This window comes from Pleurodeles waltl, chromosome 2_1 (assembly GCF_031143425.1).
Source record: "Pleurodeles waltl isolate 20211129_DDA chromosome 2_1, aPleWal1.hap1.20221129, whole genome shotgun sequence".
Lineage (NCBI taxonomy): Eukaryota > Metazoa > Chordata > Amphibia > Caudata > Salamandridae > Pleurodeles > Pleurodeles waltl.
In genome coordinates this window covers 229,044,966-229,117,054 of record NC_090438.1, presented here as the reverse complement: position 1 = coordinate 229,117,054, position 72,089 = coordinate 229,044,966, and positions in this window count along the sequence as shown.

Sequence of the window (72,089 nt, the reverse complement as noted above, 5' to 3'; positions counted from 1 at the left end):
AAGGGGTGACTTATCACCACATGCCTCTTACATATGGGATTACATGTAGTTTAGTAACTTCTAGATTTTATGGTCAAACTAACATACAGTATTTTTATTCAAATTATGATGTTACCTTTGCATATGTTCCTATAATAACGCAACTAAGCCAGATTGCTAAAGATTGGGATGCTAAAATAATGAGGGAATTTTTCGAGCCAATGCAACCTTTTGAAACAGCTCACGCTCATAGGGAAAACCTTACCTGCTCGCTCTCTGCAGTAGAAATAAGCTTTTTAGATCGCACAGATGATAGAAGGGCACAAATGAATGCGAAATTAGAAAAGGAGCTAAGTAAGAGGACTTCAGTAGATAATTATGCTTTTGCCGCAATAAAAACACAAGGGAAAATAGCTTTAGACGCTTGGCATGTAGGGAAATTTTGTATATATCGTGGTGAATCTTATTATGATAACATTTTCGTGGGAGCGAGTGAATGTAAACATACGTTTATCTTTAAGGCCAAATGGACATTCATGCTGAACGGACTTGACCCTGTCATACCTGGTGTATATTACATTTGTGGGCATAATGCCTATTATCGTCTTCCAAAGGGATGGTGGGGGAGATGTTATTTGGGTATAGTGTTCCCAAAGGTTTATCAACTGGATGACCTATCGGTGATTCCAAAGACGCCTGGATCTCATCGTATCCAGAAAAGAGAGACCGCAGCTGCTGTGGTAGGAGATATATTTGGAGCCATGATTCCTTCATTGGGAGTTGTGTTGAATTCCATCAAAATAAGAAAGTTGTCTACTATAGTGGATAACATGTTGACAAAGTTTTCAGGTGCTATAATCCTGATGGATGCTGAACTTGCAGCAGAAAGAGCTATGACTCTTCAAAACAGGCTTGCCCTAGACATCCTTTTAGCAAAGGATGGCGGCGTTTGCAAAATGCTTGGTGCGCGTCACTGTTGCACGTATATACCAGACAACAGTGTGAAGATTAAAACAATGCTTGCAAATCTAACAAAAGAGAGTGCAGACTTGAAGGAATTGAAAGAACCAGGAGTTTGGGAGAAGGTTGGAAAGGGAGTTGCTTCAGTGGGAAATTGGCTTGGTGGCATTTGGAATGGAATATTACTAAAAATAATACAGGGAATACTAATAGTACTAATTTGCATCTTTGGGATTTGGGGAATAAAGAGGGGAATACTAATGATCATGGCAAGAATTAAGAGGAGGAAGGAAGAGAAAATGATGAAAAGAATGGCAGAAGAATACAAGGCAAGAACAAGGGGAACTAAAAGGCAAAGAGAACTGACAGAATTTTAATGGAATAAAATTTGTGGGAATAGTTTTGTGTGATGACAAATAGTCATCAGAGGAGGGATTGATGACGCAGAAATGAAGGTTTTACATTTATTAGCGCATAAACGTAGTGCTGCAATAATCAAGTGTGACTTTAACCGAACTAATAAAGATTGTACGGGGACAAATGTGCCCTCAGAGTAGTTCGCCAACATTTATAAGCGCGCTTTACAGTATATAACGTGATGTATTAGAATTGTACTAATCTGACATAACCGTAAACGTGTGCCATGATTTGCTTGTTAGAAATGTTTTAACTTAGCATAACTTTAGTGGAGGCTTCGGCCTAGTTGCCTTGTCTCACGGTTTAGATGCTCGTGTTTTTCTAATGTGCTAATAAAACGTGTATTCTTGCTTGAAGCTGTACTTTTCCAGTGAGATCGGTTCACATGCTTATCTTTAAGGTTTCGTGCCAGCCTGGCATCTTCTTCTTTGCTCCAAGGTCAATCTGCAGGTGCAGACAATGGAAGCTCTGAAAGTGAGTTAATTGGTAAAATATGTTGCAACTTACGTTCCCGACTCCAAGGATAATGTATGCCTAGGTAGAAGCTTGTGAATTGTTGTTTTGATTGGACAATTTGAAGCCAACCTATGAACCCTCCAATGGAAGACCCTACTGGATTTGAACTGTTGATTATTTAAACCTGGTGCACAAGAAGAAAGCAGCCATTAGCCATTACCCGCCATTTGCAGGACATTGCAGCCATTATGGCCCATCTTGCCGACCTCGTCATTTTGCCATCTTCTACGATGCCAATTGATGTTCGACGCCATTTTGAATGAGACTTTGATGCTTTCTCTAATCGAGAGAAAGAGACTTTAAGAAATTCTCACCCTAGAGACTTTAACTTTGATTCGTCCCTTTGCATAAAGTAGTAGTTTTGTCCTTTTATCTTGCCGCTGTGAGGCAATTGCCCCGTCCACCCTGCCCCCTTTGCCCCCGTCCCATGCTGATCGAAACCGGTACCTGTGAGACGAAGACTTCCTTGAATGCTGATTGAATTTGGTAAATATGAAAGGAAAATGTACAATTGCATTGTGTTTCTTTTTAGGTAACCAACTGCTGATTTTTGATAAGAGCCCTAGTTAGGAGTTTTCCAAATCAATGTTGCTAAATTGTTTTTTGCATGAAATCCCACATGCAGATGCTAATTTGAGGTTAGATGAGGATTCATTTGATGCACAATGCAATTTGAGACCTTGTTATGCTGACTAATGTATGCAATTAGCCCATTACAGATTATAGTTTTAGTGGTTTGCGTTGCTATTATCGAATGCATTGTTATTCAAATGCTGCATAGATTGCATCTTTTTCGCCGTTATGGACAGCTATTAATGTTCATTTACATATATCATTTGGTGTTGAGACACATTTATATCGTGCTAGCTTTGTTAATATAGGGAAATAAATTCATTAACTTTGAATGAACTGGTGTGGTTATTCATGGCCGAAAGGTCATGGTTCGCCGAAATGTTTTCTGGATTAATTGTGAAGTGTTATGTTGATCAGGGCATTGCTTATGTTCGTTATTGATTATTGATTTGATTAAATTGACTAATCTCGGGTGAAGAGAGCCCCACTTGGTCAAAAGATTCATCGACCCAAGAGCGTCCAAATACAGGTAATTTATTAGGACGGAACGCTCTATCAATAGCAACCTTAATAATGCTGATCATGTGAAATCAACAAAGGAGAACAAGTGAGATCATCCCATGACAAGAACATTCATAGACAAGGGAAGACGAGTGAAACCAATTAAAGGTACTGGGCCAGACAAGTAACACTCATGGAAACTCTCAAATGAAAGGACCAAGTGCAACAATATCAGGTGGGCTATTTGCCTTTCTGTAGGTCTCTGAAGTCTCTGGGAAATTATCCTCTACTATACTCTTAATTAAGGACAATGTTAGAGGTTCAAGCCTCAGCACTGACGATATTTTGCATAACAGAAAAAGACTCCAAATACCATAAAAGCAAGTGAAATATAGTAGAAGATAAGTAACCCATTTGGATGCCGGAGGATCACCTCTCTTACAAAACAATACTGCTAATCTTTAACATACATTAATTAAACCAAATTTGAAGCAACAGGAGAACGACAAAAAATCCAAGTTTAACTGATGATGAGCGGAAAGCCAAAGCAGTTCTGAATGAAAGCAGAACAATCTTTATGGGTATGGCAAATATATGCTCATCATAACGCTCCATACCCAATCCTCTCCCCTAATTAAAAATTGACAGAAAGTACAGGAATGTGATTAAAAGCACAATATACGGGCTTACATTAAGGCTACTCCCATATTTCAAGAAGAGGGGCTTCATGCCCAGACTGTCTCCCTAGCAAATGCATCCAGAAAAAATAACTAAAAAACTAAACACGGACTTATCAATTTCCAGATTACATTGAGAACCATTTCATACGCCTAAAGCCGTATGCCATACTATACTATCCTTGCATACTTCAAAAAATACAAGATTAAAGAGCTAATCATATACAACACATGTATAACCGCATTCTGAAAAGCAGTGTCTAGTTTTGTAATCCTTACATTTCCCGATATGGCCATCAACTGCTTAAAGCAATAAAACATTAAGAATTTAATATCAGAGTTCAAACAGGCAGGGGCTCAGACTCAGTTCAGAAACATCTACACTATGGGAGTTGTGGATAGTAGAATTCAAGATTATCACTGAAGCGAAATAAACTCCGAATACGCCTAAATCTCAAAATGGAACAATACGTTTTTCTGTGGAAGACAAGATCATTATCCAGTTGTACGTTTAGTAATCCTGCCTTAGAAAGAAGTTGATTAGAATAGACACCTGAACTGAGGCCACCGTGAGTTTCTTTTGTGCATACAAACAAGGGCAAAATGTGATAGTGGCAATGACCACATATTTCAGACTTAAAATCGCACAGGACAGAGGAACGGGGTGACTAAAAATCAAGACAAAGATACATGTTCTTTATAGAGAAAATTCCCAAGAGAAGATTTAAGAAAGGAGGGTCCAAAAGAGAGTCATGTAGCGATCTGCAGGGTAGAGAGGTGATAGAGGTGAGGGGGGGAGATAAAGTGGTGTAGTTGGGGGTAGAAAGAAGATATATGGTGTTAAGAATGGGGTCGCTAGTTGCAGAGGTATACACCCTTTTCTAAGCTTTCCTGCTCACTCTTGTTCTGACACATTTGTCTGCCTTCTTTCCCAATTCTTGGGGAGAGGTCAGATCCGAGCCTACCAAGTATTGGTATAACAAATCAGACACACAGTTATTCAAAATATGCTCTCTCAAAGATAGATTATATAAGCCCTCATAGTCACTTTGCTGCCATGTAACCAACCTTCACAGAACAGTCCACAAAGTCTATCCAATCTTGTGAAGACTCTATTTTGTTTTTTCTTAACTTAATTCTGTATTGTTCAGTGGTTAAGCCAAATCCATCCAAGAGTGCAGTTTTAAGAGTACTGTAGTTGTCTGAGTCTTCTTCTCTGAAAGTGAGAAGTCTATCCCTCCCTTTGTCAGCAAAGGACAACCACAGAATAGCAGCCAACTGCCTTTGAGGGACCCTCTGAACTTTGCAGGCCCTCTCAAGTGCCGTAAACCACTTGTAGATATCATCCCCCACCTTGCATGGGGAACAATTTTATACATGTTTCCAGAGCCAATGGTGTCCTCCCTAGCTCCATAACTCCTGAAACTGCTGCTGCCACCATGGGGAACTAGCCCCAACCCCTGTCTTTCCCTTTCCACAGCCACGACTTCCCTATCTAGGGCTAGCTGTTGCTGCTGCAACCTCAGCCTAGCCTCCTCCAGTCTCTTTCCTGAGCTCCCTATCTGTGGAGTCATCACCTGGAGTTGAACCATGGGACCCCACAGAAACTGAGGTGATATGGGAAATCTTCCTCGTCCTCCTCCTGATTACCAGTATGTTCATGGTCATCCTGAAGAAGGAGACTCAGAAGAACATTTTTGTTAGGGTTATTCCCTATGTCTAGGCTTCTCTCTGAGCAAAGCCCCTTCAGTTGTTTGAAGGTCATGTCCTCATAGGGGGTACCTATGACCTTAAAGCTAGGCCCAGCAGTAGACATGATGTAGTGTGAGTGTTAGTGTAATGTAAGGAAAAAAGTAACCTATCTAACTTCTAGTCTCTTCGATAGGAAAGGTAAGAGGGTAGATTCTTGTAACTAGGTTTATGTATATAGTTCCAGGTACAGAGTATTCTTTCCTGTGAAAAGCACCAGTGACAGAGTGATAAGGCAATTGCAAGTAGTTATCCCACCACTGCCACCAATGTAGGAGGCTGGCCTGGATTGTAGTGGGTACCAAAGGCACTGACACCTTTTACCAGGTCCAGTTATCACTTACTAGTAAAATGTAGACAATGTCTAGAAGCCAGGATCTCTAGGGGTAGTGTGGATGAGCAGCCAAGGCCTAATTAGGAGACATGCAAAGCGCATGCAATATCACTGTATTCACACAGTTCTCACACATGAAAGAAAATACTCAGTGTTACAAAAATAAAGATACTTTATTTTGGTGACACAAATGCCAAAAATACCATAGAAACTATGCTACCTTAGGAGGTAAGTAATACACAAATTCTATACACAATATTATGCAGAAATAGATGTAAAAACAGTTAGAAAACAGTGCAAATAGTGAAAATCCCAATAGTTAGAAATGGGCCTGGGTGAACACAAACCATTTACTAAAAAAGTGGAATGCGAAAGTCAGTTTCCCAAGTCTAGTGTGTAGAGGGGTGCTGGGAGTATTAGAAAACACCAAAGGTAGGTAAGAGAACCCACCCCAGAGCCCAGGAAAGCAGGACATCACAGTGACTTTCCTAGAACACAAGAACATGAAAAAGAAGATTATGCAAGAACCAGAAGAGACTGCAAGACACCAATTATGGATTCCTGGACCTGAAGACCTCTGGAGGAAGGGGACCAAGTCCAAGAAGCACTGAGGAGTCCGGGGAGAACAGGAGCCCCTGCTAACCCGGGTGAAGGTACAAAAGAAGAACCACCGGTGAAGAACAACAGTCAGGACTGCATCCAAGAAGACGGATGCAGGTTCCTGGTTGGTGCAGATGATGTCCCACGCCGGATGGATGATTGCAGTCTGGTTTGCATTGCTGTATTCTGCCAACAAGCCTTTGCACACACAAAGCTCGTGGTTAGTGGAAAATGTCACTGCCCGCCAGCAGGAGGGTTCTGGCAGACTCTACCCAGGAGGGGAAGTCAGAGGGGGCTCTCAGCAACTAAGAGAGCCCTCAGAAGACCAGGAAGAGTGCACATGAGTCCCACAGCATTGGTACAAAGAAGGTGCAAAAGGAGGCCATTGCACCACTAGACAAAGGGATCCCACGCCACCGGAGATGGCCAGAGCAGGGACTGGGGTTCCCTGAACCAGTGTAGAATGAATTATGCAAGGAGGACACTATCTGTGCCCTTCAAAGCATTTCCAGAGGCTCTAGCAGGCTACCCCCCCATGCCTGTAACACCTATTTACAAAGGGGGAGGGTGTAAGAGCCCTCTACCAAAGGAAATCCTTTCTTCTGACTTCCTTGGCTCGAGCTGCTTGAGCAACAGGAGGGCATAAACTTGTCTGTGAGGTGGCAGAAGCTGTGGCTGCGAGGAAAACCTCAGAAGGCTGTAACAGCAGTACGTTGGGGTCCTCTAAGGAGCAACCAGAGTGCATGGAATCATACAACCAATGCTTGCAAAAGCCTTGGGGTATGATTCCAACATGTTTAATACCAAACATGGCCATATTTAGAGTTATCACTGTGAAGTTGGACATAGGTATTGACCTACGTCCAGGGCACGTGTCAAATGGTGTCCCCGCACTCACGAAGTCTGGGCAAATGATACTGGATGTCGTGGGGCCACTTCTGCTAGTGTAGTGGTGCCCTCACACACTGGTACTCTGCACCCTGCCTTCAGGGCTGAAAGGCCTTCAATGGGGTGACTGATACGTTACCTGGTGCAGTGTAAATGGCAGTGAAAGGGTGCATGCACCATTTCACACAGGCTGCAATGGCAGTCCTGCAGAAACCTTTTCATGGGCTCCATATGGTTGGCAAACGAAATGCTGCAGCCCATAGGGATCCCCTGGAACCACAATGCCCTGAGTACATAGGTACCATATACTAGGGACTTTTAAGGGGGGAACAGTATGCCAATTTTTGGTGAAATACTGGGTTACCAGTATGCAGTGACAACATTTAGAGGAGAGAAAGCATAATCACTGGGGCCCTGGTTAGCAGGATCTCTAGTGAACACAGTCCAACACATTGACATCAGGCAGAAATTGGGGGTAACATGCCAAAGAGAGGGTACTTTTCTACACCTACCTGAACCCAGCTCACCACATTCCTGGCGACCTAACAAGAAGAAGAAGGACCACTTAGCCGAAACCCCCAGCAGAGAAGAAGGAAGACGACAACTGATTTGGCCCCATTCTCAACGGCCCTCCTCCTGCTTCAAAGAACCTGCAAAAGAATAGCGATTCATGCAGCAGGACCAGTGGCCTCTGCCAAGCTCTAGAGGACTGCTCTGCACCCAAAAAGGACCAAGAACTCACATGGACATTGGCCCTGTCAAAGAAGAAACCAACGACTTAGGACTCCCACCTCACTCTGAATGCGTGAGTCCTAACCATTCAGCACTCAACACCCACGGCCCATGTTCACGTGGCCCAGTCAGCTAGATAGCATCCCCAGGCAATTCTGAGCAAGTGCCCATCCTGGGTGGACCTTTCCGCCCCTCCATGATGACGCTTGCAGAGGGAATCCTGAGGACCCTCTGACTGCGAAAGCTCAGGATGATGACATCTGATGCCTAAGGACCCACTGCACCCGCAGCCCCAGGCCTTGGAGAAACTGACACCCAGCACAGCAATGTTATGTTAACCCTCCCAATTACCTTGGAAAAAGGCCAATAAGTAGTTGAAAGAGCAACAAGAGGTAAAGCAGCAAGTTCTGCAGGAACCAAGCCAAATGTTATCAATTATTTGGGGTATCAATTAGTGATTTTTTTGTTAACCTTTTGCAGGCACACATATACCATAAAACTTGGAATATCATAAATGTAGTAACATTTTATATGTCAATGTATAGCCCTACTAGTTTCACCAGGACAACACATCTCACAAGGGTGGAACACAATAGAATATATCAGTAAACACAAGAAAAGGAAATGATGGTTAATGAAGTGAAACAAAGTGAAAAGGATTAGCAAACTGTAATACTGGCAGATGGAGAAAAGCGACATCCGAGTCATGAAGAAACTGTTGAATGCATAAGAAATGTGTTTGGAGAAAAATCCAAAAAAGTTATTTACAGTTTGATTCATGAGCATTACTTAGATTATTTAAATGTTTAAATATGCTGTTCTGTAAAAAAAAAAAAAAAAGGCTGGCAATGCATTAAAATCTGCATAAAAACCTGTCTCAACAACAGCTCAAATTATACAGTAGATTTATTACAGGATTGACACAAGCATTTTCCAGTGAGTTTAAAACTCAGACCAAAATGTCAATAGTAGGACTGGGAAAAAAGCTTTAATGCCTGGTTATGATTTTGGTGGATGGAATAATCTGCCACAAATGTGAGGGATATTCCATCCTCTCTATTGCAATTTCCATAGGATATAATGGGATTGTAATACTGTGAAAGGCATATTTGTCACGTTTGTGACAAACAACCCCACTACAACGATTGTAATCAGGTCCTCAGGGTGCTCTGGGAGGTATCCCACATGGTGAAAGTACATACGGCCTAACCAAATTGCATGGCAGGCGAGGCCTTGCCACAATATCGGACTGGAAACCAACAACATGGGAAAGGGCGATGTACACAAGCAGTGGATGAGTACGGCAGTATAATATAAGCATTAAGGACATCAGTGAGTAGAAGATGGTAGAAAGTATGCATATTAATGAGAGTAATAAAAATCTCTGTAACCCCTTGGGTGCTTTGGACGAGCTGGTATTGCCTTCGGCCACGACGCTCGTGTGCCGAGGACGAGACCAGCTCGTCCTGCATCCGGCCCACGCCCCCATCAGGGTTGAAAGGGGAATTGCTTCCCCTTCCACCCGACCCCCCCAATGCCCCTAGTGATGTCTGATGACATCAGCTCGCGATCGTGTGCTGACCTCATCAGAGGTCACCTTCCATTGCGCTGGATGCTTCCAGCTGTTGTTTTCTGTAGGAAAAACTTTTAGGATCTACACAAATGTTTTGCTTTCTGGGATCCAGCATTGGTTTCTCACCCATTTCTGTCACTAACTGGAAGGAGTCTAAAAGCAGAAAATATAGTAAAAATTGGGTATGTCCTAGTAAAATGCCAAAACTGTGTTGAAAAATGTGGTTTTCTGATTCAAGTCTGTCTGTTTGTGAAAGCTAGGAAGATGGTGATTTTAGCACCATGAACGCTTTTTTGATGCCATTTTCAGGGGGAAAACAAAGGCTCCTTCTGCAGCCCGATTTTTCCTATTTTTTAAGAAAAACAACACATTTTTTGCTGTATTTTTGCTAATTTCTTGGTCTCGTCCAGGGCAACTCACAAAGCTTATGTGGACAAAAAGTTATGAGGGCCTAAGCACGAACTGCTCCAAATAGCCAAAAAAAGCCCTGGCACCTGAGGGGAAAGAGGCCTGGCAGCGAAGGGGATAAGAGTGAATGAAAAGTCTGAAATATCCTTAGGCATCCTCCCTAGAGAGCCATCGAGTTTGAATGCTGGCTATTACATTATTCTCTTGGACGTATCCAGACATGGCCATACGAGGCTTAGAAGTACAGAGTATGAGCATAATGAGAGTGTCCACTTTCTATAGTGGGAGTAGTGACGAGAAGCAAGGGTTTTAGCTACGACCTTGGGAGAATTGGGACACGTGGTGGCAAAGGGGCATAGTGATAATGTGTTCACACAGTGCAGCAAATAAGTTGCAGCGTTGCATAGTGTTTTGGGTAACAAACCAATGCAAATCACGATTTGCATTGGTTTGTAAATCCCAGCAGAAGACTTTGCATCGGTTTGTAACACAAACCCGGCAGATACTTTCTAAATTTGGGCCCAAAGTTTACAGGAGTGAGGAAGAGACCAACTGAGAAATGGTAGCAGTGAAGCAGCCAAACTGTGCGACATTTTGGAACAGAGAAGCACCGAGGGAATTCTGAGGCAAGTCAGACTTGGACAGGAAAAAGTCCAAAGCAGCAAACAAAAAACAGCCTCTATTAGAGAATCAGATAGGTAAAAAAAAACATTTCCAAATCAAGGCAGTTTTGTGCTTGAAAAGGCATGCTGTAAGAGTGTTTTGCAAGGTATGAAAGACTGAATGCCTTTCTGCTAGCTGCAGGCAATGTTTACAGTAAGAGTAGGGACAGCAATATTACAAACAGCCTCCCAAACCATAAAACAATCCCACAAGCATCCAAAAAGATATCTCACACACACACACCTGTCAGACCAATCCTTCAGGCTGTACAATGATTTTACTAGAAAACGAGGTGAGAAGAAGGAAGAATAGGGAAAAGAAGGGAAGATACACGCAGTGCTTAATTTGAACAGGTGGCTTTCGGTACTCAGCACCAGCACCTGATGGTCAACGCCGGCATATATGTAATGCTGCAAATATTGGCAGTGTTTGTGTAATTTAGAGATGAGCAGAACAACAGTTGTTTAGCGATACAATATACATTAAAAGAACTAATACCTGCATCCAAGCCATTCTTATAGCTTTAAGCCCTGAAATAGTCTGAATCGTAATACATGTATGAGTGTGATGGTTAGTAGTTGTGTAGGTACTGTTGTTGGCAGCGCTGGCAGGGGCAATGGGTGGTGCAAGCTGCAGTGGCCTCCTGAAGAGAGCCCTGGCACTTATTTGTTTTACAAATTATAACTGGATACATGTCTAATGAGAGTTGAGAGAGAAGCATTCTGGACCTGAAGGGATGATAGGGAAGAATGACAACGAGTAACTAGGACAAGGGGTGGCTGTTAATTTCGAAGGATTCAGGTTGGCAGTGCAATAGCTGTTTTAATTTTATTCTGAAAAGGTATCTCGAAATATTGACTTGGTTTCTTTGTCATATAACCTATTTTATCAAAATTTTGCTGGCCTTTTATTACTGGTATAAGTCACTGAACTTATTTTTTCTTGAAATAATATATACTTCGACTCAGTTTCAATAGTGTAATTTTAATACATATGAAATACCTAGTATTATCAACTCGCAATATATATGGATCATTTCTTGCAGGTATTGTAACTTAGTTTTGTTTAAAAGGCGTCCGACTTCTGAGAGGCTCAACAGTTTCCAGGTTGTATTCTTATGACATTTTGAAACACCTCCAGATTGCACTAAGTGTTCTTTTTCATAAAGGTGCCTCATGCCGTGTTTATGAGATAGAAAGCGCATAATGATGCTAAACATTCTTGCTGCTGGTTACAAATTCATTGGATTACGATTTCATTTTTCAAGGACCATAACACAGCAAAACGAGTGAGGGACGTGCAAGGATGCAATAGAAAAAGAACAATGGCCACAGGGAAGTTAGAAAATAATTTGTTCTCTGTGCTTGATAAAACTATGGGAACCAACTTCTCAAAGAGGAATCAAATTTAAGAGATAAGACGTTATTTCGTGATTTAATTGAAAGTAAATTTTAGCTTATCTTCCTACATGTAATGATTAAATTGTTATCAGCTCATTGCACTGCTGACCTAAAACAAAAGGTTCATCCAGTTCTTATGTACTCTATAGAAGTATTTACTTGTATGCAGTGGAAATAATATTTTAATCTATTTTCACTTGCGCTGCTCTGGGTCTGACTGAAGCTGGTGGTTTCTTACTTTCTTTAGCCTGGTGAGCTATAATCCATTGCTTTCCAGGTAATTGCATTACTATGAGTCCTACCCCTCACTTTCCTTATTTACCGCCCTCCATCCATTTTTCGAGGGCAGCTATTACAGGAGCATACTGAGGCCCAAATTTAAGAAGGACTAGCGCCACTTTAGCATAATTTTTATTGGCTGATGTGGCGTTAGGCTTGCAAAATCGCTGCTCATTATCTACAAAGTTGCGCAATGAATGCATTGCACCGCTTTGCGACCCTTGGTGCCACAAAATGCATGCGGCATGCATAATGAATGCAAAGGGGGCGTTCCGGTGCAAGGAAGCCCGCAAAAATGGTGCAATGAAATCTACAAGAAAGCAGGTGTTAAAAAGATGCACCCATTTTAATCAATGGACAGTCTTGCACTTTGCTCCACTAGCGTCAACATTTTTGATGCTAGTGGAGCAAAGCACCACAATAGCCTCAACAGTGTTGATGCTATTGTTCCTAATACTTCCATGGTGCGCTGTATCATAAATATGGCACACACACATGGTGGCATTAGGAGGTGCAGGGGTGCACAAGAAAAATGGCACTGTGTTGGATGCAGCGCCACTTTTCTTAAATTCCCCCCTGAGTGTTTGAACGAACAGGAGGATTGAAGAGGGTAACTTTTAATTCTTCTGCATGTACATTTTTGGCTGTATAAGGAGGCAGGACTGCCTCATGTAAGCAAGTAAGGAAAGCAAGAGGTAGAAGTCAGAGAAATGAGATTACGAATAAGTAACAGAAGCATTTAAAATTATTATTTAGGGCCTCATCACCACTGCCCTGCTTCATATGTGCAAGGCAGCATTAAACCATTTTACATGGCTTAACATGGCCTTGTAAATATTGCCAGCCCGATGTAGTTTTCTGCTGCAAAGGGGTGTGCAATGGGTGTTGCTGTGGGCGTACCCACACAACACCCATTGCTTTTTGACGCTGCCCCATAATTACAAGAAACCATAAACCTGAGGCAGTATCAAAACTAACGCCATCCCAGGTGGCACTAGTGTGGTGATACGAGGATAAATACTTTTATTTCTCCTCATTTTTTGTTCTTTCTATATGTACTGCATTCTGCAGCACACATGGAAGGAGCAAATCACCATTAATGATTGTTCATGTGGTTGAAGGTGTCCATTCCTGCACATACACAATCAACCCCGTAACTCAGGCATCCTTGTGCCATGGCACAAGGGTGGTTCCATTGGCACTAGGCAGCTGATTTATTGCTGGTGAAGGGGAAAACACAAGGATGCATCGTTTTCATGTAAATGCGGTGCAAACCTGTGTTTTGGAAATGACACAGTTCAGAGCAGCAATATTGCTTGCCACACCGCTCTGTGTCATTTACCTACTAAATGAGGCCCTTACCATTTTGCCTGGTTGACAGCATGGCACTGATTTACTACCCACTATAATAGCCAGTGGTAACAGCATGACATTGCAAAAGTAAATAAATTGGGTAGCCCAATTGCCCTCCTCCTTTCCTTCCTTACTTAATTGAGATGTACAAAGCAAAACAACCATCTGGACAACTTCAGTGTGTATGCTTCAGAGAACAAAGTTTTAGTCAGAAATACACACATACTCACAATGGGATAACGACCCTCATTACATCGTAGAGGCCAAGAAACTTGAACCATATACATTGCTCAAATCTATTTTGTTTGCAATCCTACAATGGTTCACAAAAGTGGACGACGAATCTCAGTTCATAGCCCTGCAAATCTCGGAAACAGAGGCATCCCTGAACAAAGCGGACCTGCCGTAAGACGACCTGCATTGAATGCCCCCTGGGTGACAGACACCTTTTGTTTTGGAAGCCATAGCGAAGAACGATATAAAACAACAGCTTAAGAAAACTATAGGCAGTTTATAATATTTCCTTGCTGGACCGAAATGTGAAAATAAGAGTTATTATTTTTTGAAAAATGCCACCCTTTCCATATAAATTATTAGAATTCAACTAACATCTACTTTGTGGAATTGTTCTTTTTCCTCAGGAACTGGAGATGAGCAAAACTGAGAAAGCATTACTTCTTGATCATGGTGAAAGCGTACATTAATCTTTAGGTAGAAAAAGAAAGGATGTGTCACAAAATGATTCTGTCCTCAAATACTCTGCAAATACAAGTTTGTATGACAGTTCTGCTAAGTCATCCAAGTCTCCCTGCGAGGTAATTGCGACCATGACGAAGGTCTTGAGTGATAACCTCCTAGGTCTACCTGCTCTAATGGTTCGAAAGGAGGGAACGTTAGTGTCACCCACACCAGCAGAGGATCCCAGGCAGGATACTGATTATTAGGAGAATCAGGATGGAGATTCAATGACCGGAAAAAAAATTGGAATTATAGCGTCTGGATGGAGGAGATTACCCCAGGAAACCTTGAATACTTTTATAGCGGCCCATTGGATTTAAAAGTGGAGTTCCTTAAACCTAATGATGTCCCTTTTTGCAAAACAGACATGACCTAAAATAAATCCGCAGTAAAAGGGTATAATCACTTCAATTTATCGGGTTACTGAATTACACCCAGGGTACGGAGGAGCCATCAAGGTGTAAGACCTCCTGGATGCCTGTAAGGTAAATACCAAGATGTCAGAAAGACCTTTCATCCTTATCCCCAAACTCTCAGTTTCCATGCCACTAGTTTGAGCTGCACTAAGACATCCTGTTGCAGGATTCAAAAGGCCAGGAGAGATGGATGGGTTGGGAGTCTCCATTCTTCAAGGTTGTCAGGAGAGGAAACCAACATGAGGATGCCCATGTTGGCACAATCAGAAGGTTACTAACTCCCTCCATCCTGACCCTTAAAAGAAATTTCAATAGGAGAGGAAAGGACGGAAAGGCAAATAGGAGACCAGAAGGCTGCTGTCAAGAGAGGGTGTCCATTGCACAAGCATGATCCTCCCTTGCCCTGGAGCAGTATCTGTTCAGCAATGCATTGAGAACATTTTGTAAAGAGTTCGATTACTGGTAATCCCCATTTTAGGACAATCTGGGAGAAGACTGAGTGTTGGAAAATGGGTTATTGGTAAGGGCAGGTAGGTACCTACACTTAGCAATAGGCCACTAACCTCCACTAAGGTCCAGTTAGGTCTCAGTAAATTAAACCCAGCTCAACCCTTGGTAGCTTGGCAACGAGCGTCAAGGCTTAACTTAGGAGACAGAGTGTAAAGCATTCAAATATCACAAAACAGTAATGAAATAAAACACAGGAAACAGTTTAAAAATCCAAAACCAATTTATAAAAATAGATTATATTTTTATCTTTAAAATGACACCAAAACGAATAAAATCAGATAAGGGGAACCGGAGATATGAATTTTTAAAGAATTATTATTTTTTTAGCGCCTAGAAACAAAAAGCGCCAATCGGGTCATCTGGTTGCACCTCGACCGGGGCAAGGTCAAAGTTTAAGGCTGACTGCGATGGAGCCCTGCTTGGCTACAGGCCGCGGGAGGCCTCGGTTAAAAGTTTACCTTCACACTTAGGGGGTCATTCCTACATTGGCCGGCGGCGGGCGCCGCCCGCCAAGCGGGAACCACCAATTGGCCGCTCCGCGGTCAAAAGACCGCGGAGGCCATTCAGACTTTCCCGCTGGGCCGGCGGGCGCCTGCCAAGGGAGCGCCCGCCGGCCCAGCGGGAAAGGCCCTGCAACATTGAAGCCGGCTCCGAATGGAGCTGGCGGTGTTGCAGGGGTGCGACGGGTGCAGTTGCACCAATCGCGGTTTTCACTGTCTGCTATGCAGACAGTGAAAATCATGCTGGGGCCCTGTTAGGGGGCCCCACGACAACCGTTCCCGCCATCCTGTTTCTGGCGGTGAAAACCGCCAGAAACAGGCTGGCGGGAAGGGGGTCGGAATCCCCATGGCGGCGCTGCTTGCAGCACCGCCATGGAGGATTCTCCCAGCCGGGGGTAATCCGGTGGGAAACCGCCGGACCTGGCTGGGCGACCGCTGCTTTACAGCCGCGGTCGCAATGCCAGATGAAGCACCGCCAGCCTGTTGGCGGTGCTTCCGGCGACCTCCACCCTGGCGGTCATAGACCGCCATGGTTGGAATGAGGGCCTTAGTCTTTTTTTCGAAGATTTTCTTTAGCGGGACGAACCTGCCAGTCCAATCCGACCTCCTGGAGCCCTTCTCCGGATACGCGATGCAGGAATCTTCAGTGGAGATTTTTACCTTCGGACTTAGTAGTTTTTTCGAGGTGAAAATCCTTCGACCGGGGTAAACCTGGATCTTGATCCGACGTCCATGGAGCCTTCCTCAGATACGCTGGCTGGGAGGTCCCGGTCAACTTTTTACCTTCGGATGTAGTCTCTTTTTCGGAGATTTTCTTTACCGGGACGAACCAGCAAATCAGGTCGGTCGCGGTTGAGGCAAGCCGGCTAGAGTTGCCGCGGCGGGTCGGTCCCTCTATGGAGCTCTTTTTCAAAAGTTGTCCAAACTTCTCCAAACTTCTGGGGCTTCTCCCAGATGTCTTTTTAAGGTTCTTTTGAGGTCCACAGCTCATCATAAGGGTCCAGAAGTTCTGAGATGGTCCTTGGGGGATGCGGACCACAACTCCCAGAATGCACCTGGCGCAAACTCCTTTTTGGCCACTGGACATTGGTCAGCTGGTCGCTTTCTTCAGGAGTTGGTGCAGGGGACTCTGGTTAGCAATTTTTCACCTGTAGCAAACAGGGAGTCCCTCCTTGAACCAGTTGAAGCCAGGCAAAGTCCTTCTTGTGGTGAAGCCCAAGTGTGCAGCTGGTGCAGTCCTTCTGAGTGCAGGTTCCAGGTGCAGGCCAGGGGTCCAGCAGGGCAGTCCTTCTTCTCCTGTTGTTCTTCCTTGTTGGATGTGGTAGGGAACTGAGGTGTGGGTGCAGGTCTGCCAGTTTTATCCTTGCTCCTGGGTGAAAAGCAGGGGGGTCCTGGTTCTCCAATCAGGTGCAGGATCCTTCCCCCTGTGATGACCACTTCCTGAGAAGTGTGGCAAAAATTAATCCCAGAAGGCAACATTCTCTAAAAATCCATCATGGCTGAATCTGATTTTTGGAGGTTACATCTGGCTGAGCCCACCAACTGGTGTGGCTAAAAATCATAAACACACCCCTCTCCTGCCCTCTCCTAATCTAATCAAGGGGGCACCTAGTTGTCTGGGGTTGCAGGATGTGGGGTTGTTGCTGGTTGCTCCAAATGTCCTTCTCTGCCTTTGAAGACCAGTTTGGCAGCCCTCCCCTTCCTGCCTCACCATCTGCTGAGGGGCGATTCCTTCCCACAGGCACATTCCTTTTTGTGAAGCCAGACCACTTCACACCTCATCAAGGCAGCTTGGCCAAGCTGCTAGAGGCTGGCCAATCAGAGCACAGCAGCAAAAACAATGCAGGGCTGAAATTGGCAACTTTTCAGGTAAAGTTTAAAACTCTTTACCTAAACAAGTTATATTAAATCCAACAACTGGATGTTGTGGTATTTATTACAACAATTAATTTGATACCAAATTCTTGGTATGCATCATTTAAGGAGACTTTAAAAATTAAAATAAAGTCTCCCCATTCTAGCCTATGAAGGCCATTTACTACAATGGGGGGGAAACAAATTTGGCTGTTTTTACCTCACCAGGGCTTACAAAACTATTTTTATAAAGTCCCTGCTTATAGTTACATGGCACCCAGCCCTAGGGGCACATAGGGCACACCTTAGGGGTGACATATGTAAAAATAAGGTAGTTTAAGACTTTGGAACTACTTTTAATTCCAAAGTCGAATTTGCATATAACTTTAATTTAAAAGCAGCCAGCAAGGCAGGCCTGCCTTTTAAATGACACTGGGCACCTCAGCAGTGCACCTATGGGTGCACTACCCATGCTGTGGTCCCTAAACCTACATGCCCTACCATATACTAGGGACTTATAGGTAGGTTCACTTAGCCAATTATAATTAGCCTAATTTGCATATCCATTTTACACAGAGCACAGGCCCTGGGACTGGTTAGCAGTACCCAGGGCACCATCAGAGTCAGGAAAACACCAGCAAAAAGTGGAAAATGGGAGGCAAAAAGTTAGGGGGCCACTGCAGTCAGCCCTGTTTTCTCACACTGAGGTATGAAAGCAAATGTTTGCTGATGAAGAAACGTTCCTGCTTAAGGAGTCTGCTACGACTTCCAAAGAAGCTGAAATGTGAATTGCCAAAATGGACAAGGTCCTTCTATCTGTCCATTGGAAAATGTTGCCCAAGATTTTAACCAGGGAGGCTGATCGTCTTCCCCCTTGTTTATTCATTTACGCTCTAGTAGTTATGTTGTCTGCCCGCACTAGAACCACTTCACCTGTCTGAGGAGAGAAGACTTTCAGAGCTTTAGGAACATCTGACTTCCTCCATTGGGTTAGAAGATGACTGAGCCTATCTCCCCAACCTGAAAGACTGGCACTGTTGTGATGATAAAGCATGGTGGAGGAGAAAGAGGTGCTCCTTTCAATAGATTCAACTGAACCATTCACCATTGTACCTGGTGTTGGATTTAGAATGATTCAATGAGAGAGGATCCCACTTGGAGAATGAATCTCACTACTTGCTGAAGGTTGATCCTTGTCTATGGAACCAGCGTGCTGGTAGCAGCCAGATCACCCTGAATCTAGAGGCATGAGAATAAACTGAGATCATCGTTAGAACCTCCTCTGCAGTCTTTAGGGCTGATTCATGAGCCGGAGGTTGTGCCAACACTGGATATCTGATTGTTCGATCTGGAATCAAGAACATGCCATCCATGGAGGAAGAAGTGATGAATCTGCTCATTCACTACCTCTTGCCGTCCGTAGTCACAAACACTAAAGTCACTTCATGGGCAGACTTGTTAATAACGGGAAGGCAATTCGCAGACTTAAACCAATCAGAAAAGTACTCGTTTTCAGCATGCACCAATAGTAAGAAACATCTACAGAACCAATTAAACTAGAGGATTCCAAAGCATCTGTAGCAATACAAACGTGGTCAAAGCTTGTGGCCCCTCTGGGGGACTTACCTTTTCCCTAATTTTCTCAGGTTTTCTGTCCGTGTTAGGAAATGCATCTCTAATAAAATTATAAAAGAAGACAAACTTCAATGCCCCATCGCCCCGAACACGGACGGTAGCTGTCTATATCTGAGGCAGAATAGAACCGGAGGATTGGAGGGAGCATGGAATTTTTATTCTTCTTGCATGGACATTATTGGCTGTGCAAGGAGGGAGGACTTCCTTAAGTAAGTAAGAAAGGAAAGCACAGGCAGTCAATAGGGTAATTATATATGACATGCTGTTTCAACTTGTGCATAAATCCCTGTATCTATTGCCCATCCCACACTTAGCTGAATTCTTAGGTTGGAGGATGGACCAACTGGTAAATATGTGACTACGCAGTGTTTTGCTGATCAAGAAAAGCATGTCCCCTCTCCTTAGATTCTTTGCATCAAATTTACTCCTAGCTAAGCATGAGATAACCGTGGCATGAACATATCCTATCTTCACGTTAAGCATGCGCTGGTTTTCTGAAATGAATAAAACTCATAAAAATAGCTGTAAATGTACATAATCCCACAAGTCTCTTGAAACAGGGGTGCTATGTGTTGTCTTATGTATGAATCATTGGATGACTAATCTGTTTTAAGAAAGTAGCTATTCTCATTAACTTCTAGTGGCGGTAAAAGCTTGCCCATTTCTGTATTTGCTATTGTGGTTATGAACTCATGCTATATTGATGGTTGAGATATTTACATATGAATAAGACACTATCTTACACCATAAGGTTATGGTATGAAAGTAAAAATATAATTAAGATTTTGAAGAAAAATGTTGAAGAAAACTGTCTGTGGGCATCTCCGAGACTCAATTAATTCCATATACCGTGCTTAAATCTCATGGAGGTAAATGAAACCTGGGCATGATGAATCCAAAAAAATGTGCTGCATGTCCTAATGTTTCAATGTACTTCATAGCAAATGTTGCAAAGCATGTGTGCACCTTGCAGAGATTTTGGGGTCTCCTTGAAGACCTACAGAGCTGTGTGAGGATGTGCAAGATAATCTTTACATTTAATGCTAATTGATGTTTCTCACAGAATCTCTTACTGTACATTTCCCACAGGATCTTCGAATTACCCTGAGAAAGATGCAGAGTAGGGAATAGAGCGAATTTTATTTTGATGTTTTGATTTTCCCAAAGCGTTGCTAGATATCCAACATCAAACAAGTGTTATGACGTAGAAACATGGAAAAAAACAATCATGGGTTAACACGGTCTCTTTGCCCTCGCACAACAGTTGCCATGAACCTCAACTCTCCAGAATCTGTATCACTCTACACACTCACCAGGTCACACTATAGGCATATCTAAACTGTTTGAGTCACTTCTACCCAGGTCTGCTAAGAAAACCTCTCCTGGACTTCAATACACTAGCCACGGTCGAAAGATCACATGTCTATGCTGGCTTTGGCATAGACACAACAAGGGAACATTACTTTTTCAGTAGTAGGGCATGTTCAGAAAGACTCTCTGAAGACGAACAGGAGATTACAATGATATATTACCATTATATCGCATGTCTGTGCCATCAGGGAAATTGACTGCAGCCCCATCAGCGTCATCTTTTGAATTATCACCTGAAGCACCATTTATTAACTAACTTCAGTGAGCGGTGCAGCCAAACACCTGCTCTAGAGGCAGCACTAAATTATCATACCGCCCCGCTCTTAACAATTTCTACACACCCAATTCACGTTGCACACATCCTACTGCAAAAATACACAACACTTACATCTCATCACAGGAAGCACTCTCCCTACCATCAATTTTTATTTGAATAATAATATGTATTGCACCTACAATCGAGATACCTCAACATTTCATGTGCACATGAACAGTCGGGATTACACAAAGTATTCATTATATGTGTGAGCCTGTAAATGTTTCATGTGGCACTACTTCTACATCTATGATGAGTGACATTTCCAATGTAGAGGTGATCGACTCAGCCATTCACTCAGCATGAAAGTCAGAAATAAACATGCCCAAATGCACGGGGTCCCAAAATGTTTAATGCATACTTATCCATCCTGTATCCCAACAATATCAAGAGCGCCCAGCACCTTGGTTGAGAGCATTAGAAATGCCCTGCTTTATATGTAGGGGATATAGTCTGATTTATGAGGGGTAGCGTAGGCATGTTTGTTATGGTTGTAATTGTGGTAAGAAATGTTGCTTACTTGTGTAAGTGTATTTTTTATTACTATTACAGAAATGCCACTTCTAGAAAGTGAGCATTTCTCTGTGCTTATGACTCTGGTGATTTGCAGCTTGACTCCAATCCAACCTGGGCAGAGGGACAGTTGGGCTTTGTGCATACTTTTCAGACAGCCTGTACACAGGGAGGGTGGAGGTGCCACAGAGGTGCATCTGCATGCTGAATAGTCTTCCTGGGCTGAGAGAAGGGAGAGGCGGGGCACACCTGCATGTGTAAAGGCGGTGCCCTGGCCTCACACAATAGGGTCGTTTACCCCAACTGATGTTTGGAGCCTGTGCTGGAGGAGAGAGGGGGCACTCTCAGAACCAGTTGTAACTGGTTGGAACCTACTATCCCCTTCCTTTGTAACACACTCTAAAACACTATAAATTCAGGGACATTTTGGAGACATTTTGGAACTAGACACAGAATGCCAGAAGGACTCAACAGGAACTGCCATGGACTGCTGCTGCTGTGCTGACCTGTGACCTGCTTGGTCACTGTAAGAAACTCCCTGCATCCTCCATGCGCTGTCCTGCTGCTGGGCACTGCCCCCTGTGCTCCTTTTTCATTAACTTTGTTCCCCAGGGGCAGGGTGCTGTGGTCCCTGCAACAACATAAAGCATAAGGAGTGCTTTGTTTCGCCCATAAGTGCCTAGAGGGAGCTTTTGACATTATGCCCTCAATCGCCTTGGAAGAAATTGATTTTGAGTGCCCTAGTGCTTGAGAGTGCTTTTTGCCACCCAGAAACACCGCCGCAACACGGGCTTATCAAGTGTCTAAAGCGCTTGTAAGCAAGTTATTGTCAGAATCACCGCCGCAGCCCGGGCGGGCTGTTTACATTGAACGTGTGGACGCGCTACTTCCCTGTGCCCCCGGGCACCATTGTCTGAAGAAAAGGAGCGAGCGCGCTCCTATCAAGCCCTCGGGGTGAAGCGCGCTCTCATAAGCACCCCTGGGGCACAGTCAGGAACACACTCTGGTGCCTGCCCTCTTTAACTGCCGGGTGGGCTTCAGTGTGCAAAGTGAAGCCGGACGGGGGGAAGGAAGCCTAATTAGAGGCTCCCCCTGGCCCCAACGGAGCACGTCTTCTGCCGCCTGGGACCGCAGGGGGGCTGAAGCCCTGCCGGAGGCCCCCCATACTGCCGATCTTCCTTTTCACCCCCCAGTGATCGCGGCCCCCAGGAGGGGCCCAAGACTTATATCTTGAAGGGCGGGCAGGGTGGAAGCCTCATCGGAGGCTCCCCACGCCGCCGGACCCCTTGTTGGTTTTTGGGCATTGTTGTGGCCCCTCTTTAGGGACGGGCCAGTGGAGGCCCGGGGGGGCAGAGATCGCAGGTCCCAGGAGGGGCCCATTATAAAGTCGGAGGGGGTGCGTGTTGCCCCCCTCCTCCTCCAAATTATCAAAGTGGCCCCTAAGGAGTGAACGGAGCACCAATGTTCCTTGTATGGGCATGACAAGCTCATATGTTTTCTTGACCTGCCATGTGTTTTATAATGCTCTTGATACAGGCATTTATGATACTTTAATGACAAGTGCTTGTGTAGTAATATGATTCCTGACTACTGCTTATGTTGCAGAATACTAAGTAACCTGTTGTTATATATGACGACTGCTAGTTCTGCAGAGTAACTAATGTGTAACATTCTGACAACTGCTAAGGTAGCAGGATATTACTGACATGTTGTTTTTGGTATAATAATTGTGTTGTGTACAATACAGTATATTTTCATATAACTTGGTGTTGTGTTTCCTTTGTGGTGGGCATAGTCCGTCACATGTGTTGTGCGTGTTATGCAAATGCTTTACACATTGCCTCTGGGATAGGCCTGATTGCTCATGCCAAGCTACCAAGGGGGTGAGCAGGGGTTATCTTGGACGTGTAACTCCCTTGCCCTGACTAGAGTGGGTGGGTTCTGCCTGGCTTAGGTGCATACCCTAGCCAACCAGAAACCCCATTTCTAACAATGCCATTGACAACATTTGAGGCCACATGACCAGTACAGGACACTGTGGCAGTATCTGGTGCAATGAGACATTCACCATTCAGTTGTGCAAAAAGTCCTATCACCAATGATGAAACGTCATCAACAGCTACCTCTGCTGTCTACAAATTGAAGATGTAGACAATGTGAAGGGAGAACAGTATGCCAGAGTTTCGGGAAACATCCTTTTTTACGACTTTTTTTTTCCGAAGGTCGTGGTTAACGAAAGCGCAACAACGCTTTTTTTAACCACGACTTCGTTTTTTTGTGCCTTAACTACGTATGTTCTGAACAACGAACATGCGTGGTTAAGGTACAAAGAAGGGACTTGGCGAAGGTAAGTGTGGGTTTAGGTTTTGGGGAGGGGGTGGGGGGTCAGGGGGTTTTAGGTTTTGGGGTGGGGTTGGGGTGTTTTTGGTTTTGGGGAGTGGGTGGGGGGTCAGGGGGTTTTAGGTTTTGGGGTGGGGTTGGGGGGTGGGACGTTTTTGGTTTTGGGGAGTGGGTGGGGGGTCAGGGGGTTTAGGGTGGGGTTGGGGGGTGGGGCGTTTTTGGTTTTGGGGAGTGGGTGGGGGTCAGGGGGTTTTAGGTTTTGGGGTGGGTTTGGGGGGGTGGGGTGTTTTTGGTTTTGGGGAGTGGGTGGGGGGTCAGGGGGTTTTAGGTTTTGGGGTGGGGTTGGGTGGGTGGGGTGAGGGATGTAGGGTGAATGGTGCCTATTGCTAATGATTTTATCAGGAATGCCTTTACAACGAAATATAATTGTTAAGGCATTCGTGGTAAAATCATTAGTAGTAGCAACGAGGTCGGTGTTCCGACCTCGTTGTTAAGGCAGTAGTTTTTTTTGCAGTCGTTGTTTCGTCGTACAGTCCAGAGTTTCACATACACACGTGTTTTGAGCAACTCAAGTGACACATAATCCCTTGATGGCAGAATCACACAGAAAACAGGTCAGTTACAATCTTCTGAACTTCCGTGCCAGCAGAGCGCAAGTTGTCTGTGGAAATGGTTTGTCCATCCCAAGTGGGTGTCTCTCCCAGGATCAACACGTGTTCACTTTGTACTTCCAAACAGAAACATATCACTGCAAATGTCACAACATTGAAATGTCTAAATGAACATGACATGGTGAAGGACCCTGAAACCGAACAACAATGGAAAATCAATTTTAACACATAGAATAGGTACCTAATTGACAAGTCATGAGGACACACATACTTAGCATAAACACTTGTCAACCCTTTCAATGACTACATATCCCTCCTGTGGGGAAACACTGATCCACTAGCATCATTGCCTAGACCCTTCCTGCACTGACCAGTCTTACAAAAGTACCATTGCAGACACTTATGTACCCTAGGGTCTAAGGGACGTATTTATACTTTTTGGCGCACAACTGCACCAACGCAGTTGTGCGTCAAAAAATGTAACGCCGGCTAACGACATTCCAAAGCGCCATGCGGGCGCCGTATTTATGGAATGACGTTAGCCGGCGGAGCTGCCTGGTGTGCGTCAAAAAAAATGACTTACACCAGGTAGCGCCGGCGTAGGGGAAAATGGAGCTTGGGCGGCAAAAAATGGGGCAAGTCAGGCTGAGGCGAAATTTTCGCCTCAACCCGATTAGCGCCATTTTTTTGACTCCCAACCCCCATTAAAATGACTCCTGTCTTATCAAAGACAGGAGTCATGCCCCCTTGCCCAATGGCCATGCCCAGGGGACTTCTGTCCCCCGGGCATGGTCATTGGGCATAGTGGCATGTAGTGGGGCACAAATCAGGCCCCCCTATGCCACAAAAAAAAATTAAAAAAAATACTTACCTGAACTTACCTTAAGTTCCCTGGGATGGGTCCCTCCATCCTTGGGTGTCCTCCTGGGGTGGACAAGGGTGGCAGGGGGTGTCCCTGGGGGTATGGGAGGGCACCTCTGGGCTCCTTCCGAGCCCACAGGTCCCTTAACGCCTGCCCTGACCAGGCGTTAAAAAATGACGCTAAAACGGCTGGACGTCATTTTTTTTGATCCGCCCACTCCCGGGCCTCATTTTTGCCCGGGAGTGTAAATACGTGCACATGCCTCAGAGTCATTTTTTAGACGGGAACGCCTACCTTGGATATCATTAACGCAAGGTAGGTGTCCACGCTAAAAAATGATGCAAACTCCAAGATCTTTGGCGCTAGACGGGTCTAACGCCAAAGTATAAATATGGAGTTAGTTTTGCGTCGGATTTGCATTAAAAAAAACGATGCAATTCCGGCGCAAACAGAGTATAAATATGCCCCTAAGAATCTTCAGGAGCCCGATAGCCAGCTCTATTGGCCTCTGTATTCTTCCATGGGCCTCACTGAGCAGACTTCCCCTGGTGTTGGATTCCTCAGTGGTGCCAGTACCCATGGTTGGTTAGAATTTGCTGTGTCTCCTACACAGAAGCAACACATAAACAGATTACTATCAGATCAAACCATTGTCCCTTCCTAAACTAGGATTCAGGCAAAATATCTACAAGTCATGTTGTACTTACCAACAAGCCTACAAGCCAGTCCCTTTCTGGTCCAAGTTGTAACGTCTTCTATATTGCTGTTACTTAGTATGAATGAATCATGTGTTGATCCAGGGAAGAGGCCACACACACTTGTGATGTATTAGTCTCGTAGGCAGACATTTTGCACATTGATGGATTGGAAGTTCTTCTGATTGTGGTAGACCTGTTCTTTGTTGTCTGGTGGCACCAAGGAAAAATGTGTGCCATATATTGCTCCATCTACATGAAGTATTCCACCCACAGTATAGAATTCTCCATTCACAGTGGCTAAATCATATGGATGTGGAAATTGGATGCAGTTGTTTATGTTCTTAATCAGGGAAGCAAGAACTTCTTGTAGCATACCACTGATGTTTGGCAGGGACATGCCCCCAGGTACTGCCACAGTGTATTTTCCAGTGGCTATAAAATGCAGTACTGCCATGAGTTTGACTATTGGTGTTGTGGCTGTTTGGTTCATATTGTGAGGCAGGAGATCAGGCTCCAACTGCTGACACAAATCCAGGATAGTTAATCCAGGATAGTTTGCCTATTTAGACAATATAATTTGATTATGTCCCTTTCCTCCATGGTGGAGAGGTCTGGAAAGGGCCAGAACACCTGGGGCTGTCGCCTCCTACCCATGGCTGGGTACAGGCTTCTGTATGTATGGAAAAGAAAATGCAGATGAAATGGTCACACAATACTCCTAATGTCAAAGCACATCTGACTACTGGGTCACAGTAAAAATGTCATTAGGTGATACATGTGCACACTGACATCAAATATATAGCCCACTATTATGTTAATTGAACACATTTATGACTTTTCATCATTATGGACAAATAATACTTTTGACCTATATTATTTGCACATATATATATATATTTTTCTAAATACTGTCAGTGGGGGTGGTACTACCCCCACAGCACTATCTTTGCCAAACACAGTCATGGTACACGTTTTTACATGTAATATCTTGCCCAGAAAAGTGTTGTTCATATCTGACTTGCCCCAACTTTGTGTGCTGGTGAAGCATTTGCAATTGTAGAATGCGTGGACAAACACCTTAAATCGTCAACAGCCTAACCCTGCCATCAGGACATTGCATAGCCGTCGTGGATGTTGAATGCGTAGTAGGTGGGATCCTTCCTGCCGTAGGCTAACATGTGTGATGGCTATGCACGAAAGCCAATAGCTGTGTTCGTCTTCATCACAGATTGTGTCCATCGTGTACTTGTGCACTGCTATGTATAAAAATAAAATCACTTGCCTCCTAACATTGCATCCTTCAAGAACTTGTCAAATTTTGCTGCTGTTAACTACCTCTGGGAGCCTGGATGCTGGGCAACACAGGTGACAGAGTCCATGCCTTCTCCCCTAGGAACTGGAGCTCATTTACCAGGGAGGTTCTGTCCTTGTACAGCCAGATCTATGGGACACCAGAGAAACAGGTACATGTCTGATAGGGGAATGTCTGACTGAGTAGCCTCTTCTTTTGTGGTTCACAGGATATTTTGTTCCCTTTTGGTAATGTGGTTATTGTTGTGCTTTGAGTTGGCAGAATGATGTGTGAGGGACAGAGTTTTGTGACCAATGTATGAATGTTCTGTGCATGACAATTTTAAGCCACGTGACAGTAGAAGCTGCAGTATGTGGCTTGTATCACACAAACCCTGTTTTCTAACACAAACTGCAGGCCACTAACTGACAATGGCCAGAAGACTGTGTCCCAGTTTTGTGACCAACAGCACATCGCCAAGGTTGAAATAACAGTGATTAGGTCTGAAACATTTGGAGGTCTGGAGTTGTCTGATGCTGTACTGTCATGTGGTAGTCCAGCACATGTTGTCGATCATTTAGCTCTGTATGATTTCAACCTGTCATTAGGCCACATTTAGTTAGACTTATTTTAGGTGCATCAAGATGAACGTGGCTCACCATCATCCATTCTAGACTGTCCCATTAGAATCCACACATGTACAAACAACCCACAAAACCCTGCTCTCATTGAAACATAGAAACCCTCCTCTGTTTCCCTTAGTCAGTGTACATGATGCAGACCATGGCTTCTGACTCCTAGGAGTTTAGGCAAGAAGCCAATGTAGAAGGTAATTATGATTATGTGCATGTATCATACAGTTGGTTTGGCCTACAGTGGCTAACAATAATTGTGAGTGGTAATGGGTGGCTCTCACAACAGAATTGGTTGCAGAGTTCTGGTCACAATGATGTTGTAGGTCTGAGTAGGTAAGGTGAGGATCTAGCAAGTATTGATGGTGCACAAGACATCACTGCAAATCAGTATTTCCAGTCTACATATGACAGTTTTTGTCAAAAGAAATTGCAACTGTACATGCTTATTTGGAATATGTGATGTCACTGCAGTGCTGCCCAAAAGTGACACTGAATTACCTTTTCCTGTTCTTCTATGTCATCCATACAGTTCAACGCCCACCAAAAGCAGGATATATGGAAGGCCATTGCGAAGAAGGTGTGGGCCCTGGAGGTCCACAAGCAACATAGCTTGCACTGTCGGAAGAGGTAGGAGGACCTGCATCAGGCAACTCATAAATCTGCCGAAAGCCAAGTCATCCAGTCCTCCCAGTGAGCCAGGTGTTTGCGCTTCACCGTGACGTCCCAATGGCCTGCATCCTTGCGGTGGCTTACCTGGAACTGGATGGGTAGTTGAGGGCCCAACAGCAGCAACAAGGGGCTAAGTAATTGTTTTAAGATATTGCTGTGGTTTAACCTCTTTACTTTCCAGTGATGTTTTATCCCAACAACGGTGAGGAAGGCACACATCCAAAGCCCATGATGATTTCTGGAGACGTAAGTTGGTCAGAATGTGCCTGATGCTGTGTGCATTGCTTTGTGTTGTCTCATGCCACTAGATTCCTCCTCCCAAGGCAATTACTGTTGGGGGCAGACATGTGGGTGCATGCACACAAAAGGATGCCAGCATTTACACAATGATAGTGTAAATAAATAAGCCCCAGCTCATGATTATGTTAGATGTGACGGTACGTCACACATGTGTAGTGGATGTAGGCTTCCTCACTGGTGACTTTAGCAAACTGCACAATTGTGAAGCAGCTGATATTTATGACTTGATATTGCTATGTTGGTGCTATGTCAATGTGAGAATGTGCATCTGGACTGATAGTTTTAATGTTTTGTGTAAAGTGACATCCTTCCTTACTTGACAAGTGTGACAGTAGTTTCCCCGCACTAAAGTATGATACTTTATGTTGACTGTAAGTTGTGGACCTGAGTCCTTAGCCCATCACAATTGTGCACTTAAGTCAGTCTGTTAATGGAAACATGAATTTCTTTACAACAAAGGTATTGTAAGCAACAGAGAGGAATGTGTCCACATTGGTGAAGGATTTGTGCATCCACAATATTCTGGTGTCCTTAGTCCTGCCCAGAGGGTAATTTGGTGAAGGCGAGCAATGTGATCTTGAAAGGGACATTAGCATGTGGAAGCCTACATCACATAGATGTTTTGGTGTCTCATTTCGGGCAGGAAAATTCCATCCAAATATCTTAAACTTTGGGAAAAGGGAACAGACATTAGCATTTCAGTGGTTCAGAGATGTAGCCAGGGCTCTGTGGTCACTCACGCTGTTGGAACCCTTTGTTAGGGAGTGAACTATAAGTTTGTAAATGACAAAGGCATACATGATATGGGAGCAGAGATGAGGGAAAACTGAACTTGTTGCAAAAGTTGTGTGATGAACATTGATGTCCAATTGTGTTCTCACAGATACACTATAACTATTGTATCTTGTTTTTCAGCACTACCACATCCCCAACACACATACACATGCTCACACCACAGCACCAATCATCACAGCCACCACCACACATGCATGCTCTTGCGCACTCACATACACCACAGCAACACACACCGCAGCCACATCCACACAAACACACAATTGACAAAAATTCCTATACTCACCCACCCACACACCAACAGTAAAAAAACACAAACTTACAGTTGCACCACATACACCAGGCCCTCATGCATCCCCACCTTCAACAGACATGTGCACAACAGACAGTGCCACTCCCTCTACCCCACAAACCAAACTCAGTTCTGAACACCCTACCCATGTCCCTAAGGAGAGATTTCTCTTTTCCCTGGCCCAGACCCCTTCCAAATCCCAACCCACCCCTTCCAAATCTCAACTCACCCCTTCCAAATCCCAAACCACCCCTTCCAAATTGCAAACCACCCCTTCAAAATCCGAAACCATCACTCTCATGCCAAACCCATCCCTCCCAAACCCAAGGACTTACCTCCCCCAATAACATCTTTGAGGTACCTGCTGTCTGCCCCATGGATGCCCCTTCCAGAGGACGTTTAATCTAGCAGTGATATTAGGAGTCAAGTTGTGGCATTCATCCACACTATGGACTACTGGCCTGGTGTCCTTGTATTTTCTTTAAAACCTCCTTTTATTTATTTATGAGAGAGTTATCTCATTTCTATAATACATTTTTCTATTTTGAGAATACCTTTATCCTGGCCTTTCTTTGGATTGCTACTAATTATTTGCAGATGTTGTTATTTCTGCTTATGTGTGGGCCATGCATTTCCTCTCATTTGTAACAGTGACAGGCACAGGTTGTATTTTTTAGTTATTATTTTAATTTTTATTTGTGATGGACATATTAATTGTGGATATATTAATTTTGGTGCAAACATTCTTCATGTTACTGGACACTTCCACCAAAATTAGATGTGTTTCTGTTGTTGTGATTGGAGAATGCGCGTGTGTTTATTTTGACATGATATGTCCTTGATATGAACATATGCATTACACAGATGACCTGGCACATTACACTGTTATGTGATCATATGTTTGTGATATGTTGCACACACCAAGGGGACATGTGACCATCATACATCTCTGACATGTTTGCAGTTCACCAGCGAGTATTGCGTAGCATTCTGGGTAAAACCATCTGTAGCATGTTGCAGTGTTTGTGTGTGGAATGTGTTTTGTGGGTGAAAATTGTTTTTTTTTCCAATTAGCACTTTCAATGTTTGGGGACTTTTTGTGTAGGTGTCCATTGCCATGTAGGCAGTCTGTCACTAATTGGTGGGTGCTACTTATGTCCAGTGTCTGTTCTGATCTAATTCATACATTACACACTTACACATTGTATAACAATATGGTGGTGTTTATTAAGATTTTGAGGCATACACTGGTCCAATGTTGCTATGCAGCTGCAAGTCAGAGGCCAACAGTAATGCCTGTGACTTACCTTCTGTTCAGGTGGCTGATTTCCATCCCTGACCTGGCTCCAGAGAAACAAGAGGACTGGTAGCAGTGGATTAATGACGACAGGATATGAGGAAAGCATTCAAAAGGTGGGTTTCATTTTTATAGAGCTGCCAATCTGCCAACTCAGTTGTGGAGGTTTAACCACCAGGATTGCGTCGGCGGGACTGCACTTCGTGATTGGCTCGCTGGTAAAAGGGAGTTGCCCCCCCACCAGCCACTTTAGCCTATGGTGCTGTCAATGTGGTGAATGATTCCTGGCAGTTATGTTGGGCAATTGGAGGTTTTTCACCTGTGCTCCTGCTAACACCTAAGTAGGGCGGGTGGACCGTCAAGTCAGCGGGCAGTTTTACCATTGAGAAATCAATGGCGGAACCGTTCCCGCCAACATCTAAATCAGGCCTTAAGTGAGTTGTTTAATCAACTCTCTAAATTGCTGTACCTTTTGGTAATGTCCCCATTTATTATGGGGGCAGAGTCAATAAGTATGCTTGCCCATTCTCCAATACTGATTTTGGATCAAGAGCATCTGAGTCATGTAGGTAGGGGCTGCTTGAGTGATTCTGAGGATGTCAAGTGATCAGTAAGCGGTGCAGTGATCGATGACAGTATTGGAATTCCATCATCTGCACCCATGTTGATGATGTTGGTAAAGACAGGGTTGAGAAGATGACCTCAACAGTGTGTTGGAGTCTTGATAATTTGTGCATGTTAAATATCATTTGGATCTTGAGCTAGCATTTGGCAGTATCACAGACAGTTTTGTTGAAGACTAGGCTCAGGTCCCCTAGCAATGTGAAATTGTCTTTCTCAAGACTGCATTCCGCAACTATGCCAGGGAGCACTTGAACAAATTAGAATGCATTCCCTGGGGGAATGATACATCAGGATACCTAAGAAGCTGCAAATGAATTCAGGGACTATCAGTTACTCTGTTCAAAATGGGGACTGTTTGGTGATTTGAGGGCAGGAGGCAGCACACCCCTCCTCCATTTTATATAGGGGCCCCCAATGGAGTCTTGCACTGGGTGCCAATAATTTCTGGAACACCCCTCCCCAGGCCATTGCCGGCCCTCCACACAAGGGGGTAGAGCAAAAATGGGCACTGGGGGCTAAGCGGTGCAGGGGGCCTCCGATAAGGCATCCTCCCCACTCCATACCTTTAAAGTGAAGAAAGTCCGGTGGGGTGGGGAAACCTTCCTCGAGGCTTCCTCTCCATCCAGTGCCCTCAAAAATAAGAAGTGGCCCAGGAGAGGAGTGGGGGGGCCTCTGATGAATTCTTCCACATCCACAACCTTCTGGTGAGCAGGACACCGCAAAACGGTCCATTGAAGCCACAGCGCAGCTCCTGGCTCTCACTTACCTGTGCCAGGAGCAAAAGCGGCGATCCACCCAAGTCGGTGCCTGCTGGTGACCCGAGGGGACTTCTAGGAGTGCACCTGCTCCAGTCTTCACTCCTTTGTGCCCTGGCAGCACCAGATACAGCACGCTTTGGGCGTGCTCCAAAAATACTAGCTGCCCAGGCTGCTGCAGTGATCTCCTTCCAGCGAAAATGTCAGTCAGCGCTTAAAAAGCACCTAGGGCCCCAAAATCGGAGTGCTAAGGATTTAAAAGAACAGGCGCTCTCAAGGCACTAAACTGGATCATAGGAAAGCACCCTCTAGACGCTATGGAATAACAAAGGGTAACACGCTTCTCATGCACTTTAGCAGACAGTTGCAGGGGTCAGGGTCCACAGCGCCCAGCCCCTGGGGACACAAAAGAAGGGAGCAAAGGGTGGTAGGGCCCAACAGCAGGCCAGCACAATGGGGGTGGAGTCATTGGCAGTTCGTCCTAGTGACTCAGCAGGTCACTGGTCAGCACAGCACCAGCAGTCCAAGGCAGTTCCTGGTGAGTCCCTGCAGCAGAATTCTGTGTCCTGTTACAAGTAAGTTAAAGTGTTTCCAAAGTGTTCCAAATTGTGGGGAAAAATCCCCTGTACTTATACTCAGTTTTGAAATGATTTAAGAAAGAAGGGGAGAAAAGGTTCCAACCATTACAGCTGGTTCTGGGAGTGCCCCCTCTCTCCTCCAGCACAGGCTCCAAACATCAGTTAGGGGTAAACGAACCCTTTGTGTGAGGCCAGGGCACCGCCTTTACAGATGCATGTGTGTCCCGCCTCCCCCTTCTCTCAGCCCAGTAAGACTTCAAAATGCAGATGCACATTTTTGACACCTCCACCCTCCCTGTGTACAGGCTGTCTGAAAAATATGCACAAAGCTCACCTGTCACTCTGGGCCAGACGTGGATTGGAGTCAAGTTGCAAAACACCAAAGTCATAAGCACAGAGAAATGCTCACTTCCTAGAAGTGTCAATTCTGTAATGATAATAAAAATTCCACCTATTCAAGTAAGCAGCATTTCTTACTGCCATTACAACTATGCCAAACATGCATACTCTACCCCTCATAAATCAGACAAAACCCCCTAGACATAAGGCAGGGCATTTCCAATGCAATCCTATGATAAGGCAGCACTCACAGCACTGAGAAACCAAACATGCTGTTTTTCACTACCAGAGCAGGCCACGCTACTAAGAACATGTCCTGTCTTCTACACACATAGCACCCTACCCATAGGGCTTGCTAGGGCCTACCTTAGGGGGTGACTTACTCATAGTAAAAGGGGACGTCTGGGCCTGGTAAATAAATTTAGATGCCAGGTCCCTGTAGCAGCAAACTGCACATGCAGGCCCTGCACTAGCAGGCCTGAGACAGGTTTCAAAGGCTACTTCTGTGGGTGGAGCAAGCAGCGGTGCAGGCCCACTAGATGCATTTAATTTACAGGTCCTGGGTATAGGAATACCACTGTACAAGGGACTTACTGGTAAATTAAATGTGCCAATTAGGTATGAGCCAATCATACCAACTTTAGAAGGGAGAGCACCTGCACTTTAGCACTGATAGGCAGTGATAAAGTGCTCAGAGTCCTAGAGCCAACAGCAAGAGGTCAGAAAAAATAGAAGGGAGGAGACAAAAATCAGGGGATGAACCCACAAAAATGGCCAGGTCCAACACTGCTAGTCCAGAAAAGTGCGAGGAGGCCCATAGAACAAAGCACAGTGTCACTTTAACATCCATCCTGAGCAGGCCTTAAACAATTATGCTAGAATGACGGAGTAAAACCTTGTAAATTTCACTGCACCATTCCTAAGGGCCTCCTTACAGGGGAGCGCCTCCCTTGCATACATTATACCTGGTTCAAGTATAATGTGGCACAAGGCTTTACAAACTGGCGCAATGGTACCATTATGCCAGTTTGTAAATACAGCACAGGATGGGAGACTGTTCTGCGCTGCCGTAAAATCAGAAAAAATGATGCTATGGCGGTGCAAGGGTTTTTAAATGAGACCCACATTTATTTAAACGCAGAAATGCATGCAAAACATTCCTATGCCTCACCAGTGGTACATTTTGCATAAACATGGAGGTGGGCTTCTACCATTCTGACAACCAATAAAAATAACATTTATGTGAGGAGATGGCTGAACTGGGGTACCCCCACCGAGGCTACCGTCACTGCTTACTCTCTCTTGGTCATTTTTTAATACTCAGTACAAGAGGTATGCTGGCCTAAAAACAACATCAGTTAACAATGAACTGTCCTGATAGGTAACTGTGGCAAAGCTGAAGACTCACTTTACAATCCATTTGAATTGCTGAATTACAGGCTGTCCATTAAAACATATGAGAGCCACAAATGTGATTCTTTGTAGGTCAGCTTATGTTTTATTCTACATTGTGTAATGCTACATCTGCTTGTTCACATAGGTCAATATTTTCACATACCGCTTGTGCAAAAATTTGATTTAGTGGTGGGAAAAGGGCCATTTTTGAGAGGGTGGGAACCTAGGCATGTTGGCTAATAAGATTGGTGGAAATTCATCGATGAGATTACTTTGGATGGCAGCAATTTATGAGCACAGTGTTCAAACATCAAAATGCATGTTATGTTTTTATAGCATATTGCACACATTGGGTCTATGCATGTGTAGGAAAGTACCATCTTGCCTGGCATGTTACCCCTATTTTTACTTGTATGTCAGTTTGTTTTTGCCTGTCTCACTGGGATCCTGCTAGCCAGGACACCAGTGCTCATAGCTTGTGGCCTAAATGTGTTCCCTGTGTGGTGCCTAACTGTGTCACTGAAGCTCTGCTATCCAGAACCTCAGTGCTTATTTTCTCTGCTTTTAGAATTGTCACTGCAGGCTAGTGACCATTTTTACCAATTCTGATTGGCACACTGGAACACCCTTATAATTCCCTAGTACATGGTTCCTAGGTACCCAGGGAATTGGGGTTCCAGGAGATCCCTATGGGCTGCAGCATTTATTTTGCCACCCATAGGGAGTTCAGACAATTCTTCCACAAGACTGCCAATAACGTCCACGTTATTTCACAGCCATTTTACACTGCACTTCAGTAACTTATAAGCCACCTATATGTCTAACCCTCACCTAGTGAAGGTTAGGTGCAAAGTTATTAAGTGTGAGGGCACCCTGGCACTAGCCAAGGTGCCCCCACATTGTTCAGGGCAATTTCCCCAGACTTTGTGAGTGCGGGGACACCATTACACGCGTGCACTACATATAGGCCAATACCTATATGTAGTTTCACAATGGTAACTCCGAACATGGCCATGTAACATGTTTAAGATCATGGAATTGTCCCCCCATGCCAAATCTGGTATTGGGGTGTCAATCCCATGCATCCCCCGGGCTCCAGCATGGACCGCGGGTGCTGCCAAGCTAGCTCTCTGGGGTTTTCACTGCAGCTACCGCTGCTGCCAACCCACAGACAGGCTTCTGCCCTCCTGGGGTCTGGGCAGCCCAGGCCCAGGAAGGCAGAACAAAGGATTTTCTCTGAGAGAGGGTGTTATACCCTCTCCCTTTGGAAATAGGTGTTAATGGCCTGAGAGTTACCTGGTCAGATAACGAATGCAAGAGCTCACCAGAGTTCCTCTGCATCTCCCTCTTCGACTTCTGCCAAGGATCGACCGCTGACTGCTCCAGGACGCCTGCAAAACTGCAACAATGTAGCAAGAAGACTACCAGCAACATTGTAGCACCTAATCTTGCCGGCTTTCTCGACTGTTTCCTGGTGGTGCATGCTGTGAGGGCTGTCTGCCTTCACCCTGCACTGGAAGCCAAGAACAAATCTCCCGTGGGTCGACGGAATCTTCCCCCTGGAAACGCAGACACCACCCTTCTGCATCACCGGTCCTCTGGGTCCCCTCTCATCTCGACGAGCGTGGTCCCTGGAACACAGGAGCTGGATAGAAGTGACCCCGACAGTCCAGTGGTCCTTCTATCCAAATTTGGTGGAAGTAAGTCCTTGCCTACCTACGCCTGACAGTAATCCTGTGTACTGCGTGAACTGCAGCTGCTAGGGCTTCTGTGCACTTTTGCAAGGAATCCTTGCTGCACAGCATAGCCTAAGTCCCTAGCACTCCGTCCTGCATTGCTCAACTCGCTGAGTTGACCACCTGCTTTGTGTGACCCTCCTTTATAGTGTTGAGCTGTGCTCAGATTTCTTGAACGCCTGTTCAAGTGCTTCTGCGGGTGCTGCCTGCTTCTGCATGTGCTCTCTGTGCTGCTGAGTGCCCCCTCTGTCACCTCCTCCAAGGGGCGATCTCCTGGTCCTTCCTGGGCCCAGGCAGCACCTATTTTCTTCAACCGCGACCTTTGCAGCTAGCAAGGCTTGTTTGCAGTCTTTCTGCATGCAAACAACTCTGCGTCCTCCAGCACGCCGTGGACATCTTCTGTGCAAAGGAGAAGTTCCTGGCATCTTCCGTTGTTGCAGAAACTTCAGCTTCTTCCACCAGGAGGCAGCCATTTTGCACCTTCATCCGGGGTTTAGTGGGCTCCTGCCCCCCTGGACACTTTCGTGACTCTTAGACTTGGTCTCCTTCCTTTGCAAGTCCTCAGTTCCAGGAATCCGTCTTCAGTGCTTTGCAGTCAGTTGTGGTCTTTGCAGAATCTCCTATCACGACTTTAGTGTGTTTCTGGGGAAGTAGGATCACTTTACTCCTACTTTTCAGGGTCTTGGGGTGGGGTATTGTTGGAAAATGGGTTATTGGTAGGGCAGGTAGGTACCTACACCTAGCAACAAGCCACAAACCTCCACATAAGTACAGTTAGGTCTCAATAAATTAATCCCAGCTCTACCCTTGGTAGCTTGGCATCGAGCGTCAAGGCTTAACTTTGGAGACAAAGTGTAAAGCATTCAAATATCACAAAACAGTAATTAAATAAAACACAGGAAACAGTATAAAAATCCAAAACCAATTTATAAAAATAGCTTATATTTTTATCTTTAAAATGACACAAAAACGATTAAAATCGGTTCAGGGGAACCGGAGATATGAATTTTTAAAGTATTATTATTTTCTAGCGCTTAGAAACAAAAAAGCGCCAATCGGGTCATCTGGTTGCACCAGGACCGGGGCAAAGTCAAACTTTCAGGCCGACCGCGATGGAGCCCTGCTCGGCTACAAGTCGCGGGAGGCCTCGGTTAAAAAGTTACCTTCTGACTTAGTCTCTTTTTTGATGTTTTTCTTCCCCGGGACGAACCTGCCAGTTGGATCCGACCTCCTGGAGCCCTTGTCCGGATACGCAAAGTCGGTTTCCTCGGTGGTGATTTTTACCTTCGGACTTAGTCGTTTTTTCGAGATGAAAATCCTTCGACCGGGGTAAACCTGGATCTTGATCCGACGTCCGTGGAGCCCTTCTCGGATACGATGGCTGGGAGGTCCCGGTCAACTTTTTACCTTCGGACTTAGTCTCTTTTTTGGATGTTTTTCTTTACCGGGACGAACCACGAAGTCAGGCCGGGTCGCGGTTGAGGCAAGCCGGCTAGAATTTCCGCGTCGGGTTGGTCACTTTATGGAGCTTTTTTTCAAAAATTCTCCAATCTTTTCCAAACTTCTGGGGCTTCACCCAGATGTTCTTTTAAGGTTCTTTTGGGGTCCACAGCTCACCCCAAGGGTCCAGAAGTTCTGTGATGGTCCTTGGGAAGTGCGGACTTCAACTCCCAGAATGCACCTGGCGCAAACTCCTTTTTGGCCACTGGACAGTGGTCAGCTGGTCACTTTTTCAGGAGTTGGTGCAGGGGACTCTGGATAGCAATTTTTCACCTGTAGCAAACAGGGAGTCCCTCCTTGAACCAGTTGAAGCCAGGCAAAGTCCTTCTTGTGGTGAAGCCCAAGTGTGCAGCTGGTGCAGTCTTTCTGAGTGCAGGGTCCAGGTGCAGGCCAGGGGTCCAGCAGGGCAGTCCTTCTTCTCCTTGTAGTTCCTTCTTCTTGAAATTTGGTGGGGATCTGAGGTGTGGGGGCAGGTCTGCCAGTTTTATCCTTGCTCCTGGGTGAAAAGCAGGGGGGCCCTGGTTCTCCAATCAGGGACAGGGTCGTCCCCCTGTGATGACCACTTCCTGGGAAGTGTGGCAAAAATCCATCCCAGAAGGCAACAGTCTCTAAAAATCCAACATGGATGAATCTGATTTTTGGAGGTTACATCTGGCTGAGCCCACCCACTGGTGTGGCTAAAAATCATAAACACACCCCTCTCCTGCCCTCTCCTAATCTAATCAAGGGGGCACCTAATTGTCTGGGGTTGCAGGATGTGGGGTTGTTGCTGGGTGCTGCAAATGTCCTTCTCTGCCTTTGAAGACCAGTTTGGCAGCCCTCCCCCTTCCTGCCTCACCATCTGCTGAGGGGAGATTCTCTCCCCCAAGCACATTCCTTTGTGTGAAGCCTGGCCACTTCACACCTAATCAAGGCAGCCTGGCAGAAGCTGCTGCAGGCTGGCCAATCAGAGCACAGCAGCAAAAAAAATGCAGAGCTGAAATTGGCAACTTTTTAGGTAAAGTCTAAACTTTTTACCTGGACAAGTTATATTAAATCCAACAACTGGAAGTTGTGGGATTTATTATAACAATCAATTTGATACCAAATTCTTGGTATGTAACATTTAAGGAGACTTTAAAATTTAAAATAAAGTCTGCCCATTCTAGCCTATGAAGGCCATTTACTTCAATGAGGGAAAAACGAATTTGGCTGTTTTTACCTCACCAGGGCTTATAAATCTATTTTTATAAAGTCCCTGCTTATAGTTACATGGCACCCAGCCCTAGGGGCACATAGGGCACACCTTAGGGGTGACTTATATGTAAAAATAAGGTAGTTTAAGACTTTGGAAGTACCTTTAATTCCAAAGTCGAATTTGCATATAACTTTAATTTAAAAGCAGCCAGCAAGGCAGGCTTGCTTTTAAAATGACACTGGGCACCTCAGCAATGCACCTAGGTGTGCACCACCTATGCTGTGGTCCCTAAACCTACATGCCCTACCATATACTAGGGACTTATAGGTAGGTTAACTTAGCCAATTATAATTAGCCTAATTTGCATATCCATTTTACACAGAGCACTGGCCCTGGGACTGGTTAGCAGTACCCAGGGCACAGCCAAGAGTCAGTAACCACCAGTACCTCTCCAGAAAGAGTGGGGGTGATCAGGCAAAAAAAATGGACTTTCCTACACTGCCCCCCCCCAGATGAAAGGTGATGGGTACTAACCTACACCCTGGTAGTCCTCATCAGCTAAGTGGAAAAACCTGGAAAGGCCATCTGCATTGGCATGAGCAGTCCCAGGTCTGTGCTCCACTGTGAAGTCCATCCCCTGTAGGGAAATGGACCACCTTAACAGTTTTGGGTTCTCCCCCCTCATCTGCATCAACCATCTGAGAGGTCTGTGGTCAGTTTGTACACGGAAGTGAGTGCCAAACAAATAAGGCCTCAACTTCTTCAGGGACCAAACCACAGCAAAGGCCTCCCTCTCAATGGCACTCCATTTTTTCTCTCTGGGGAGTAGTCGCCTGCTGATGAAGGCAACTGGGTGATCATGGCCCTCTTCATTAACTTGTGCTAACACTGCCCCAATCCCTTCCTCTGAAGCATCTGTTTGCACTACAAATTCCTTGCTATAGTCAGGGGCCAGTAACACTGGTGCTGAACACATAGCCTGTTTTAGGGTGTCAAAAGCTTTTTGACACTCTGGGGTCCAAATGACCTTCTTGGGCTGTTTCTTGGAGGTAAGCTCAGTTAGAGGGGCCACTATGGTCCCAAAATTTTGAACAAACCTCCTGTAATACCCAGTCAGGCCAAGAAAGGCCCTGACCTGAGTCTGGGTTTTTGGAGCCTCCCAATCCAGGATAGTCTGGATCTTGGGCTGGAGAGGTTGTACATGGCCTCCACCAACAAGGTGGCCCAGGTACACAACAGAACTTTGCCCTATCTGGCACTTGCTTGCCTTGATAGTTAGGCCTGCTTGAAGCAGGGCCTGAAGCACTTCCTTCAGGTGGACCAGGTGGTCCCTCCAGGTGGAACTAAATACAGCTATATCATCCAGATAAGCTGCACTAAAAGATTCCAACCCAGATAGGACTCTATTCACCAACCGTTGGAAGGTGGCAGGAGCATTTTTCATCCCGAAGGGCATCACCTTGAACTGAAAGTGGCCCTCTGGTGTGGAAAATGCTGACCTCTCCTTAGCTCTTGGACTTAAGGCAATCTGCCAATATCCTGAGGTCAGATCAAATGTGCTCAGGAATGTGGCAGCCCCCAACCTGTCAATGAGCTCATCAGCTCTAGGTATGGGGTGAGCATCAGTCCTAGTGACTGCATTTAGACCTCTGTAGTCCACACAGAATCTTAATTCTTTCTTCCCACCTTGGGGATTAGCTTTGGGCACCAGTACCACTGGACTGGACCAAGGACTTTCAGAGGGCTCAATTACCTTCAGGTCCAACATCTTAGCCACTTCAGCTTTGATGTTGGCCTTGACCTGGTCAGACAGCCTGTACAGCTTGTTCTTGACAGGCAAGCTGTCACCAGTGTCAACATCATGGACACACCAATTGGTGAGTCCAGGGGTCAGGGAGAACAGACTAGCAAACTGTCCCAAGACTTGCTTACAGTCTTGTTGTTGCTGGGCTGTCAATTTGGAAGAGAGTACCACTCCCTCCACTGACCCATCTTTTTTCTTTGAGGACAGGAGGTCTGGCAGAGGTTCAACCTCCTCCTCCTTCCCTTCATCAGTGACCATCAGCATGGTCATGTCTGCCCTGTCCTGGTGGGGTTTCATCCTGTTTACATGTAGGATCCTGTGAGGATTCCTGGGGGTGCCAAGGTCCACCAAGTAGGTGACCTCACCTTTTTTCTCTAGGATTGGATAGGGCCCAGTCCATTTGGCCTGTAGTGCCCTAGGAGCCATGGGCTCCAAAACCCACACCAGTTGTCCTGGGTGATACTCAGGCATGGTAGCCTTTTGATCATGCCAGAGCTTCATGAGCTCCTGACTGGCCTCCAGGTTTCTGCTTGCCTTCTTCATATACTCAGCCATGCGAGACCGCAGACCTAGTACATAATCCAGCACATTCTCCTTGGATTCCTTGAGAGGCTTTTCCCAAGACTCTCTCACCAAGCACAATGGGCCTCTTACAGGGTGCCCAAACAGTAACTCAAAGGGGCTGAATCCAACCCCCTTCTGTGGCACCTCCCTGTAGGCAAACAGCAGGCATGGGAGGAGGACATCCCATCTCCTCCTGAGTTTGTCAGACAAACCCATGATCATGCCCTTCAGGGTCTTATTGAATCTTTCCACCAGACCATTGGTCTGTGGATGGTAGGGTGTGCTGAACTTATAAGTAACACCACACTCCTCCCACATGGCTTTCAGATAGGCTGACATAAAGTTTGTGCCCCTATCTGAGACCACCTCCTTTGGGAATCCCACTCTGGTGAACACACCAAGTAGGGCCCTAGCCACTGTGGGAGCAGTGACTGTCCGGAGGGGTATTGCCTCAGGGTACCTGGTGGCATGGTCCACTACCACCACAATATACCCGTTACCTGAAGCAGTTGGTGGGTCTAGGGGACCAACAATGTCAATCCCCACCCTCTCAAAGGGAGTCCCAACCACTGGCAGTGGAATCAAGGGAGCCTTTGGCTTGCCCCCTGTCTTGCCACTGGCTTGACAGGTGACACAGGAGCTGCAAAACTCCCTGACTTTTTCTGACATTTCGGGCCAATAAAAATGGTTGACCAGCCTGCTCCAGGTCTTGGTCTGTCCCAAATGACCAGCTAAGGGGATATCATGGCTTAAGGTAAGGAGGAATTCTCTATACTTTTGGGGGACCACTACTCTCCTAGTAGCCCCTTCTTTAAGGGCCCTTGCCTCAGTGTAGAGAACTCCATTCTCCCAGTAAACCTTGTGGGTACCACTGGTATCCCCTTGTTCTTGCCTGGCAGCAGTCTGCCTCAGGCCCTCAAGAGTGGGACACTCTCTTTGTCCCTGGCACAAATCTTCTCTGGTGGGCCCACCTGCCCCTTGCAGTTCTGCCAAGTCAGGCAGAGTTTGCAGGGAAGGTGTCCCTCCCTCAGAGTTCAGATCCTCCCCCTCAGGGTTGGATTCTTCCTGACCCTCTGTACTTGTTGGGGCTGGCAAGCCAGATCCAGTGCCTTTTCTCTTTTTCTTTGAGGCTTGGCCCTTTGTTCCAGGGTCCAAGTGTCCAGCATTCCCCTGTTGTGCCGCCTGTGACCTGGTCACAGCACACACCCATTCAGGGAGGTCCAGCATCTGTGCATGGACCCTTCTTTCCACTTCTGACCACTCAGATGCTTCAAGATCATTCCCCAGTAGACACTCTACTGGGAGGGCAGGAGCTACAGCTACTTTTTAGGGCCAGTCACACCTCCCCATTCCAGACTCACCATAGCCATGGGATGGAGTTTGGTTCTGGTATCTGCATAAGTCACCTGGTGGAAGACACCAGGTAAGACCTGCTCTGGAGAAACCAGCTTTTCTGCGACCATTGTCACACTGGCTCCTGTATCTCTCAGATCTTCCACTTCAGTCCCATTGACTTTAGGCCTCTGCCTATACCTCTCCATGATGGGAGGTAAGGTGGCCATAGTTGCAATGTCCACCCCACCCACGGATACTAAGGTGATCTCAGTGTACCCTGATTCCACCCCTGGGTCAACTTCCACCCCCAACCCTACACTAGCAATCCCCTGGGATTGCCCACCAGTGGGGGGCTTCTTGGTGCAGATAGCATCTCCTCTTTTATGTCCTGGCTGATGACAGTCAAAACACTTGCCGGCCTTAGCAAGCTCCTGAAACTTTCCTGCTTTAGCAGGATCATAATTCTTTCCCTGATACCCTTTCCCTTTAAAAGTGAATTGGCTCGGGCTCCCCCTCCCTGAGAAGTTTTTGGGGACTCTTGTGAGGACTCTTTGGGTTTTTTGTCATCTTTCCCCTGGTTCTTCCCCTGAGAAGAACCATGTCCTCCCTTTTTCTGATCACCCCCTGGGGGTTTCTGGTTAACCCTAGTTCTTAACCAGTCATCTGCTGCCTCCCCCAGCTCTCTGGGGTTGGTCAACCTAGAGTCTACTAGATACTGGCGGAGCCTCTCTTGGACACAATTAGTTAGAAGGTGCTCCTTCATAATCAAATTGTACAGCCCCTCAAAGGTACTTACCCTGTTGCCCTGTATCCAGCCCTCCAGTGCTTTTACTGAAATGTCCACAAAGTCCACCCAGGACTGGGTGCTTGTCTTTTGGGTGTCCCTAAACTTAAGCCTATACTGCTCTGGGGTTAGACCAAACTTTTTAGTCAAGCAACTCTTCATACTGGGGTATGAGTCTGCATCCTCCCCACTCATGGTTAGGAGCCTATCCCTCCCAGAGTTGGGAACTAACTCCCAAAGTAGTGAACCCCAGTACTGAGGCTTGACTTTCCTCATCTGAAGGGCCCTCTCAAAGGCCCCCAGCCACTTATCTATGTCATCCCCCTCTACATAGGCAGGAACCACCCCTTTGGGTAATCTGGGGGCAAAACCCCCACCCAGGGACACCTCAGTTTCTTTCTCGCTGCCTCCATCTTTTTTTTCTTTGCTTGCCCACTTTTTCTTTTCCAGGGCAAGCTTATCTGCTTCCAAAGCTATGTAGGCTAGCTGGGCTTCCAGCTCTCTTTCCCTGATGGATGGGTTCTCTCCTCCTGAAAGGACCCCCTTCCTACCACTAGCTTTGGGTCTGCCCCTAGTGACTGTATCCACTGAGGACCGTTCTTCCTCTTCCTCACTTAGGCTCGGATGCCTTCCCTCCCCTGAGTGGTTAGAGTTAGCATCTTCCCCTTTTTCTTCCTCCTCTGGAGCTTCCTCTGTCTCTACCTCTTGGGCCTCAGCCCATGCTGTCAGGGATTTAATCAGGATTTCCTTCCTGAGATTAGTGGTTGCAGGCAACCCTCTTTCAATACACAACCCCCTAAGCTGGACTACTGTCAGTGTAGGTAGGCTAGCCAGATCAAGCTCCATGGTTCCCTAGTTTTGTGTCAACAAAAACTTTTTGCAAAAATTGGAAACAAGAATTTAGAAAAATTACAAAAATTCAATAATTGAAATTAATCCAAATTAAAAATTAAAAAAAATTTAAATTAAAAATTAAAAAAAAAAATGCACTAGGACAATTTAAAGGATTTTTAATTTGTTTTACTCAAAACTGTAACGTGATATTGAACCCAAGTACAGGATCCCGTCGCTGCTTCCAATTATGTTGGAAAATGGGTTATTGGTAGGGCAGGTAGGTACCTACACCTAGCAACAAGCCACAAACCTCCACATAAGTACAGTTAGGTCTCAATAAATTAATCCCAGCTCTACCCTTGGTAGCTTGGCATCGAGCGTCAAGGCTTAACTTTGGAGACAAAGTGTAAAGCATTCAAATATCACAAAACAGTAATTAAATAAAACACAGGAAACAGTTTAAAAATCCAAAACCAATTTATAAAAATAGCTTATATTTTTATCTTTAAAATGACACAAAAACGATTAAAATCGGTTCAGGGGAACCGGAGATATGAATTTTTAAAGTATTATTATTTTCTAGCGCTTAGAAACAAAAAAGCGCCAATCGGGTCATCTGGTTGCACCAGGACCGGGGCAAAGTCAAACTTTCAGGCCGACCGCGATGGAGCCCTGCTCGGCTACAAGTCGCGGGAGGCCTCGGTTAAAAAGTTACCTTCTGACTTAGTCTCTTTTTTGATGTTTTTCTTCCCCGGGACGAACCTGCCAGTTGGATCCGACCTCCTGGAGCCCTTGTCCGGATACGCGAAGTCGGTTTCCTCTGTGGTGATTTTTACCTTCGGACTTAGTCGTTTTTTCGAGATGAAAATCCTTCGACCGGGGTAAACCTGGATCTTGATCCGACGTCCGTGGAGCCCTTCTCGGATACGATGGCTGGAAGGTCCTGGTCAACTTTTTACGTTCGGACTTAGTCTCTTTTTTGGATGTTTTTCTTTACCGGGACGAACCACGAAGTCAGGCCGGGTCGCGGTTGAGGCAAGCCGGCTAGAATTTCCGCGTCGGGTCGGTCACTTTATGGAGCTTTTTTTCAAAAATTCTCCAATCTTTTCCAAACTTCTGGGGCTTCACCCAGATGTTCTTTTAAGGTTCTTTTGGGGTCCACAGCTCACCCCAAGGGTCCAGAAGTTCTGTGATGGTCCTTGGGAAGTGCGGACTTCAACTTCCAGAATGCACCTGGCGCAAACTCCTTTTTGGCCACTGGACAGTGGTCAGCTGGTCACTTTTTCAGGAGTTGGTGCAGGGGACTCTGGATAGCAATTTTTCACCTGTAGCAAACAGGGAGTCCCTCCTTGAACCAGTGGAAGCCAGGCAAAGTCCTTCTTGTGGTGAAGCCCAAGTGTGCAGCTGGTGCAGTCTTTCTGAGTGCAGGGTCCAGGTGCAGGCCAGGGGTCCAGCAGGGCAGTCCTTCTTCTCCTTGTAGTTCCTTCTTCTTGAAATTTGGTGGGGATCTGAGGCGTGGGTGCAGGTCTGCCAGTTTTATCCTTGCTCCTGGGTGAAAAGCAGGGGGGCCCTGGTTCTCCAATCAGGGACAGGGTCGTCCCCCTGTGATGACCACTTCCTGGGAAGTGTGGCAAAAATCCATCCCAGAAGGCAACAGTCTCTAAAAATCCAAAATGGATGAATCTGATTTTTGGAGGAGAGATCTGGCTGAGCCCACCCACTGGTGTGGCTAAAAATCATAAACACACCCCTCTCCTGCCCTCTCCTAATCTAATTAAGGGGGCACCTAGCTGTCTGGGGTTGCAGGATGTGGGGGTGTTGCTGGGTGCTCCAGATGTCCTTCTCTGCCTTTGAAGACCAGTTTGGCAGCCCTCCCCTTCCTGCCTCACCATCTGCTGAGGGGAAATTCTCTCCCCCAAGCACATTCCTTTGTGTGAAGCCAGGCCACTTCACACCTCATTAAAGTAGCCTGGCAGAAGCTGCTGCAGGCTGGCCAATCAGAGCACAGCAGCAAAAACAATGCAGAGCTGAAATTGGCAACTTTTTAGGTAAAGTCTAAACTTTTTACCTGGACAAGTTATATTAAATCCAACAACTGGAAGTTGTGGGATTTATTATAACAATCAATTTGATACCAAATTCTTGGTATGTAACATTTAAGGAGACTTTAAAATTTTAAATAAAGTCTGCCCATTCTAGCCTATGAAGGCCATTTACTTCAATGAGGGAAAAACGAATTTGGCTGTTTTTACCTCACCAGGGCTTATAAATCTATTTTTATAAAGTCCCTGCTTATAGTTACATGGCACCCAGCCCTAGGGGCACATAGGGCACACCTTAGGGGTGACTTATATGTAAAAATAAGGTAGTTTAAGACTTTGGAAGTACCTTTAATTCCAAAGTCGAATTTGCATATAACTTTAATTTAAAAGCAGCCAGCAAGGCAGTCTTGCTTTTAAAATGACACTGGGCACCTCAGCAATGCACCTAGGTGTGCACCACCTATGCTGTGGTCCCTAAACCTACATGCCCTACCATATACTAGGGACTTATAGGTAGGTTAACTTAGCCAATTATAATTAGCCTAATTTGCATATCCATTTTACACAGAGCACTGGCCCTGGGACTGGTAAGCAGTACCCAGGGCACAGCCAGGAGTCAGTAACCACCAGTACCTATCCAGAAAGAGTGGGGGTGATCAGGCAAAAAAAAAAGGACTTTCCTACAGGTATCTTGAACACCCTTAGTGTTTTCTTACACTCCCAGCGACCCTCTACACACCACACTAGACCTGGGGTCCCTAAGTGGTTTGCATTCCACTTTCTTAGTATATGGTTTGTGTTGCCCCTAAGCCTATTGCATCCTATTGTATTCTACAGTGTTTGCACTACTTTTCTAACTGTTTACTTACCTGATTTTGGTTTGTGTGTATATTTTGTGTATTTTACTTACCTCCTAAGGGAGTATATCCTCTGAGATATTTCTGACACATTGTCACTAAAATAAAGTACCTTTATTTTTTGTAATTCTGAGTATTGTGATTCTTATGATATAGTGCTATATGATATAAGTAGTATAGTAGGAGCTTTGCGTGTCTCCTAGTTCAGCCTAAGCTGCTCTGCTATAGCTAGCTCTATCTGCCTAAACTGCTAGAACACTACTAATCTACTAATAAGGGATAACTGGACCTGGCACAAGGTGTAAGTACCACTTTGTACCCAATATAAACCAGGCCAGCCTCCTACAGCATATAATTTCTAATGTTCTATTTTGTCTTGTTGGGTAGTTATAACAAATATATTTATTCACAAGCAGCATAGTAGCGGTTAAATCAATGCACTGAAATCTAGTGAGATTGAATGAGCCTTACGACTCTTCTCATAGTGGTTATTCTTTGTAAAGCCATTGACACATGCATTATTTTAGATAGCGTGCTTTTGTTTTTTCATGTCACGTGCACTGTACTAGAGGAGTAACACGGAATCCCACCTCTTCACTATAGTAAAACAATGAAGTCTGCGGGTGGTTTTACCATCGAAAAGTTGACATCAGAACTGTTACCGCCAATATCTAGATCAGGCCCTAAGTAAGTTGTTGTACTAGCTCTCTAAATTGGTGTACCTTTTGGTAACGTCCCCGTTAATCGTGGGGGCAGAGTCAGTAAGTATGCTTCCCTATCTGCGACATTGAGTTTGGACCAAGAGCGTCTGGGTCTTGGAGTTGGACGCTGCTTGACTGTGATTCTAAGGATGTCAAGTGATCGGTGAGCAATGCAGTGATCAGACCACAGTATTGGAATTGCATCATCTGTGTCCATGTTGATGATGCTGGTAAAGGGAGGGTCGAGAAGATCACCTCGACTGTGTGTTGGCGTCTTGATCATTTGCGTAAAGTGTATAGCAGCTGGATCTTGAGCTAGCATTTTTCGCAGTATCACAGCCAGTTTCGTGGAAGTGTAGGTTCAGGTCCCCTAGCAATGTGAAATTGGCTTTCCCAAGACTGCATTCCGCAACTAAGTCAGGTATCGCTTGAACACATTGGAAAGCATTCCCTGAGGCACCATACATCAGGATATCGGTGAAGGTGGGGGAGAGCTCAAGTGAGAATTAAAAGCTCTCTCTTGCTGTGATATCGATTGGTGTGAATATTCCCTTTCATATATATAAATACGCGTATTCTGCATAAAATCTTGAAACAACTTTTAAATTGCACTAGATACCAACAAATATCGTGTCTGGATTCAGAAATATTCTAAAATCTTCAGAGATTATGTAAAAGCTGGATGTCTGTATTTGCATCCTATGTAGCCTGCAGATTTATTTATTCGGAACACCTGACGATATGGTGTTGCTAGAATCAATTCTACATTTTACTACAACCCTTAGTAGCGGCGATCTTGATTTTGGGTAATCACGTTAATTTCTCGTCTGTGGAGCAATGAATGAAACGTATATACCTTAACTACAGGGTCTATTTATGATTCCATGTATTCCTTGTGATGTAAGAGCCACATATGGATTTGAAATACTTGTTAGTTCACCGTCCCCAAATGACTATCTTAACCCTTGAATATTAAGGCCTCCTTTGGTTTCCATTCATACAGTTTAAGCCTGAGCTTGCTCAAGCAGTACTCCTCTTTTTATGGTCGAGCAAAAAGTGCTCCATCCCATACTGTAATCTCTCTTTGGGCTTCCAACCACGCCCATGTCACGTCTTTTCATTCATTCTTGGGCTTGCCTTTTAAAACCTTTTGCTTTCATTTGTGAAAGGCATGCATCTGTCATGCCTTTTCCAGTGTTCAGCCCACCTGCACAGCACCGGTAAACTACTAAAAACATACCAGACTCGATGTTTCAGCATGGTTTCCCACTACTGTATTTGTTTATTTACCAGCCAGCGAGAGCGCGCTGCATTTTACATAGCACGATCGCGCTGCGTTTTTTTTCTCGAGCAAATGCGAGACCCGTTTTATTGAAAATGCTTGTTAAGAATGCATCCTGGTCCTTCAGTCTCTCTCCACCCTCATCACCAACTGAGTATCCTCAGCATAAGAATAGATGGGAAAGTGGTGCTTAGATTAGTCAAGAGTGTTTAAGATACGCCGAAATTGATGTGAAGTAGAAGAGCAATATCACACCAATAGTGGTTCCCTCTTTCTCTTCTCCTTGAATAAAGATGCAAATGAATTCATAGATTGTCAGTTACTCCTACTACTGCATGTACACACTGTATCAAACTTTAATGATCCAATAGATCAACTTCAGCCAAAGGGTCTGATAAAATTACGAGTGCCGGGGATCTGCAATATAACATCACAGCTGGAAGAGAGGTATACACTCCTCGGCAAGTTCTGACACTAAATTATCTAAAGGCAGGAATGCATGGGAAACTTTCCTATGGCTCCGTTTGCATAAACATGAATGAGGCTTTCTACCATACTGACAACCAACAAAAATAACATCTATGTTAGGAGATGGCTGAACTGGGCAACTTCCACAGAGGCTACCGTCACTGTTCACTCCCATTTGGTCATTTTTTAAAGCTCGGTACAAGAGGTATGCTGGCCTTAATACAATATCCATTCACAATGATCTGTCCTGATAGGTAACTGCGACAAAGCTAACAACTCACTTTACAATCCATTTGAATTGCTACATTACAGGCTATCCATTAAACCATGTGAGAGCCAGGTATGTGATTCCTTGTAGGGCAACTTATGTTTTATTGTGCATGGTATAATGCTACATCTGCTTGTTCACATAGGTCAACATTTTCACATACCACTTACGCATAAATTAGACTTAATGATGGGATAAGGGCCATTTTTGCGAGGGTCGGAACCCAGGCATGATCAGATTGGTGGAAATACATCAATGAGATTAGTTTGGGTGGCAGCAATTTATGAGCACAGTGCTCAAACATCAAATTGCATGTTGTGTTTTTATAGCATATTGCACACATTGGGTCTGCGTGTTTGATTTATAATGTTCTGTTTTGTCTTGTGTGATAGTTCTAAAAAAGATTTTTAGCCACAACCAGCATAGTAGCGGTTAAATCCATGCATTGAAATCTAGTCACATTGAATGAGCCTTGAGACTCTTATCATAGAGGTTATTCTTTGTTAAGCCATTGACACGCGCATTATTTTAGATACCGTGCTTTTTGTTTTCTCATGTTTCTCATGCGACATGAGGAAAAAAAAGCACGGTATCTAATATACACTGTACTATAAGAGTAACACGTAATCTCACCTCTTCACTATAGTAAAACAATCTGTGAATGTATTTTTATCTGTGCACTTGATGTAACTAACGTGTTATTGTGCCATACCGTACATACATGCCATACATGTATGGGGACAAATAGCCATGAAGAGGTTTGGGGGTATAATTCATCAGGCTGAGTATGGAGGGACTTGTTAGCATCTCAAGATGGGATATGATATGGCAGATACATTCTGGAGAGTTACTAAATAAATGTTATGAATGCCATCACACGTAGATAACGTTAAACTGTCCTGTATTCTATAACAATTTTTACTGTGAAGTTCTGAATGTTTTTTTTTAATCCTTTGCTAGTTAAATAAACACCCTCTGTCTGTAGAAGGAACAGACTGTCGAAGGTGCGCTCTTCTAGATATTACTAATATGAATTAAATTGACACTGATTTGAATTGGAATTATCAACTCAATTTTTGTTTGTCTTTCATTAGCAACATGTTGATTAGATGGAGGACAATGCTAAAACTCCGACTGACTAGTAGCTTTCATTATGATCATAAACCCATATTTCACAGGAACTGGCAACTTACTTTCCATATTTCATCGTTTCATCTATAATCTGGGGTCTTAAACCAAGCGGCTATACTTTATTTCACAAATGCAGGCATTTCCTTGCTGAGATAAATGAAAATGCACATTGTTTTGCATTGAACTTTTATCATCATTGATGGAAAATGCATTAAGTATTAGAAAGTTTGGCTTGCAGGTATTTAGCACAATTTTTTTAAGAGAGGCTATACCTCACATTCAATAGCCATATTAAAATGTTAAAAGTAGTAAGTGTCTCTAAGCAATGTTTTTACTGTTCCCTCAAGATAAAATCTAATCGAGCATATCTCCTTAGTGCGAACAAAATACAAGATTTCTTAATGCGAAAGTAAATAAAATTGAATGTATTTCTCATAATGTATGTATGTGGCATCTGTGGAACACAAACCTAGTGAAAAGTGAAGAGAACACTGTGCAGAGTCTCAGGTAAAAATGCAGTCCACAAATGAATGAAAACGGAGCTGGATTCAGGAGCAGGTGAGGACGGTTACAGTATCACGGTAGTGCGTTAAAGCGGTTTTGGGGCGCCCATGGTGGATACGGGGATGTTACTCGAAATAATGGGAGTAAAAAATGAAAAAATGAAAAAAAGACTTGTTGGCTTGTTTGACCTTTTTTCCACTACTTTGCCTCCAGCCTCACAGCGTGCTAGATGTGAGTCTACCAAGAGTCACCAGAGATGGGGAGTTGTCATCAGAAGTCAGTGTTGCTTGTCATGAAGGATTTATAAATGATGAAGCAAATGGTGCATTCACGTTTTTTAGCACACATAAATTAGTGGCAGCTATGATTATGTGACTGTTCCCAAAGATTTATTTGTCCAGCCAAACACATTTTTTTAGTGCACCAACTTTTGAATCCACAGACCCAAAATGAATGATGTCACTTGATTTGGCAAAAACCTTTGGTAGAGAGAGAATTAGTGGGCAGTCACCACACATAAAGACTCTGAATGACACAAACACACAAGGAATATATATAATTGTATATTTCCCAGTGACTGGTACCACTGGATAGTTATAGTTAGGACCATGTTTCCATTTAAAAACTTTTTTTGGGTTGCTTATAACTTTGGCACAGTTTAAAAAATTGTCACAAATGTTTCCCAAAAAAAGTCTCATTCATGTAAGATCCTTCCTAGGAAGTAAAGGCTGACAAAAAGGGGAGGTTCCAAAACATATTTTCCCCATTCACTGTTCTATGGGATACCACAAAAAGTACTGAAGTGAATTACACCAATTTTGGCTAAAAGCTAGATCTTGTTCAAGAAACTAACAAGTTTTGGTCTGCCAAATGTAAAGGCAGGGGGATATCATGGGATAAGTTTAAGAGGGAGGCCCTGTACGATTGGAGGACTACCAAACTCCTGGTTGCCCCAGGCTTTTGGCCCCTAACCTGATTGTACGCCCCATCAGGGTTGGCATAAGAGTGATGCTGCGAGGATAAATATATTTATTTCTCCCTGTTTTTTCCTCTTCCTATGTGTGCTGCATTCTGCAGCACACATAGAAAGAGGAAAACACCTCTTGTGATTGTTTTTGTGCAGGAAGATGTCACTCCCTGCACAAAAACAATCATCCCCAACACATAGGCACCCTTGCACCGTGGGGCCCATGGGACAGTTTGTGCCCCAGCACAAGGGGATAGGACACAAATGCATCTTATTGTGAAGAAATTTGTCACACTTCTGCCCTTTCCAGGTGTCAAAGGGTGGCGCAGCAGGACACTTGCTGCACCGCCGTGTGCCATGGGCCTTGTGAATGAGGCCCATGGTTTCCACTGAGATCTCCTTGTCCTGGATTTCAGTCTGGTGGCAAGGGAGAGGTATATCCTATGTGCTTTTCAGAATTCATCCTTGGATTGTCCCCCATGTGACTCAAAAAGCTCTGACAGGCTTCTCATGGTGAGCTCTTCACCCCCCCTTAGGCTCCAGACCATCCTCTTGGGTTCAGATTCATTTCGGACCATGGGATTTTTTGAGGCTGGTTTCCAAGGTCGTTTGCCATTCCTCTCAGTTGTGGGAGCCCGGGCCATTGTGTCAGACTCCAGGCTTCTGCTTGAATCTTCCTTTCTACCTCATCCCAAGCAGAGGTTTCAAGGTCATTTCCCAACAGACACTCCACTGGGATAGCATGTCTTTATGACAGTAACACCTCACCTTTCAATGGTGAGCCTTACCATGGGATGAAACTACATCTTATGCTATGGAGAGTATCTAGGACAATCTGCTTTAGGGAAATAGGCTGGTCTACTATTGTGGTCATAACGACTCTTGTATTTTTAGATGCTCTACCTTGATCCTGTTGATGATTGGTCCTTACCTGAACTTTACTGTGCTGGGAGGTAAGGCGATCAGTGCTTCACCATCCACCACACCCACTGTGCCTAAGGTGGCTTGAGTCCAACCCCTGGCTTCCCCTGGGCAAACTGTGGGGTAGACATTTGTAACAGATCTAAAGAATTTTATACCTAGTGGAACATAGAAGGTGTAAAGTTACATGGTGATGGTTGGGGGAACCAGAGGAGATGAGGAAAGCTGCTGAAAATCTTTTGCTTGTGTGGCTCCTTAGGAAGGATTGTCATGGAATAAAATTACTCCATGAAAGACCGTCCTTTCAACAATGGTGACAAGGATGGGATTGAGTGGTGTCAGCAACTAAGAAAATTGTTTGATTCAAAATTATGAGACACTGTGCTGCCGTGATTGTCTTGCTGTGGATTTCCTTTGTGTGTGCCATGATGATGTTGTGACTCTTCTTGACCGCTGTTGCCAAGGAGTGTGGTTGTCCATAACGAAGAGTATTCAGAGCACGAACATTGCATGACTCGTGACCCTCATGCTCATCTTATTACTGGTGACATTTTTGCGATCTAGTTGTTGTAAGTCAGCCATATTGAAAGAACTAAGTTATCAGTTCTGGTGTGGTGACATTATGTTTGATGGCAATATTCCCTACTTACAAAAAGGAAGTTTCCTATGCTCGTGCGTGGTGATATTTCTGCTGATAGACATTTCATTTTAACTTACTGAGATTTCCAAGTGTCAGTATAGCTAATGTCATGACACATTGTTTTTCTCATGTATCGTGTCATTTATGAACACAGGATGGTTCATGTGCCAGCATATATGAGTTATTTACATCAACCATCGGTACACCTGGCTTATATTTAGTAACCCATCGTCATAGAAATTACTTTTTCTTTGAGGACATCATGATCAATTTCTATGTTCCAGTGATAGTGCTAATTATTGTGATTCCTTCAGTGATTAACAAAACATTTATAACTACAAGGAATTGGAACACTGTCACAATGATTGACACACCATTATTCAAATATAATTGTGCTATCACATTTGAAATTTCATTGAATTCTCTGGTGATTAGCATACCATTGATAAATACAATAAGTGACTATGTTATTACTGTATTTATCATTTTTCCCCATAATGTTTTTTGGGTAAATTAATTAAACATTCAAAATTGTTGCTGAGAGACTTCTTAAGGTTCTGTGCATAGTGTGGAAATTCAGATTGAAGTAATTCCTAGTTTTTGTTGGAAATGGCCTTTCTGCAGTGTCACCCCAAACCTTTTGCCTTCCCCCTTCTCTTTTTCTGACCTCATTTCTGCAGGCTTTAGGACACTTCACACTTCACCACTGCTAATTAGTGCATATGCTTTCTCCTTAAAACATGGTGAAATTGGCTCAAACCCAATTGGCTTTGTAAATCCTAGTCAAGTGCACTACATGTGCCCAGGGTCTGTAAATTAAATGCTATTAGTGGGCTGCAGCACTGGTTGTGCCATCCACATAAGTAGCACCCTAACCATGTCTCAGGTCTGCCTCTGCAGTGCCTAGGTGTGCAGTTATACTGCCACTTCGACTTGGCATTTAAAAGTACTTGCAAAGCCTTAAACACCCCTTTTTCAACATATAAGTCACCCCTAAGGTAGGCCCTAGGTAGCCCATAGGGCAGGGAGCTATGGAGGTAAAAGGCAGGATATGAACTTGCATATTCTACATGTACTGGTAGTGTAAAACTCCTAAATTCATTTTACACTGCTGTGAGGCCTGCTTCTTTCTTAGGATAGCATTAGGGCTACCCTCATATACTGTTTGAGTGGTAGATTCTGATCTCGAAGGAGTAGCCAGGTCATATTTAGTATGGACAGACTGGTGATACAAGATCCTGCTTAATGGGGAAGTTGGATTATATTTTACTATTTTAGAAATGCTACTTTTAGAAATTGAGCATTTCTCTACACTTAGGGTCAGATCTATCAAGCCTTTTTGCATTTGCAAACAGAGCAAATGACCGGTTGTGAATGAAAAAATGTGTTTTCTGATGTATGAAAGGCATTCACAGTGCGAAAATAAGAACTCGCAAAAATAGCAAATTTTTGTGAATGAGACATGAATTAGCGTGTCGCAAACAGCGTATCACAAATAGCGATATGATTTACTGAATCGTAATTTGCGAAACTCTAATTGTAAAACAGATTAGCGAATTGCCGATAGTGATCTGCTAAATCGTGACGCAATTTGCGATGGGCAGATTGTGACACGCAAAAATGGATTCGCAATGTGATGCATCAAAAAATTGCAATTTGCGATTATTCGCAGAAAGGACGTTTGCACATGCAATTTTCCACAAACTGAAACCAAGTGGTAACCAAGTGCAACCTATATAAAGAGGCCCAGATTGCCTCAGCTCCTCTTCCACAATGGCTGCACTCTACGTCATGGTGAGGAGAATGAGGATCTTGGCAGGTTTGTGGAGAGAGAGCAGGAGACAGGAACACATTTTCAGAGTGCGCATAACCCTTTTCGGCCAGGCTGAGGAGGAAATTTATGAGAAGTACAGATTAAGCTCAGCCATGATACTTGACCTGATAGCTGAGCTACAACCCATGCTGCAGTGCACAACACACAGGACCAATAGCATACCCATCCATGTGCAGGTCTTACGCTCCCTGCACCTACTAACCTCAGGGAGCCATCAAGGGGTCAAAGCAGCAGCTGGAGGGGTATCACAGAGTGCATTCTCTAGATTTTTCAACACATTTCTCAATACCATGCTTAGCAGAATACAACTGTACATAAGATTCCCCAACACCACACAGGCATTACAACCAACTAAAGTTAATCTCTACCAGATAGCACAGTTCCCACATGTCCTAGGTGCCATCGATGGGACACATATAGCAATCTGTCCACCATCGGCCACCGAGTATGTGTATCACAACCATAAAAACCATCCTTCTATGAACATTCAGGTGATATGCAATGCCTCCTACATCATTACTGATCTCATGGCCAGATACCCAGGAAGCACACATGGCTCCTACATCTTTTGCCACAGCGGGATAAACACAAGACTGATAGCTGGGGAGTTTGGTGAAGGAAAACCTACTAGATAATTTGATAGTTCAGAATGATGCATTGATGTAAGCGTGACGTCAGACAGCACATGTACTCATTTTACTCTCTGTGCATTCAGGAGACAGTGCCTACACTGTGTGCACCTATATGCTAAAGCCCTACCTGAGCCCTGCAACTCCAGCAGAGAGGAGGTACAATACTGCACATAGGGCAACCCGCAATGTGGTGGAGCGCACTTTTGGGTTGCTGAAGAGCCGCTTCAGGTGCATCAATAAGAGTGGAGGTGCACTACAGTACAGCCCAGAGAAGATATGCAAAATTGTGGCCACATGTCCCATCTTGCACAACATAGCAACCACCAGGAGCATACCAGTGGAACTTATGGAGCCAGACTCAGATGAGGATGATGATCCCTTACTACCCCTTCTACCAGCAGACAGGACCAGTGTAGAAGAGGGCAGGCAAGGACGTGCTGACATCATGCACAACCATTTTTGATGTAAGTAATGACAAATCCACTTAAATGAAATGTATTTCTGTAGTTACCATCTTTATTACCTTGACTTCAGGTAAACAATGTGTCATTAGAACATAGCTATTCACATTGGGCAGACATGAACAATTCACAGTGTCACACTATTAGCATCATAGCATGACTGGATTTCTACATGTATAGGTGGTTCCCTGTAGCCCTCAACATCACTTCTTACGTCCACACACTCCACTTGAGTGCTCTGTGCCCTCGCTGGCACCTCTAGTAGCAGATTCACATGCAGAACTGTGTCTGGCACTGCGACACCTCGGATCAATCACAGGGACTGTCAGACTGCTGAGGCTAGAGGACTCCTCACTGTCCCCAACACCTTGTTCGCTGGTTGTGGCACTGCGTGCTGTTTGCATGGCATCCAGTACATTGGTAATTTGCACCAATCCCTGTGCAATGTCCCGACTACAATGTGCCATCTCCAGCTGTGTGGCAGCGGCACTCCGTGATATCAGGGCTGTAGAACTTGCAAGCCGATTGACGATCCACAGAAGCTATCAAACCTTCCCAAATATTGGTGATGGCGCCTGCGCTGGCTGACGCGCTCCTGCCGTATCTCAGTGCAGAGTTCCCCAATGGCTTGTGTCAACTCCTTGGTGTTTTCAGCAGCTGTTTGCTGTCCCTCAATCAGTGTCTCCAACTCCTTGTGTAGTAACCCCATATTGCTATTGTGAGACACAAACTGTTTGTGCAGAGACTTCAATTGTTTGCATTGCAGGTGCTGCACCTTCAGCATGGAAGCTTCAAGGCCGCCAAAGATTGATGGGCCCACTCCTTCTTCTGTGTACTGTCTGCCTGCATTGTGGTGCCTCCTGAGGGGAGTTGACTGGTGCTGGCACTGGTGCAGGGACTGCTGTCTTCCTGTGGGACTTGCCTTTGGTGGTGGTGTGGGTTCGTGTTCTGGCATCTCATCTGAGTCCAGGTTATACTCTGGCAGTGGTAACACCCTGGCCCTACGTCTAGTCGGAACAATACTGTAGGACTCACTAGAATTTGAGTCAGACTGTGGCTGTGTTTCTGCTTCCACCCCCACTTTTTCATATCCTGCAGCAGCAGGGACTGAGTCATCTGCAAGGACAATGTGCAGAATGTCAGTTGTAGCATTTTTCATAGATTAACACAGTGTTGCTTTAAATGTACAATTAAATTGTGACACCCTGAGTCGTTTGTGGTGTTTCTCTATGTGGCTGACAAATATCTTGCTAATTATGTTCCGTATCCACCTTAGGGTTGTGTACTACCACTCCCATAAGGAACTGTTGTGTGTAAGATGTGACATGGTCTACTTTTCATTGTGCATCCAACTATGTTCTATTTTCTAAGGGGCATTTGTACATGCACATGTGGGGATACACATAATTACTGGCCTTACCTTTGCTGGTGCTGGATGTCCCTGAGGTGTCAATGGCAGTTACAACACTGACAGCTTCTGGCAGCAATGTGGACTCCACCAGGTCTTCCGTAGGGGTGGACGGTGCCTGGGTGGATGGTCCGCCTCCCATGCTCCTTGCCTCCATAAGCCTGCTGGCCACCCTCTCCTTGGCATGGGACCACAAGTTGTACCATCACTTGCGTATCTCCTCCACAGAGTGCTGCAAAACACCCACTGCGCATATTTTTGTCTGGATGTCAGACCAGAGTTTCCGGTTCTCACTCTCAGGTACTTGGAGTGAGTTTTTTCCAAATAGTCTTACATGGTTCCCAACAACCTCCTCAATGAGCACCTCCAATTCTGCCTCACTAAATTTTAGCTTCCTTTTCCTGTCTCCCTCCTCCTTCCCATTTCCAGCATTGGCCATGTTGCAGTTTGGTCCTGGCTTACTCACAATGCTGACTCCCTGGTGCTGGGCTGTGTTTCTCTCCCTGCTCCTGTGGGTGTGGCTCCTGGAAACAGCATGGACTGACTCACTTCCTGGTTGTGATGTCATCAGGCTGTTCCGGTTTGCAGTTTTTGCAATTTTCAATTTTGAATTACCGAATCGCATTTTTTTTTGCGATTCGGTATTTGCATCTCGCAAATAGCTTTTGCGTATTTTAAGAAATCGTTATTAGCGATTTTCAAATTTTATACATCGCTTTTTGCATTTCTTAAATTGCGATTTCTTAAAAATCACAATTTGAGAAACTGGAATCTTGATCCATCTGGCCCTTAATTCCTTCTGTGCCTTCCAATCCACGGTTACTAGGTTTAGTTGACAGCTCCATTGTGCATTTACTCAGACAACCCCAAACAGTAGATGCTCAGTCACACTTGCACACATCTGCACATTGAATGGTTGTTCCTGGGCTGGGAGGGTGGAGGTCCTGACACATTCATGTCAAAGGACAGTAGCCTGCCCTCACACAAAGGACTGCCACACCCCCTACTGGGACTCTGGAAGACAGGATGGAACTTAAAGGGGTCCTCTGGCACTTCTAAGTCACTCTTTGAAATCTTCCCCACTTCAAAGGCACATTTGGGTATTTAAGCAGGGTCTCTAACCCTACAAACTTAGACACTTCTGAGGTAGACACTCTACTTCATCAAGACATTTCCTGGAGAGGAGAACCTGAACCAGAACCTGCAACCTGCCAAGAAGAACTGCTTGGCTGCCCGAAGGACTCCCGTGACTGCTTTCTGAGAAGGACTGCTGCCTTGCTGTTGCCATGCTGCCTTGCTGCTCTCTGGCTATTCCGAGACATGCTCTCCAAGGGCTTGGATTGAGCTTGCCTTCTGTTCCCTAAAGTCTCAGGACCAAAAATACTTCATTCCTGCAAGAAGAAATAACTGTATGGTGAAAATCGACGTACAGCCTGCCAGAAACAACGCACAGCCTGCATCGCAGTGAGAAAATTACTGCACCCCAAACCGGAACGACGCAGCCTGACTTCGCAGGGAGAAGATCGGTGCAGCGCCAGCATAGCGACTGGAATTTGACACACGGCCCACTCGATCAACGCACAGCCAAGCCGGAATGATGCAGCACGACTTCCTGAGAGAAATTGACACAGCGCCTGCCGTGCAGTAGAATTTTCCATGCAATGCCCATCTGGATCGAAGCAGCCCCTGTGACTTCATCCTGCCAGCGCCAGATTTCAAGGCACTGTCCACAAGGCATCCGAAAACCCCGCAACCCGAAGAGGACCCGAGTCCGAACACTGGAAATCAACGCAAAGCCTCCCCTGCGTGTAAATTAAATGACGCATCGCCATGTGCGGCCAGAGAAATCAACGCACACCTACCTGTTTTACACGCATTTCCTCCTTTGCGGTCCCTTGCAGAGATTTTGAACACAAACCAGGTACTTTGTGCTTGTAAGAAAAATGTGTTGCATTTAAGAGACTAAAGATACTTTATATCATTTTTACAGAGATGTTTCAAAATATACTTGTTACATCTTAATTGTTTTGACCTGCATCTTACCAGATAAATATTATATATTTTTCTAAACACTGTGTGGTGGATGTTTGTGGTGTTCTACTGTGTTATTGCATGATTTATTGCACAAATACTTTACACATTGCCTTCTAAGTTAAGCCTGACTGCTCAGTGCCAAGCTACCAGAGGATGGGCACAGGATAATTTGGATTGTGTGTGACTTACCCTGACTAGAGTGAGGGTCCTTGCTTGGACAGGGGGTAACCTGACTGCCAACCAGAGACCCCATTTGTAACGGTGCTGTAGTGTGTTATATTGATGCCAAGTATTGAACCTCCCCAATTTGTTTTGGCAGAACCAGCATAGGCACCTATACCTTGGGACCTGTGGTTAGGCATGTTTGAGGCTTGTGTTGAAGTACTTGAGGAGGATAAATACTCAGAGGAAAGATATTTATCACTATTACAACATAGACCAGGAGCTATAGGGCTAAGAGAATTTAAGGATGCGCCACTTTTATAAAATGCTGGGTAGGAGTGTACCACTATGCTGTTAAGCAAATGCAGGAAATATTTGGCAGGAAAATTAATGTGGTAATGGAACAGTTTAAATTCTATTCGAGAGCACAGAAGGAAGACAAAACTATAGATCAATTTATGACTGATCCTGGAGGATTAGCAGTAACTTTTGATTTCGAGCAATTGTCCTTTAATCAAGTATTGAGGGACCAAATTTTTATGAGGACCAGATCAAAAAAATTCAGGAAAAGGTATAGTCATGTGGTGAAATAGCATTGAAGGCAGAGATCGATGCTACTAGGAGTACTAAGGTGTCAGTGAGGTGCATTTAAAAGCAAGGAATAAAAGTAGCACCAATTTACTAATAAGTGCCATTGGGGCAGGGAAGGATGTTAAGTATAAGAATGAATTTGTTGGAGGGAGAATATGTGATGCAGCAAGTAAGAATAAAGCTAATGAAACAAGGTCTAGTGAAGGGTCTTTTATGTTTCAGATGTGGGTCAAGTAGCCATTTAGCCAATAGTAAAATGTGTCCAGCACTTAAGAAGATATGCATTACATCAAGAAAAAGGGTAATATTAGTAGGTATGCAAGTATATGAGTAAAAAAGTAAAAGTGAATCAGATAATAGAAGAGGTTATGAATGAGTAAGAGAATTTACAGGATATGGTACTGATTGTGCATGATAATCAAACAGGCAAAATCAGGAGGACCACAAGTTTACCAAGTTGTGTGGTGTGCATTGATGGTGACCATGTTGCAACTATGGTGGACTCATGTGCATGGTATACCACCATAGGAAAGAATATGTTTGACAAATTGTGGCCTGGTAGAATGTTATGTGAACCAGATGCTAACCCTGGTAGTTATTGGGGTCAAAAAATCCAAAGCAAGGATTTATGTTGGCCATTGTCCAATTTGGAAACAAAAAATGTCATGGGAAGGTGTATGTAGCTGAGGAAGGAGCCACGATTCTTGGTTGGCCACATGTAATGGAACTAGGGATAAAAAATTAACCATGTGTTAGTCTACTCGTGTATTCTGTGCATATGGTGGTGTTGGGAAGTATGAGAATATGTGACAAGGAATATGAAAATTTGAAACAAGACTATCCTGATGTATTTTGTGATCAATTGGGAAGGATGCAAGGATTTTACCATAAAATTATTATTTTGGTGATGGCACTCCTATAAGACAGAAGCTTAGGAATGTACCATAAATTATTGGGAAACTTTGAAGAGCATTTTGAAGGAGTTAAAGGAGAAAGGAGTAATTGAACCAGTAGAGAGTTTTGATTGGGTTTCACCAGTGTTTATTTCTCCTAAAGCTAATAGAGATTTACGTTTGTGCATGGACTTGAGATGCCTACATGATGCAATGTGGGTAGACATGTTTCTACTTCCCAATCAGCAAGTATTAACATCATCAATAGGAGGTGCCACTATGTTTTTGAAAATTTACCTTGTGAATGCTTATCATCAAACTGAATTAGAAGAAGAGGTGCAGCATTATATTACTTTTATAACTGCTGAAGTCATGTTCCAATACTGTAGAATGCCTTTTGGTCTGACAATTGTGTCTGCTGTTTTCCAGAGAGAAATGACCAGTATGTTAACTGGAATAACACGATAATTTATTTTTCTACAATGTCAACTTAAATTTTGGTCAAGACAAGGATTCCCAATATAAAGCTTCCCATTTGGTTACCTTAGAGCTCAGGAACAATGGGTTGACTGTAAAAATGGAAAATGGTGTATTTGGGAAGCAGGAAGTGGAATTTCTAGGGCATGTAGTTTCTAAAGAAGGGATCCAACCTAAGTTCAGTTATGTTACAAATGTTCCATTATGAGATTGAGTATGTACCAGGTGAAGATAATATCATTGCTGATGGCTTCTCAAGATTACCTTGTGATCAAGTGGATGAAACAGCAATGACAATGAATGTGAATTAGAATTTATTTATGAGGATATTGTAGGAGGTGCAAATAATACCAGTGGAGGAGGGCAGGAATTGACAAAGTATGTGGTTGTGAGAAATGGAAAAATATGTTGTTTTTGAAGACCTTAAAGAAACTTAGTTATGATTGATTATTGACATTGTCAGGAGATTGGATGGCGTTCTGCCGTGGAGCGCCTTACATACTGCAATTATGGGCCCTGAAGAAGTCCCTTTGGACGAAACACGTTGGCTATGATGGATTAGATATTGTCATTGTGGATAAATAAAGAACAAAAAGTTTTCATAAGAACTCTATTGAATTATGTGATTTTTTAACAAATTTGATAATTTTGTGGATATCAATGGACACTTCGATGTGCTGGGTCTCCTTTTCAATGTTATGAGCCCATGGCTATTTGAGGTCTAGGCGGTTGGCCCCCACGACCCGTGCACCGGAAAGTGCCATAAATTGCATAGATATAATAAAGGAAGAAGGTGCGGTTTCAATTCACCTTGATCCCCATTTTTGTTTTTAAAAATTCTGAATATTGTTGGATTGGATTATGATCATATGTTAATTATACTGTTATTTTTGCTTGTGATGAAGTTATCATTGTTAAGTTGGTTGTTATATTTTGTTTTGTTTGGGTGTAAGGTGTGTGGGATAGAGAGATGTAATAGATCTATAGAATGTTATGACTAGTGGATCATAGAAAGTAGAATGTTATGTAATGTTCGATGTTGATGGTCTGGAAAGCTGCTGACAAGCGTGTTGCTTGTGCTGGTGCCACCCCTTGTCATAGGATAACATTTGTTTCAACAACTTACCACGTGCAAGACTGTCCTTTCAACACAAAGCTCTACTCTAGGTCCTACATGTGCAATCCCTTGGGACTGGCCACCTGTCAGGGGTTTATTCAAAAAGACTGAGGCCCTCCTTACGAGTTTGGCAGTCTGAGGAATGCCACAGTGAAGATGGCAGTTGCACAGCCAGAGGCTCGGAGGAGAAGACCGCCATATTATGAGCATGGCGGTGTTCCCAACAGGACACAGCAAATAGACCACTACAGCCAGTGGCAGGCATCTCCAGTCCAGCGGGGACCATGTTTCTGCCAAGCATATTACAAGGTTACACATGGCCAGGATATCCAGCATGGTGGACAGCCACTAAAACACTGGTGGAAACAACCAGAATAAAAGGAGACACTCACCTTCAGGAACACTGACACATCCGGAGCTACCATGGAACCTGAACCTGGAGTCTTCCCACTGCTCCTGATTGCCCTACGACTCCAGAACCAGTGACAGTGGCAAACATTACAACTGTAAGTACACCCACCGAGCACACACGGGAGGGAAAGGCATTAGTACACACCCACACACAACACACACATCTGGGATGGCGAATGACGGCCACACACGTAAAGTAACACCCGTACCAACAAACATACAAACACCAACATACACACATGCATACACAAACTACACACACTGTGGTCAACATACACATGCCATCCACACACCACACCGCACACACACATCACCGTCAATGTCTAAATCAAAGACACACAACTCCACAGACTCACACAATGACATCACTATTGCAAACACACAAATCCATTGGCAAGGAACAACACTACACACCTCCACATGAAAAGAAATACTGACAGCAACACGTAACAATCACCAAGGGCAGGGTGCAGTGCATGGTTAAGATAGGACATATAGTAATGTGTTTTAAATGTCCTAACAGTGAAATATTGCTAAATTCGTTTTTCACTGTTGCAAGGCCTGTCCATCTCATTGGTTAAGATCAGCACTACTTTTAAATCTGAATAAGGGGTAGGTTCCATTTGGGAGCGGATAGATATGTGGAGTTTGGAGTCCCTGAGCTCACAATTTAAAAATACATCTTTTAGTAAAGTTGTTTTTAAGTTTGTGTGTTTGAAAATGCCACTTTTAGGAAGTGAGCATATTCCTCCTTATACCATTTCTGTGACTCTGCCTGTTTGTGGATTCCCTGTCTGGGTCAGTTTGACAGTTGAGCTGGTTGCACCTCTCACTAGGCAGTGACACGAAGGGAGCTGGGGTGTAGTCTGCATTTCCTGATGAGCCATCTGTGCTAGGAGGGAGGGGTGGAGTGGTCACTCACACCTGAAAGGGCTGTGCCTGCCCTCACACAATGCAGTCTCCAACCCCCTGGTGAGTGTCTGGGGCCTGCTTTGAAGTAGGCCTACTTCAAAGGAAAAATAGGGTATAAGAAGGGCACCCAAAACCACAGACTTTAGAACACTTCTGGAAACCAAGAGGAGCCTCTGCTTGGAGAAGAGCTGAAGAGCTGAGGAAGAAGAGATGCCCTGCCTGTGACTGTGCTTTGTGGAACTATCCTGCAGTTGCTGCTTCTGCCAGAGTAAGAGGACTTTGTGTGCCTTCCATCTTGTGAAGATCTCCAAGGGCTTGATTTAGAGCTTGCCTCCTGTTGTTTGAAGTCTCAGGGACAGCAAAGACTTCTCTCTGCCAGCACCTAGAGTCTCTGGAAGACTCCTACTCTTCCAAGCGGTGCCCATCCAGTTCCTGGGACCCTGATGAGAGAAGCTGGAAGCCTAAGAGGAAGAAATCCGCGCACAGAATGCCGTGCAGGGAAAAGATCGACGCAACTCCGATTTCGGCTGAAGAAACAACGAGCCGCCGGCTCTGCGACCGAAGAATCAACGCACGGAGCTGGAGAAACGACACACAGCATCGCTGACAGAGGCTGGGAGATCGCAACCCGTGCTGCGTAGTTTTCGAATCATCTTGCGGCTGGATTTCTGACGCAAGTATCGCTGGGAGTTTAAAAACAATGCAAGGCCTGCCCGGACGCAAGAGTGCTGACCGGATCTATGCATCGCTGTCCTGCAGAGAGAAGAAACGACGCGCCCAAACCCGGCGAAAGGAGAAATTACTCAATATCTCGCTCATGAGTGAAATTGACGCATCGCAAGCCCTTTTTGACGCACACTTGTCCGTGCGGGGTTATTTTTGACGCACCCAAGGTACATTTTCAAACTAACAGTGTTAGTGTGTGTTTTACATTACATAAAGACTCTTTTTGCTCTTTAATTGATAACTTGACTTGTGTATTTTGGATTTTTTGCATTTTGGTCTTGTTTTGGTTGGATAAATATTTCCAATTTTTCTAAACCTGTGTTGTGTCATTTTGTAGTGTTTTCATTAAGTTACTGTGTGTTGGTACAAATACTTTACATCTAGTAGTTAAGCCTACTGCTCTGCCAAGCGACCAAGGGGGTAAGCAAGGATTAGCTAAGGGTGATTTTCTTTTACCCTGACGAGAGTGAGGGTTCTTGATTGAACAGGGGGTAACCTGACTGTCAACCAAAGACCCCATTTCTAACACATATGCACGCACACACAGCAACCACACAATGCCACAAAACACCATCACATCACATTAAGTATAATGCACAAGGAAACAACACAACACGTGCTGCAACCCTATCACATCACATACACAAATCTAACACAAACCAAATGGTACTAATACAACACATCCATTATGAATTAAAGGCAGGACAAGTATGTCTCCATAGAGACCAACAGGCGGTTGGCCCATACCTATTATTAAATAGGATATTAAAATATCAAACAGGTACAAATAGGGCCAACTGGCCAGTCCATATTGTCCAAATGCCACCAGGCACGTATGGCACTTCTGAATGCCCCAACTTGACTCCTGATTGCAAAGTGGCCTCCACATGGTAGGAGCATCAAGGTGGCAGGCAGGCACCTCAGGGATGATGGGGTAGTAGTCAAGGGAGGAGGTTGGGTTTGGGAGGCGGGCCCTTTCGTTTGCCCTTGGGTTTAGGGATGTTGATTTTTTAGAAGGGGGAGGGGCATGGGCAACACTAGGGGGGGGCAAGGGAAGACTGGGAGATGAAGGGCTGGGTCGGGGAGTGATACAGTGCGCTTAGGGGAATCATGGGGTGGGAGGAGAGAAAACTAATATAGGAATCTTTTCTTATGGACACAAGGGCTGTCATGGGAAAAGCATTTGGGAGTAGAGGGAGAGGGAGTGGTTGTAAGTTGTGTTCATGTAGGTGTCTTGGGTGCAAGTGCATTGGAGAAAGGCTTGTGTGTACTGGGTGTCCGTTGAATGTGCAACTCTGGGTGTGTATGTGTTTTGGGACGGGAGGGGAATGAGGTGCAGTGACAGGCCATGGTGGATGGCTGACTGTCTGTTGAGGAGGCACCTGCAGGTAAGGTGGATGTGCTGCATGTGGTGAATGGGATGGATGTATGCAGGTGTGGAATTTGAGTGACTGTGGATATGATGGGACTAGTGTCTGGATCAGGGAGTGTTGGTGTTGTGCCTGCAGGTATGAGTGGTGTAGTGTCTGTGAAGGAGGGGGTGGTGTCTGGGTCAGTGTAGGGAGTGGATGTTGTCATGTGTGTAGGTGGGTGTTGCCTGCGGGAGTGCTGGTGGTGTGTCCTGTTGAGCTTGTGTTTGTCACTGTGAACTTTGTCTATTGAGGTGGATGAATGGTGGTCTGACTGTGTGCTCTGGATTGGTGTGGGGAGAGGGGTATGGGATTGGACAGAGGTAACTGGAGGGAGGATGGAAGAAAAAGCGACACTGGCTACCATCAACAAGGAGAACAGAGCCTGAAATGATCTCTGTAGGACAGACCGAGCACCTTGAATGCCTTCCAGAAATGCATTGCTCTGCTGACCCTGAGGTGCCAGGGCTGACTAGGGCAGGGGCTGAGGTGCCTGAGTTGAAGGAGACGCCCACCCTTCTGGGTGAGTGTGCACGGGCAACTGGGTGGGGAGCAACAGGGAGAGTGGTGCTGGTAAAGGGGTGGTGGACAAGGATGGTGCTTGGTTGGTCCCAGATGGGTCCGCCACCACCAAGGAGCTTCCATTTGAGGATGAATCCGTAGATGATGCTGATGATTCCTTCTTCCACGTGGCACTCCCCTCACCCTCCGTCCAACTGGTTCCTTCGGCTTCACTGGTTTCAGCCTCCTGGGAGGGAGAGAGAGAGAAAAATACAGTGGAAAAGGATCAATACCTACCAGCCATTAACAAAGATCAACATGTACATCTTGCCAATTACCTAATGGCATGCCATATCAATACAATGACTGAGCATTTCCAAAAATACACATTGTGAATTACGACATGCTGTGCTCATGATCCAGTTATTGTCAGAACATCTTGACATTGTGAATTGGCAGAATTAAACACTGAATAGCATCATTGTGATTGCCAGGGCGATGTCATGCATGACCTTTAAACAATAGGGTTAGACTCCAGTGACTTTCCAGGGGACTTACCACGTCTACTACCATACCATAGTTGGAAAGGCTAGACCACAGAATGATAGCTGCTACAATATATTCTGCTGTGTAATTTACACACAAGAAGTCACATGTAGCAGAATGCCATGGTTGATGCCCAACACATATCCTACACTCTTAGGGCAACATATGTCAGCATGGTAAGGAGTCGTGTTCTGAATAATGTCCCATTTAGGCCATCTATTTTGAGGACCCTGGATGCCACCCTTGCACTCAGACCATGGCAAATACTGTGCAAGATAGAGATATCCTCTGTCAAAGTGGGAGACACATGCTGATGTGATAGCACGTACACCTCAGGTACATTGATGCAGATGGAAGAGGATGGTCTTACACAATGCATATGGTGTCCATGCACAACCAACCACAGAAATTGCCATTGGATATACACTGACAGCAGTGTATAGCCATACATGACCGATTCAGAGCCTGGCAGGGTGACTGATACCCATTGTGGACATCCATCAACTACTGATCACATGCACATGTGCCAACATGTAACCCACCCTATCCCAAACAAGGCAGATAATGTGGGAAGTGGGAGCCTGTACTTACCCCCTTGTGGCTGCTGTAGTGCCCTCAAGTGCCCATCTACCTCAGGGTAGGCCATAGCCAAAATATGGGCCATTAGAGGGGTCAGGATCTGACGGGCTGCCCTCCCTCATTGTCCCCAGCTGGGCCTCCTCGGTCTGCTGGGCCCAGTGTCTCAGTTCCTCCCACCGCTTTCTGCAGTGGGCGCTCTGCCGGCTATGGATCCCCAGGGTCTGCACTTGCTTTGCGATGGCATGCCATATCCCCACCTGTTGGGCATTGACTGCATGGGTGACAGAGCCAGAAGGAAAAAATCATGTAGAGGGGCAAAAAATCAGCAGCAGTGGACTACTCACATCATACACATCACATGCCTATACCAATGTCTCTTCACGGCACAAAAGCATGTACTACATGGCTCCTATATGCATCCACTCCCTGTGCGGCGTGGATGTGCCTTACAGCCTCACACACCCCTATCACACAGGCCAATGGAATTGGGATCACTTGCTCCTCTGGTGAACCCTTACAGCTACTCATACAGGGGTAGGACCCCATCCAGAAGCTTCTCCAGCTCCTCCTGGGTAAAGGCTGGGGCCCTATCTCTTGCAGGATGTGGCACAGTGTCTTCCAGAGACAGGGTACAGCAGCTGAATTAGTGGAGGTCTTGCTTGAATGAGTGTCAGGAGCAAGTGAGCACGGTGGCAGTAAATGGCAGTTATGGCCACCGCATACATGACCATCACCTTCGGCGGTGATCATAATTGACCCCTGTCCCCCATAGGCTAGCAATGTGATCCAATGAGGAGTTGCACGATGGTTGAGATCGCCTACCGCCATGACGACATACGCCAGTAGAATTAGACCACTTCCATCTGTCCAGTGATCGCAGGACAGGTGGCTGTCATTTTGGGCACACATGATGGTTTGTAAAGTAATAATAAGTGGTGTAACCATATGATACAGTGGCATTTGTACATATATGGTACATGCTGGACTAACATGCAGCTTTTAAATGGACCATTGGACATGTGATGTGTGTGAAATGCTGTTGTCCAGGCCCTGTAACGGACAGGTAGATTGATCTACATGGGCCCTGTACATGGCCATAATGGTATGTGGCAACTATTGGGGCCTGTCACAAGTGTATGATGTGTGCAACAAGGGTCATGTTATCTAGCATGTGCTGAGTGATCATCAATTTGTGAAATCTCTCCTCTCTATCCTAGATACCCAGTTTTGGGGAGAATGAGAAATACACCAGTGTACTGCCTCCTAGTGGACCTTTCAACCCTTGAGGAGTGACACATCATCCCGACCTGTCATCGGAACCATAACATCATAATGGAACTATGTACCCAGTTGGAGCCATATCTATTGCCTGCTATACGTAATCCCTATGTCATCCCTCCCACAGTACAGGTCTTGTCTGTGCTACACTTCCTTGCCTCTGGATCTTTCTAGATTACAGTGGGTTTGGCAGCAGGGATGTCACAGCCCATGTTCAGTACTGTGTTGACAGGTGTACTGTCTGCTTTACTGAAACACATGGACAGCTACATCAGGTTCCTGCAATGTGTGAATTTGCCTACTGTTAAGGCTAACTTCTATCATATTGGACGCATCCCTCGTATGATAGGGGCCATAGATGACACCCACATTGCTTTGGTCCTTCTCAGGGCCAATGAACAAGTCTATGGGAACTGTAAAAACTACAAGTCCATCAATGTACAGGTGGTGTGTCTCGCAGACCAGTACATCTCCCAAGTGACAGCCATGTATCCAGAATGTGTGCATGACTCCTTCATTCTGCGGGAACAACAATGTTCCACACATGATGGCACAACTCGAAGAGAAAGAGCGTGGCTCATAGGTATGTTTGCAATAGAATGTGTGTCACTGCAATGTCAACTGTCATCCCATTCTGCTCTGTGCCTCTACGGGTATTGTGACATGTCCTACCTTTGTGCACACAGATGATCCTAACCTACCCTGGCTGCTGGCACCCAAGGTACCCTACCACGGATAGGGAACACCATTTCAATAAGGCACATGCCAGGACGAGGTGTGTTATTGAAAGAGCATTTGGGCTCCTGAATGCTAGATTCTACAGTCCCTTGAAGCTATGCCAGATCATAGTTGCCTGCTGCATGCTACATAATCTGGCCCTGAGATGACAGATTCCATTACTGTCTAATGAGGAGGAGGCTGCAGGACCAGTGGCTGATGCTGGGGAGATGGAAAGTGATGAGGAAGCTGATGAGGAAGGTGCAGCTGAATGGTGGACTGAACTGATCACTCATTTCTTCCAGTAACATACAGGTAAACATTCAGGTATGTTGTATGTGTATTGTGAGGTGTATTAGTTACAAATTGCCACAGGGCGGTGCTGTTCGTGGTCTGGTACATGATTTGAGATGTTTAGTGTACCTATTACTCGGTGTGCCTTGTGGTGGGAGACAGATAGCCTATCAGGAGCTGTGTTACTAATGAAATCTCACTAATGTGTGGAGATTGCAGATTGGTAGGTTGACAATTCCTATTTACAGGCATGTGGTGTGTCATTTGTCCTGCAAGGTCCTCTGCAGATCTTTTCCCAAATGAATATTGTGTAGTGTGTCTCACTCCCTATAACAACTGTTGCCTGTGGCATTCATGAATATTGTCCTTTCCTACCAGTAGTAATGTAGTAATTTAACCATTTCAGCTGTAACGTACTGCGTAATAGTCATGTGATTCCTGACCTTGTGGGTGTGACATTTTCTTCTGTAGTTCCCTGTGTAGTTGTAAATCCACACTGTGCACAACAACAATTTACTATAAATGTGCTGTGGCTCCCAGTGTGTCTCTGTCTATTTGCAGGTTGGACTTGTGGATCTGCTCCTGTGTGTTGCTGGGCTAGTGACTCCCTTGCAACTGGAATTTGGACCCTGTTTGGTGCAGGGTGTGACCTGGAGGAA